The sequence below is a fragment of the Pavona decussata genome, unplaced genomic scaffold (assembly GCF_977016875.1).
Source record: "Pavona decussata unplaced genomic scaffold, jaPavDecu1.1 SCAFFOLD_83, whole genome shotgun sequence".
In the NCBI taxonomy this organism is placed as follows: domain Eukaryota; kingdom Metazoa; phylum Cnidaria; class Anthozoa; order Scleractinia; family Agariciidae; genus Pavona; species Pavona decussata.
Window position 1 is genome coordinate 124,000 of NW_028145501.1, and position 71,905 is coordinate 195,904.

A 71,905-nucleotide genomic window follows, 5' to 3' on the forward strand; every position below is an offset into this window, starting at 1 on the left:
TTAGATTTCTTACGTTTGGAGGCTAGTAATTTTTACGTGTGGAGGTTAGATTTCTTACGTTTGGAGGTTAGTAATTCTTACCTTGGGGGTTAATTTTTTTTAAGTTTGGGGGTTGTAATTTTTACGTTTGGGGGTTATTTTTACTGCGTTTAAAGTTTAGTAATTCTTATTTTTGGGAGTTATTTTTTGTTACGCTTGGGGGTTAGTAATTCTTACGTTTGGGGGTTACTTTTCCTACGTTTAGGGGTAAGAAATTCATGCGTTTGGGTGTTAGTTTTCTTACGTTTGGGGGTTAGTATTCTACCTTTTCGGGTTAATTTTCTTTCTTTTGGCGCTTAGTATTTCTTACGTTTGGGGGTTAGTTTGTTTACGTTTTGGGGTTAGTAATTCTTACGTTTGGAGGTTAGTTTTCTTACGTTGGGGTTTAGTAATTCTTACGTTTGGGGGTTAGTAATTCTTACGTGTGGGGGTTAGATTTGTTACGTTTGGGGGTTAGTAATTCTTACGTTTAAGGGTTAGTTTGCTTACATTTGGGGGTTAGTAATTCTTACGTTTGGGGGTTAGTTTTCTTACGTTTGGGGGTTAGATTTCTTACGTTTGTGGGTTAGTTTTATTACGTTTGGGGGTTAGCAATTCTTACATTTGGAGGTTAGATTTCTTAAGTTCGGAAGTTAGTAATTCTTACGTCTGGGGGTTAGTTTTCTTACGTTTTGGGGTTAGTAATTCTTACGATTTAAGGTTAGTTTTCTTATGTTTGGGGGTTAGTAATTTTTTTTTTTGGGGAGTTAGTTTTTTTACGCACGGGGGTTAGTAATTCTTACGTTTGGGGGTTAGTTTTCTTACGTTTGGGTGTTAGTAATTCATACGTTTGGGGGTTAGTTTTTTTTACGTTTGGAGGTTAGTAATTCTCACATTTGGATGTTAGATTTCTTACGTTTGGGGGTAAGTAATTCTCACCTTCTGGGGTTAGTTTTCTTACGTTTTGAATTTAGTAATTTTTACGTGTTAGGGTTAGTTCTCTTACGTTTGGGGGTTAGAAAGTCATACGTTTGTGGGTTAGTTTTATTACGTTTAGGGGTTAGAAATTTTTGCGTTTGGTGGTTAGTTTTCTAACGCTTGGAGGTTAGTAATTCTTACGTTTTTGGGGTTAGTAATTCATACGTTTGGGGGTTAGTTTTTTTTGTTTGGCGATTAAAATTTCTTTTGTTAGGAGGCTAGTTTTCTTTTGTTTCGGGGTTAGTAATTCTTACGTTTGAGGATTAGTTTGATTTCGTTTGGGGGTTGGTAATTCTTACGTTTGGGGTTAGGCGTTAGTCGTTTTACGTTTGGGGGTTAACATTTTTTACGTTTGGGGGTTAGATTTCTTACGTTTGGAGGCTAGTAATTTTTACGTGTGGAGGTTAGATTTCTTACGTTTGGAGGTTAGTAATTCTAACCTTTGGGGGTTAATTTTTTTTAAGTTTGGGGGTTGTAATTTTTACGTTTGGGGGTTATTTTTACTGCGTTTAAAGTTTAGTAATTCTTATTTTTGGGAGTTATTTTTTGTTACGCTTGGGGGTTAGTAATTCTTACGTTTGGGGGTTACTTTTCCTACGTTTGGGGGTAAGAAATTCATGCGTTTGGGTGTTAGTTTTCTTACGTTTGGGGGTTAGTATTCTACCTTTTCGGGTTAATTTTCTTTCTTTTGGCGCTTAGTATTTCTTACGTTTGGGGGTTAGTTTGTTTACGTTTTGGGGTTAGTAATTCTTACGTTTGGAGGTTAGTTTTCTTACGTTGGGGTTTAGTAATTCTTACGTTTGGGGGTTAGTAATTCTTACGTTTAGGGGTAGATTTCTTGCGTCTTGGGCGTTAGCAATTCTTGTGTTTGGGGGTTACTTTTCTTACGTTTATAGGTTAGTAATTCTTACGTTTGGGCGTTAGTTTTCTTACCTTTTTGGGGTTAGTATTTTTTAGATTTGGTGGTTTGGTTTCTAACTGTTGGGGGTTAGTTTTCTTAAGTTTGTGGGTTAGTAAATCTTATCTTTGGGGGTTAGTCGTCTTACGTTTGATGGTTAGTAATTCTTACGTTTGGGTTTTTTTTCTTACGTTTGGGGGTTCGTAATTCTTACATTTGGGGGTTTGTACTTCTTACGTTTGGGGGTTAGTATTTCTTACGTTTGGGGGTTAGATTTGTTACGTTTGGGGGTTAGTAATTCTTACGTTTAAGGGTTAGTTTGCTTACATTTGGGGGTTAGTAATTCTTACGTTTGGGGGTTAGTTTTCTTACGTTTGGGGGTTAGATTTCTTACGTTTTGGGGGTTAGTTTTATTACGTTTGGGGGTTAGCAATTCTTACATTTGGAGGTTAGATTTCTTAAGTTCGGAAGTTAGTAATTCTTACGTCTGGGGGTTAGTTTTCTTACGTTTTGGGGTTAGTAATTCTTACGATTTAAGGTTAGTTTTCTTATGTTTGGGGGTTAGTAATTTTTTTTTTTTGGGAGTTAGTTTTTTTACGCACGGGGGTTAGTAATTCTTACGTTTGGGGGTTAGTTTTCTTACGTTTGGGTGTTAGTAATTCATACGTTTGGGGGTTAGTTTTTTTTACGTTTGGAGGTTAGTAATTCTCACATTTGGATGTTAGATTTCTTACGTTTGGGGGTAAGTAATTCTTACCTTCTGGGGTTAGTTTTCTTACGTTTTGAATTTAGTAATTTTTACGTGTTAGGGTTAGTTCTCTTACGTTTGGGGGTTAGAAAGTCATACGTTTGTGGGTTAGTTTTATTACGTTTAGGGGTTAGAAATTTTTGCGTTTGGTGGTTAGTTTTCTAACGCTTGGAGGTTAGTAATTCTTACGTTTTTGGGGTTAGTAATTCATACGTTTGGGGGTTAGTTTTTTTTGTTTGGCGATTAAAATTTCTTTTGTTAGGAGGCTAGTTTTCTTTTGTTTCGGGGTTAGTAATTCTTACGTTTGAGGATTAGTTTGATTTCGTTTGGGGGTTGGTAATTCTTACGTTTGGGGTTAGGCGTTAGTCGTTTTACGTTTGGGCGTTAGGATTTTTTACGTTTGGAGGTTAGATTTCTTACGTTTGGAGGTTAGTAATTCTTACCTTTGGGGGTTAATTTTTTTTAAGTTTGGGGGTTGTAATTTTTACGTTTGGGGGTTATTTTTACTGCGTTTAAAGTTTAGTAATTCTTATTTTTGGAGTTATTTTTTGTTACGCTTGGGGGTTACTAATTCTTACGTTTGGGGGTTACTTTTCCTACGATTGGGGGTTAGAAATTCATGCGTTTGGGTGTTAGTTTTCTTACGCTTGAGGGTTAGTATTCTACCTTTTCGGGTTAATTTTCTTTCTTTTGGCGCTTAGTATTTCTTACGTTTGGGGGTTAGTTTGTTTACGTTTTGGGGTTAGTAATTCTTACGTTTGGAGGTTAGTTTTCTTACGTTGGGGTTTAGTAATTCTTACGTTTGGGGGTTAGTAATTCTTACGTTTAGGGGTAGATTTCTTGCGTCTTGGGCGTTAGTAATTCTTGTGTTTGGGGGTTACTTTTCTTACGTTTATAGGTTAGTAATTCTTACGTTTGGGCGTTAGTTTTCTTACCTTTTTGGGGTTAGTAATTTTTAGATTTGGTGGTTTCGTTTCTAACGTTTGAGGGTTAGTTTTCTTAAGTTTGTGGGTTAGTAAATCTTATCTTTGGGGGTTAGTCGTCTTACGTTTGATGGTTAGTAATTCTTACGTTTGGGTTTTTTTTCTTACGTTTGGGGGTTCGTAATTCTTACATTTGGGGGTTTGTACTTCTTACGTTTGGGGGTTAGTATTTCTTACGTTTGGGGGTTAGATTTGTTACGTTTGGGGGTTAGTAATTCTTACGTTTAAGGGTTAGTTTTCTTATGTTTGGAGGTTGGTTTATTACGTTTGGGGGTTAGTAATTCTTACGTTTGGAAGTTAGTTTTCTTACGTTTTGGGGCTAGTAACTTTTACGTTTAAGAGTTAGTTTTCTTGCGTTTGGGGGTTACTAATTTTTGCGTTTGGGGGTTAGATTTCTTACGGTACGGGGTTAGTAATTCTTAAGTTTGGGGGTTAGATCTTTTACGTTTGAGGGTTAGTAATTCTTACGTTTGGGGGTTAGGTTTTTTTACGTTTGGGGGTTAATTTTCTTACGTTTGGTGGTTAGTAATTCTTATGTTTGGGGATTATTTTTCTTACGCTTGAGGGTTAGTAATTCTTACGGATGGGAGTTAGTTCTTTTACGTTTAGGGGTTAGTTTTCTTACGTTTGCGGGTTAGTAATTCTTACGTTTGGGGGTTAATTATCTTACGTTTGGCTGTTAGTAATTTTTACGTTTGGGGTTTAGTAATTCTTACGTTTGGGGGTTAGTTTTCTTGTTTTCGGAAGCTAGTAATTCTTACGTTTAAAGGGTTAGATTTCTTACGTTTGAGGGTTAGTAATTCTTAAGTTTGTTGGTTAGTCTGCTTACATTTGGGGGTTAGTAATTCTTACGTTTGGGGGTTAGTTTTCTTACCATTGGGGGTTAGTTTTGTTACTTTTGGGGGTTAGTAATTCTTACGTGTGGGGGTTAGTTTTGTTACGTTTGGGGGTTAGTTTTCTTGTGTTTGCAAGCTAGTAATTCTTACGTTTAAAGGGTTAGATTTCTTACGTTTGGGGGTTAGTAATTCTTAAGTTTGTGGGTTAGTCTGCTTACATTTGGGGGTTAGTAATTCTTACGTTTGGGGGTTAGTTTTCTTACGTTTGGGGGTTAGTAATTCATACGTTTGGAGGTTAGTAATTCTTACGTTTTGGGGGTTAATTTTTTTTTAAGTTCGGGGGTTTGTAATTTTTACGTTTGGGGGTTATTTTTGCTGCGTTTAAGGTGTAGTAATTCTTATTTTTGGGAGTTAGTTTTTTTTTACGCTTGGGTTTTAGTTTTTTTAAGTTTATGGGTTAGTAATTCTTACGTTTGGGGGTTAATTGTTTTTTAAGTTTGGGGGTTTGTAATTTCTACTTTTGGGGGTTAGTTTTCCTACGTTTAAGGTTTAGTAATTCTTATTTTTGGGAGTTATTTTTTTTTACGCTTGGGGGTTAGTAATTCTTACGTTTGGGGGTTAGAAATTCATACGTTTGGGTGTTAGTTTTCTTACGTTTGGGGGTTCGTAGTTCTTACATTTGGGGGTTAGTGCTTCTTACGTTTGGGGGTTATATTTGTTACGTTTGGGGGTTAGTAATTCTTACGTTTAAGGGTTAGTTTTCTTATGTTTGGAGGTTGGTTTATTACGTTTGGGGGTTAGTAATTCTTACGTTTGGAAGTTAGTTTTCTTACGTTTTGGGGCTAGTAACTTTTACGTTTAAGAGTTAGTTTTCTTGCGTTTGGGGGTTACTAATTTTTGCGTTTGGGGGTTAGATTTCTTACGGTACGGGGTTAGTAATTCTTAAGTTTGGGGGTTAGATCTTTTACGTTTGAGGGTTAGTAATTCTTACGTTTGGGGGTTAGGTTTTTTTACGTTTGGGGGCTAAACTTCTTACATTTAGGGGTTAATTTTCTTACGTTTGGTGGTTAGTAATTCTTATGTTTGGGGGTGAGATTACTTATGTTTGGGGATTATTTTTTCTTACGCTTGAGGGTTAGTAATTCTTACGGATGGGAGTTAGTTTTTTTACGTTTAGGGGTTAGTTTTCTTACGTTTGCGGGTTAGTAATTCTTACGTTTGGGGGTTAATTATCTTACGTTTGGCTGTTAGTAATTTTTATGTTTGGGGTTTAGTAATTCTTACGTGTGGGGGTTAGTTTTGTTACGTTTGGGGGTTAGTTTTCTTGTTTTTGGAAGCTAGTAATTCTTACGTTTAAAGGGTTAGATTTCTTACGTTTGGGGGTTAGTAATTCTTTAGTTTGTGGGTTAGTTTTCTTACGTTTGGGGGTTAGATTTCTTACGTTTGGGGGTTAGTTTTATTACGTTTGGGGGTTAGCAATTCTTACATTTGGAGGTTAGATTTCTTAAGTTCGGAGGTTAGTAATTCTTACGTCTGGGGGTTAGTTTTCTTACGTTTTGGGGTTAGTAATTCTTACGATTTAAGGTTAGTTTTCTTATGTTTGGGGGTTAGTAATTCATATGTTTGGGGGTTAGTTTTCTTATGTTTAGGGGTTAGGATTTTTTACGTTTGGGGGTTAGATTTCTTACGTTTGGAGGCTAGTAATTTTTACGTTTGGGGGTTAGATTTCTTACGTTTGGAGGTTAGTAACTCTTAACTTTTGGGGGTTATTTTTTTTACGTTTTGGGGCTAGTAATTCATACGTTTGGAGGTTAGTAATTCTTACGTTTGGGGGTTAATTTTTTTTAAGTTTGGGGGTTTGTAATTTTTACGTTTGGGGGTTATTTTTGCTACGTTTAAGGTTTAGTAATTCTTATTTTTGGGAGTTATTTTTTTTTATGCTTGGGTTTTAGTTTTTTTAAGTTTATGGGTTAGAAATTCTTACGTTTGGGGGTTAGATTTCTTACGTTTCTTGGTTAGTAATTCTTACGTTTGGGGGTTAATTTTTTTTAAGTTTGGGGGTTTGTAATTTCTACGTTTGGGGGTTAGTTTTCGTACGTTTAAGGTTTAGTAATTCTAATTTTTGGGAGTTATTTTTTTTTACGCTTGGGGGCTAGTAATTCTTACGTTTGGGGGTTACTTTTCCTACGTTTGGGGGTTAGAAATTCATACGTTTGGGTGTTAGTGTTCTTACGTTTGGGGGTTAGTAATTCTACCTTTTTGGGTTAATTTTCTTTCTTTTGGGGCTTAGTATTTTTCACGTTTGGGGGTTAGTTTGTTTACGTTTTGGGGTTAGTAATTCTTACGTTTGGAGGTTAGTTTTCTTACGTTGGGGGGTTAGTAATTCTTACGTTTGGGGGTAAGTAATTCTTACGTTTAGGGGTAGATTTCTTGCGTCTTGGGGTTTAGTAATTCTTGTGTTTTGGGGTTACTTTTCTTACGTTTATGGGTTAGTAATTTTTACGTTTGGGCGTTAGTTTTCTTACCTTTTTGGGGTTAGTAATTTTTAGATTTGGTGGTTTGTTTTCTTACGTTTGGGGGTTAGTTTTCTTACGTTTGTGGGTTAGTAAATCTTATCTTTGGGGGTTAGTCGTCTTACGTTTGATGGTTAGTAATTCTTACGTTTGGGGGTTAGTTCTCTTATTTTTGGGGGTTAGTATTTCTTACGTTTGGGGGTTAGATTTGTTACGTTTGGGGGTTAGTAATTCTTACGTTTAAGAGTTAGTTTTCTTATGTTTGGAGGTTGGTTTATTACGTTTGGGGTTAGTAATTCTTACGTTTGGAAGTTAGTTTTCTTACGTTTTGGGGCTAGTAACTTTTACGTTTAAGAGTTTGTTTTCTTACATTTGGGGGTTACTAATTTTTGCGTTTGGGGGTTAGATTTCTTACGGTACGTGGTTAGTAATTCTTACGTTTGGGGGTTAGTTTTGTTGCGTTTGAGGGTTTGTAATTCTTACGTTTGGGGGTTATATTTCTTACGTTTGGGGGTTAGTAATTCTTATGTTTAAGGGTTAGTTTTAGTGAGTCTGGGGGTTAGTAATTCTTAATTTTAAGGGGTTAGTTTTCTTACGTTTGGGGGATAGTAATTCTTAGGTTTGGCGGTTATATTTCTTACGTTTGGGGGTTAGTAATTCTTACGTTTGGGGGTTAGTTTTTTTTACGTTTTACTTCTTTGTAAACCATATTTTTATATATGCCTGCTCATTAAAGATTACCCTGAATGCCAGCGAAATACTATAAGAGGTTCCTAAATGAGCTGTCAGTGAGCAAGCGCTTAAAGATTTTTATAGAAAATAAAATGATAAAATGCCTTTTTACCCCTCTTAATAAAGTGGAATGGTTAATTTTGTGGTGCTAACGTCTGTCATTTTGCTTCCAAATTCTGCCTCCTTTGCTTGGGTAGTGAAGCACCTCTGGCCAGTTCAGTATATTTTAATCTTTTAGTAACCATATTACTTGAAGTTTACATGACAACTTAGCCTTTTTGCTCCAATACCAATATACACATTGTTCTCACTGTTTAGTGTGATAGTGTTTACGAGAATGTGGTGATCATTTCATTTGTTCTCATTAATCTCTATGTTTAATTCCAAGATTTGAAGGGATGAAATCTCTAGACACTCATAATTTTCGTAATTTTATAGAAAAGTTTCGATTAACACGTTTTAAATTCTAATAAATAAGCCACGTTCCAATAAGAGGTTCTTTTCAAAATCAGCTTTTATTCCGTCGGTCTTAGGAGAGGTTTATTTCCTAAAGAAAATTCAATTAGTTATCGACGAATTTGTCAATCGAAATATCCATTCCGTAGAACCGCATTCTGAATCAAATAAAGAAGCGGTCTTCTACCTCTCCCCTCCCCTCTTGGGCGAACCCCTCGTCACGTGTTCTTCATGAACCCGGCATGGACCCAAGATCCTTTGCATGAATAACAGTCCAACATGGCCACGAAATTTTGACCGGGATAGTTTGCTTCAAGTATGTTCCATTTTTTCCTGATTCGGTTCCCTAAACTTAGTTTAGACGCGTTTGAAATGTGACGAGCAAGTTTGTGTTATCTTCTTTGCAGGCTTTTGATGACCCTGTCCTCGTAAATTTGTGTACAAGTCATGTTACACGCTAACTTGACGTGTTTCGCGCGAAATTTGAACATGTGTTGAGGTAAGCTGGCTCTTATAAACCAGAAAGACGATGCCTTTATACAGAAACCTTCAGAGGCTGTGTACATTAAAATAGGAGAGAGTGTGGCTTGATTTCAGGATACGCTGTCCACTTGAAATTCAACTTAAATGCATCAATGACGATGTGTTGCTCAGTCCTACATCATAGTATTATCATTCATGTTATTAAAGTTGGGCAAACAGAAAGGAGTTGTACTAACCTTTGCGTAATGTTTTAGTTTCAGTCAGGAGACATGGAACAAGGACACCATTAACCTTAACATGACATTCTTTTAAATGGTGAGTTTTCTTTTTGCTGTTTTCTAATTTCATGGCTACTTATCAAGAGATATTCCTTTTCACTGTAATTTCAGGGCCCTTGGCCCAAGGGTTAGCCTGCGAGCAAGTTCTCTTGGGGGTGGGGGGCGAGAGGGAGAAAGTGGAGAGAGCTTGCAATGATGTCTCAGGAATTTTCATTTCTGCGTTGAATTTTTCAACGCAAAATGCTGATTGGTGGATATTGAATTTTGTGCTTACGTCATTGCTCTTCGCGTGCGTCGTGTTGACAACAGAATTCATAATTTTCAGACCCTCTCTAAGACATTTAACCCAAAATCATACCCTGTTTAACAATAGAATGAAATAAGAATACACTAGTTTCTTACTGTATTTTAATGCATATTTGGCAATCACAATCTACTTGAAATCATTGAAATATGCTCTGTTTTTCAAAAGACCAATAAACAGACATCTACGCTTATCCTGTTTAAGCCATTAGGTCATATAGCGATACCCTGTTTAAGACAGAAAGTGATGAAATAGATACCCTGTTCAAGACAAAACACCCTGAAAACCATACCCTATCGGGCCCCTGTTAAGGTCACATAAGGGAGTACCCCCCTGGGAATTAAATATCAATACCCTGTACAATGCAGATTTCCCTTCACTGCTTCTTTTTTCCCTGGCCGGACCGTGTCAAGTTTTCGACATTTTTTATGTCCAGTAGTTTTGTGGCAATTTTAGAGAATAACAAAACAAGGGATAACAAGTTTATTTTGCTTCAACAAGATAAAACAAAGTGCAAAAGCTCACATGACCAACTCATAAACAATATAAAGGTTGACTACTGTAAGATTATGCCCTCTTACTTCATGCTGGGCCGATACAGAAATGTTTTTTGTTGTTATTGTTGTTGTTGTTGGGAGGGGGTGGTGTTGGGTACTTATAAGCATTTGGGCATTCAGGGTGGGCGCTTATTCAAAAGTGGGTGGTTTATAAAATCAATATTGTATTCCACTGTGCATATACCACATATCGACATTCAAATCCTTTACATTATGAAGGAAATTTATCTAGTGTAATGACCTATCTCTTGCATAAGTCTCCGGTAGCTCAGTGGTAGAGCATCCAAACTAGTAATCAGAAGGTCATAGATGTAGGCTCCTGATACTGGGGAATTTGCCTATGAATCTCTTTTCTCAGAGTTAATGGCTGTGTCACTGAGTGAATAATAATTAGCATTCTCACAGTAATAACATAATAATAATTAGCATTCTCACAGTAATAACATGATTGACTCTTTGTTTGACTCAAAAGAGTATCCACAGCAGGTCTTAACCTAATTTTTATCTCTTGCCAGGTACAGTGCAATTATCTCAGGTGCAGAGACTTCATCAACTTTTGCCATTGTTAATAAAGAGGTGAGTTCAAAAAGATAATCACTCCTCTTTTTGGCCATTGAGTTTAATAGGGACCAGCTGTCCTTGCTGATGCAAGCACAGCTTATGATTCTTTTGTGAATTTTTAAGGGAAGTGTTTTGGTAAGATACTACTAAAACCACACTGCAAGGTATTTAAGTATTCCAAATACAAATGTAACTTGCATCTGTTGTCTGAAAATTGGCTGCATTATTATTTTTAGGAAGGGTGCAAGGAGTGTTAAGATGACAGATTTCAGCAAGCAAAAAGTCAAGTACAATCACCTTAAACAGAAAGTAAAGGTAGGGGAAACTTGTTGTACTTATTAATAAGAAGCACAAGTAAAGGCTATAATTGCATTTACTGTACATTTGATTTGGATGCCTATTTTGAAAGAGAAGCAATTTGGTTTTGTAAAGGACTCAGACTCTGGTGCAAGACATTTTACATGTAGGCTTATAACCATGTAGTCCATGCAAGGGTAAACACTGTTAAGTGTTTCTTCAAATTTCTAGAATCAAACCACCAAAATTAAATTAAAATTTGTCTGCTATAAGCATTGTACAAGGTATTGATATTTAATTGCATTGAAGGTAAATCTGCTTACACTGAATTGCTCATTCAGCTATACACAGGGCCCTGGACATAGTCTTTTATTGTTAACTCCTCTGTAATGCATGTGGGGCTTTACAAATTGCATTCTGGTTTAAAATTACAGTTTAGTGAGAGAAACCAAAGGGAGTAGTCCTAGCCCGGTGTGCGACAAATGCAGACTGCAGACTTGCAGACCTGCAGACTTGCAGACTCAACATACTGGCCTTTCCCAATTCATTTCAAAAATAATATTGTGTAACCTCCGCCATTCCACATCATGCGCTGTCCGCTTGGTACGCTTTAAGGCTACTTGGCTACTTTCACGGTTGTCCTAAAGGACAACCATGAAGACTTGCCGACCTGCCTACTTCCGGATTTTCGCGACTTTGGATTTTAACGAGAATTATGTGCTAGTGTTGTTGATTCTATGGAGTGTTGCTGATTCACTAGCTCGCGGCATTTAGTACGAGGTGATATAATCCCTTGTGGAGGCATGTATAATGTTTACGAAATTTTACGAGCTAAAATCTCGCACAGGAATTTTTAAATTCAAACTAACTTTTCCATGGCGACCACTTGAGCAACACGTGAACTCGGATATCTCGATAACTAATCAAAACATCGGAAAAGCCTTATTAATGTCTTGTGAATAATGCTGTGCAGCTATTTCGTGGACTTGCCAGGAGCTTGATACCCGATAAATTCAATTCAACAGGCCTCGTTCGTTGGTGAGTTTACCCGATCCTGATATTTTAGAATGTAAAAAAATCGCTAAAATTGTATTTTTGTCAGAAACTAACTCTTATTATGTTGTCCACTGCTATATAGTTTGACAACGTTTTCTCAAAACTGGCGCACGTACGAATTTTATTCCTGAAGGACAACCGTGAAAGTAGCCAAGTATCCTTAAAGCGTACAAAGCGGACAGCGCATGATATGGAATGGCGGAGGTTACATAATATTATTTTTCAAATGAATTGGCAAAGGCCATTATGTTGAGTCTGCAAGTCTGCAAGTCTGCAGTCTGCATTTGTCGCACACCGGTCCTAGCCTGTTCATAAAAACTATTATTATTATTATTATTATTGTTATTATTATTATTATCATTATTATTATTATTATTATTATTATTATTATTATTATTATTGTCATTATTATATTATTGTCATTATTCACTGTGCTCAAGATCAAGACATTATTCATCAAGTGTTAACTGAAGTTTTTATCTTTCTCCAAGAAAGTGTGAAATGTTGACAGGCATGGAAAATACTCCATTAACCTCTGTGTTGTTATAAATGGTGAGTTTTGTTTTATTGTTTTCCATTTTAATGGCTGTTGATAAAGAGTCATGCCTTTATGCCGCAATTTCAACCACCCAGCCCAAGGCATGAGGCAGAGACATTTTTCACTTGTTGGAAGGGTGCTCACCCCATGAAGTTACCTTGTGGGCCCCAATTCTGTATAATTATTTTTGAGACAAACCAAAATCAAAAGATAGAACCACCTTGTACAGCATAACAAACAGCACCAGAAGAAAGTACTGCTCAGTAGCTTTCATTTGAATGGTCACACTTTAGGATTTAATCCATTGACTCAAAAGTTAGAACCACCTTATACAGCATAATAAACAACACCACAGGAAAGTACTGCTCAGTAGCTTTCATTTGAATGATCACGTTTGGAGTTTCATCTATAGACTGAAAAGTAAGAAACGCATTGCACATTATAATAAACAGCACCACAGCAAAGTTCTAGACGATAGCTTTCCTATTAATGGTTGCACTTGAGGATTTGATCAACAGACTCAAAAGTTAGAACCATGTTTTACAGTGTAATAAACAGCACCCAAAAATTAGAGCCACCTTGTATGGTGTATCAAACAGCACCACAGGAAAGGACTGTTCATTAGCTTTTATTTGAATGGTCACATGTTAGGATGCGATCAACAGACTTGAATGTTTGAGCCATTTTTTTCAAAAAGCTTCTTCAAAAAAGGATTTCAACCACTCAGCCCAAGGCATGAGGCAGAGACATTTTCACTTTCGAGAAGGGTGCTCACCCCATGAAGTTACCTTGTGGGCCCCGATTCTGCATAATTATTTTTGAGACAACCCTTTACTCTTAAAATTTATTTATTTATCAAAGCTTTCACCAACCAAGAAAAAAGTAATGTAATACAGTGGCGAGGGACACGCAACAGAGTGAGACTCCAATTAAAGTGTGCATGCCCTTGAAAATTAGAATGTGCATATAAAATTTTAGTATAAGTCATTATATGTATACTGTATCAAAGTGACCTATGTGTGTATCTATTAAAATACCCTAAAGAGATATATAAAATTATATCTATATACTTAGAAAAATAATGTCCACAATAATATTCTCCGAATGGTTTACTTTTATGCAGGTGCAAGGAACGTTGAGATGCCATTATCAAGCAAGCAAAAAAGTCAAGCACAGTCACCTTGAACAGAATGTAAATTAAGGTAGGAGGGAACTTGTTTTACTTATCAATACTTGAAACACACAAAAAATCTGACTATTGTTAGTATTGACTGTACAGGTGGTTAAGGTCATTCCCCTAAAATAGAACCTACACTCAGATTTTTTCCAAACTTTGCCCATGTGTGGTTCACTATATGTAAACTGCAAAAATAAAATAAAAAGAGGGGGTCACCATGCTTGTTCTTCAGCAACGAAGCATTGAAATATGGTAATTTCTGCATGTTTGGACAAAAATGACTATAATAGAGCATTTGCCAAAAACAGGAATTATTTTCCGAAGAGAACAGTTAACGGCTCATTTCATAGAATTTTTTCCCTGTTCATAAATTATTTTCAACGTGAAATCTGTTTGAAAACTATTCCTAAGCAGTATTACTGAGATATTCAACAAAATAATATACTTCGTTACCTCTGAAGGTAGGCCAAAATGTCCATTGGCTAGATATTAGGCGCAAAATTTGATATTTCTAACACTGGGATTTTCCTTAAATTTTCATGGTAGTTGGCAAACGATATTGTGGTTAGAAATCTGAAAAGAGAAAATAGGTTCACCGGGTTGGTTTTGCAGATATTTCACAAAGCAGTGGTAAATCGAGCTTCAAAACTGGTTTTTCCGCGAAGGGACTGGGGCGAGTCTTATGAAAACACCTTAATTTCCGCGCAAAATGCAAATTAAGAATTTTGTTGTCAGATGCAAGTCAGATTGAGTGTTACTCAGTAGTTAGCTAGAAATGAGCGTAATTTTTTTTTATTTTGCCATTGTGCGCAGTAGAGTTGCGCAGTGCAAAACAGGGGAATGACCTTAAGTTGCACATTTTGAAAGAAAAACAATCATGGTTTTATGAAGGACTCAGATTCTGTTACAAAACATTTTAGGGTGAGGACCATTAACATGTGTAGTCCATGCAAGGGTAAATATTGTTAAATTTTCAATTTCTTAACATTGCTCAGAATTAAACCACCAAAATGAACTATAACCAAATTTTCATTTTAAGTTTTGTATTTGTTACCTTTTGCATTGTGAAAAAGCTATTGGATTGAAGGTGTAAATCTGCTTGTGCTTTTGCTCATTCAGCTGTAGGATCCTGTAGACTTTCACTGAGTGTTTTCTCCAGTTTACATGTATATTTTATACAAATATAAAATAAACTTATAATGACACTATTTTGTGAGATGCAGTTTTGGAACACAATTTCGATCAAAGTGTAAAAGATGATGCACAAAAACAAACCAGAATCAAAAGATAGAACCACCTAGTACAGCATAATAAACAGCACCAGGGGAAAGTACCGCTCAGTAGCTTTCATTTGAATGGTCACACTTTAGGATTGAATCCATTGACTCAAAAGCTTGAGCCACCTTGTACAGCACAGTAATCAGCACCACAGGAAAGTACTGCTCAGAAGCTTTCATTTGAATGATCACGTTTGGAATTTCATATATAGTCTGAAAAGTTAGAAACGCATTGTGCATTACAATAAACAGCACCACAGCAAAGTTCTAGACGATAGCTTTCCTATCAATGGTTGCACTTGAGGATTTGATCAACAGACTCAAAAGTTAGAACCATGTTTTACAGTGTAATAAACAGCACCCAAAAATTAGAACCACCTTGTATGGTGTATCAAACAGCACCACAGGAAAGGACTGTTCATTAGTTTTTATATTTTGAATGGTCACATGTTAGGATGCGATCAACAGACTTGAATGTTTGAGCCATTTTTATCGAAAAGCTTCTTCAAAAAAGGATTTATTGTGTGACTTAACAGTCAAGTCAAACTGTGAACGAGGCATCATAAAACTGCAAAAGAGACATCATACTGTTGTGCATAGACAGAAGGCCGATGTACGATGTTATTCTCATTGGATTACGATGAGCATGTAATAATAGGAAAATGAATTTCATCCACAGACTCAAAAGAAGGAACCATCTTGTACAACATGATAAAGAACACCACAGAAACGTTTTGCTCAGTAGCTTTCATTTGGAATGATCACACTTTGGGATTTAATCCACAGACTCAAAACTTAGAACCACCTTGTAGAGCATAATAAACAGTACCACAGGAAAGTACAGCTCAGTAGCTTTCATTTAAATGCGCACACTTCAGGATCTCATCCTCAAAATATAGTTGGAACAACCTTGTAGAGGACGAAAACAATTCAACGAAATCCGTGTGCTGCGTTAGTTAAGTGATGGGACTACAATTACAAGTGCTAAAGAATATACCGCACATGTTTCAGGCTTAGCCTTTCATCATTAAAACTCGTTTATTAGCGTTAAAACCGTTTTTGTTCCGTGACAAATTAATTGGCGGTATGTTGTGGCTTTACTTTAGGAATTAGTAGTTTTTTGGCAGTCTTTTGATTTCTAAATGTGTTCTGTATTAAAAAAAAAAGCGAAAGAAAAAAGAGAAAGAAAGAAGGAAAAAATTAGGAAACGGAAACTGAAATTACCGATTTATCCCCCACTACTCGACTACACAATGACCCACAATCTATTTCTAGGTAATTTTGACCTTTCTTTTAACATGAATCCGCCGTGGTCTAGTGGGCTTTTTGACTTAAACACATAATAGCCGTGTTTCTGGGGTTTCGCCACCATTGACCGGAGGTTTTACTTCTTTGCTTTCTCTAAATATTAGATTTATTACTCTAGAATTTTTTTCCCTGTTTAAAAAAAAAATTTTTTTGTGTGCCTTGTAAAAAATATCTTAGAAAAAAAATAAAGAAAATAAATCTAAGATTAAGAAGAAAAAAAACTGTCAGTTGATGGTGTAGAACCCCCCTCCCCATTCGTCTTAAGTCAACACGACTTAAATTAAACGACGGCAGAGAGATAGGCCGTCATGTGTTTAAGTCAAGAAGCGCGAGCTTATCCACTAGACCACGGAGGCTTCGTGTAACAAAGAGGGGTCAAATTTACCTAGAAGTAGGTTGTGGGTCTTATTGTTATTTCTGGTCCTATTGTTTTCGGTGAATATATTACTGTTAATTAGGCATATTTTATTCTGAACGTGCAGAATTTGGTTATCGGGTGCGTTTTCTGTAACACAAAAATAAATCATTTTTTCTCATCCAAAAGGTTTACAACGAACGAAAAATATCTTGTTTACAAGTTTAGCAGAAGACTCAACTGTAATCAAAGATTTTGTAACTATCGAAAGAAATTGTCGAAACATAAGCCAGTTTGATAAAAATATATGGGTTGTGGGAGCGTGCTAATTGTCAAACAAATCGCTTCGGGAATAATTTTTCTACAAAAATATATTTCGTGGGGAATAGGTTATAATTAGCTTGGCAAAGGAAATGACGCAATAAAATAACAAACCATTGAAGGAAAAAACGAGTGATTCGCTATTTTTATAAAAATAGTTCGTGTAAGCGTGCAAATTGTGGGTAAATCTGATGAGCTACCAAAACGTAACTCCAACCGGAGCAAATTGAATTTAAAAAAATATCTGATGTACCTGCAAATTCTCCTAACTGATATTGGAAGTATTGTATGCAAGAATCACGGAGAATTGTTATTTTGAGCTTGCATGGGAAAGGATTAATGACACTGAGCTTGTTTACGAAACATTTCCATTTATCTTGCTTTTCTTTTATTTCAGTTATTCGTCTCAAGTTGGACGCACTTAAGCGAGGACAAGAATAACGAAGAACAAACAAAGCTTTATCACACTGTAATTCATAGGAGGGTTTCAGGTAAAATTTTACACAACGTTTACGAAGTCGCGCTACAAAAGGATTTGGATTATCTACCGAGATTAGCACAATTTTCTTGGAAATCGTAGTCTGAACGTCGGCAAAAAAAATGTAGATTCGAAATATTAACCATACTTGAAACAGAATTTGTAAACAGAAACGTGAATGCTTTTCATAACAAAAACAAATGTGGCCTAGCATTGAATTTGAATTTTTCGTTTGTTTTAAGCTTTCATAAACGTGAAATTTTTAAACATATTTCGTGGAGAGCCAAATCTTTGTAGCGCGGCTTTTGGAAGATAGAAAAAGACTTTCGGATTGTCAGCTTTCAAGTACACGATGCAAATTTTCAGAAGACAGAATTCATCGAAGGTATTTTGAATTTGACTCTAGTTTGCAAGGCAACAGCCAATTCGAAATCGACTTTTGGACGAAAAAAAAACTTTCGGATTGTCAGTTTTCAACTGCACGATGCAAATTTTCAGAAGACAGGATTCATCGCACGTATTTTGAATGTACATGTAGTTTGCCAGTTTTACTACAGCCAATTCTAAATCGCGTTCACAAAATTAAAACTTAAACTGATTAAAACAACTGAAAACGAAATTTCAAACTAGTTATAATAGGTTAATCAAGAAACTTGAACTTAAGTTTCGAATAACGCTCCGTCAATTGCTTTCAGGAAACTTTTTTTACGGGGAAAATACTTGCTGAAAGTTTGTTTTTGAATAGCTGTTGATTGAGACTTTGCATCGTGTATATTTTCTTGAACGAATTCAAAATTCACTTGCTTTTTGCAGTCGAAATTATTTTCATTTTTCTCTAAATTGCAATGAAGTTGTTGGTGATGCGTTTTCATCTCGTTACAAAAATCGCGTTATCAAAAAATACTCAGAAAAGTTTTCCTATAAATCTGGTTGAAAAGAAACGAAGTTAAACTTTAATTTTTTTACTGTACTGTTTGTTAGCCATTTCGTGAAATTAACTCCCTACAAATATCGTAGTTTTTAGTTTAACCCTAAAACATTTTGCCAGCCAGTTAAATTTTCTTACTTTACTCTTCGCTAGTCATTTACCTATTCAAATAGTAGTAGTATTGTTTAATCAAGTACTCTAGTAAGCAACGCAGTTTTCAATGTAAAATTAAGTATTTTATTGTCTTGTAAATAATAGTAACAATCAATAAAGAACATCATTGTTGAATCAACTTGTGTTTATTACTTACAGTGTATTCAATAGCAGCATTACAAAAGCATCCGGGAAACTAGTCATTTTGTAGGCTATCTCTTTTACTTTTTTTTGCCTAGGAGAGGTTGCCGACCGGGAAAAAAAATTCTGCACTTTTAAAAGGGTTCTGGTAGAAATTCAAAACATACTTGTTCTTTTGAAGGGCTAAATCTGTCCAAAACACCGTACAGATTTTTCCCGCCAAAAGACTTAGTATATTTTTCACTTCAAACCAGACTCCAGTCAAAAGCGCAGTTCTTTTTTCCCAAGAGGACAAATCAATACATGAAAAGACTTAGTTGAATTCTTACCTAGTTTTCTGGGCCCCATTTGAAAGCGCAGTAATTACTTAGGCAACAATGCTTACATTTTCAAAAATGGAATCAATAAGACTTAGAATATATTTACAATGACTTTTCAGCCTGCCAAACAAATTTGAATGTAAAAGCGTAGCGATTTAGTTGCCAAAACTCAAATGCTACCTAAACTGTTTTTAAAGACGCAAAGTTTAAGGGGCGGTTTTGAAAGCATGACATTCATTCCAGGATCTACGCAAACTTAATTCAACGTTCAAAGCATCTTCCGAGATTTTTCTAACAAATAAACTAGTGAGCGGCACTTTCAGCAAAGAAATCTTGTTGACACAAATTTGATTCTCCGACCGGTTTCGTCTGATAACTGACTTAATACTACCAATATTAGGTAGTAGAAAACGCTTTCAAGAAAGCAAATAAATAAAACGCGCGCGTTAGTTTTAAATCCTGGAGTAGTGGTTATGTCAGCTTTCAACAGAAAACTAGGCTCCACTATTACATGCTACGTACCCCAATGCCTTTATCCATCAGCAAACTAAAGGAGCTTGTCGTGGTTTAAAAACATTTTTTGTGCCTTAAAACATGTCTAGTACATTTGTGGATTATCGACTTCGGTTGCTATATATTTCAAGTGATTAATTTTTCAGCTTTTCATTTCCTTATCGACCGCTCTTCCAATTCCAAATCAAGTGAATTACTGCATAATAAATACACAATACCACTGTGCTCCTTTAAATTGCATGGATTCAGTTCTACAGAAAAATTCTAATCCAGCCTACACATGTAGTTTAGAAAAACAAACTATTTTTATCAAAACAAAAATGAAGGTTTCTGAGACGTTCTTTCCAGTTGTGCTGTACAGTTTCGTCTGGATAAAAATGAAACCTACTGAGCAGTACTTTCCTTTGGTGCTGTTTATTATGCTGTATAAGGTGGTTCTAGCATTTGACTCAGTGGACGAAATCGTAAAGTGTGATCATTGAAATGAAAGCTACTAAGCAGTACTTCCCTGTGGTGCTGTTTCTTGTGCTGTATAAGGTGGTTCTAGTATTTGAGTCAGTGGACGAAATCGTAAAGTGTGATTTTTCAAATGAAAGCCATTGAACAGTACTTCCCTGTGGTACTGTTTATTATGTTGTATAAGGTGGTTCTAGCATTTTAGTCAGTGAAAAAGATAGTAAAGCGTGATCATTGAAATGAAAGCTACTGAGTAGTACTTCCCTGTGGCGCTGTTTATTATACTGTACAGGGCAGTTCTAACTTTTGAGTCAGTGGATGAAATCCTAAAGTGTGATCATTGAAATGAAACCTACTGAGCAGTACTTCCCTGTGGTGCTGTTTATTATGCTTTACCAGGTGGTTCTAACTTTTGAGACAGTGAACAAAATCGAAAAGCGTGATCATTGAAATGAAAGCTACTGGGCAGCACTTTCCTGTTGTGCTGCTTCTTATGCTGTATAAGGTGGTTCTAGCATTTGAGTCAGTGGACAAAATGGTAAAACGTGATCATTGAAATGAAAACTACTGAGCAGTACTTCCCTGTGGTGCTGTTTCTTATGCTGTATTAGGTGGTTCTAACATTTGAGTCAGTAGACGAAATTGTAAAGTGTGATCATTCAAATGAAAGCTACTGAACAGTACCTGTGGTGCTGTTTCTTATGCTGTATAAGGTGGTTCTAGTATTTGAGTCAGTGGACAAAATTGTATTAAAGTGTGATCATCCAAATGAAAACCTACTGAGCAGTACTTCTCTGCGGTGCCGTTTCTTATGCTGTATAAGGTGGTTCTAACATTTGAGTCAGTAGACGAAATTGTGAAGTGTGATAATTCAAATGAAAGATACTGAGCAGTACTTCCCTGTGGTGCTGTTTATTATGCTTTACCAGGTGGTTCTAACTTTTGAGACAGTGAACAAAATCGAAAAGCGTGATCATTGAAATGAAAGCTACTGGGCAGTACTTTCCTGTTGTGCTGCTTCTTATGCTGTATAAGGTGGTTCTAGCATTTGAGTCAGTGGATGAAATCCTAAAGTGTGATCATTGAAATGAAAGCTACTGAGCAGTACTTCCCTGTGGTGCTGTTTATTATGCTTGATATGGTGATTCTAGCATTTGAGTCAGTGGTCAAAGTCGTAAAGTGTGATTATTCAAATGAAAGCTACTCAGCAGTACTTCCCTGTGGTGCTGTTTATTATGCTTGATATGGTGATTCTAGCATTTGAGTCACTGGTCAAAATCGTAAAGTGTGATTATTCAAATGAAAGCTACTAAGCAGTACTTCCCTGTGGTGCTGTTTCTTATGCTGTATAAGGTGGTTCTAGTATTTGAGTAAGTGGACGAAATTGAAAGTGTGATCATTGAAATGCAAGCTACTGAGCAGTATTTCCCTGTGGTGCTGTTTCTTATGCTGTATAAGATGGTTCTAGCATTTGAGTCAGTGGACGAAATCGTAAAGTGTAACCATTGAAATAAAAGCTACTGAGCAGTACTTCCCTGTGGTGCTGTTTCTTATGCTGTATAAGGTGGTTCTAGCATTTGAGTCAGTGGACGAAATCCTAAAGAATGATTATTGAAATGAAAGCTACTGAGCAGTACTTCTCTGCGGTGCTGTTTCTTATGTTGTATAAGGTGGTTCTAGCATTTCGGTCAGTGGACGAAATCGTAAAGTGTGATGATTGAAATGAAAGCTACTGAGCAGTACATTCCTGCGGTGCTGTTCATTATGCTGTACAAGGTGTTGGTAACTTTAGAGTTTGTGAATGCAATCCTGATGTGTGATCATTTCAATGAAAGCTTCTGAGCAGTAGTTTCTTGTAGTACTGTTAATTGCACCGTGGAAAGTGGGTGTAACATCTGAGTCTGTGGATTTTATCATCCAGTGCAACCATTGAAAGGAAAGCTACCAAGTTGAATTTTGATGTGTTGTCCATTGTGTTGTGTTGGGTGGTTCTATTTTACAGTCTGTGGATGAAATCCTAAACTGTGACCATTCAAATGAAAGCTACTGAGCAGTACTTTCCTGTGGTGCTTTTTGTTATGCTGTGATTTGTACAAAAGCTACTGAGCAGTACTTTCCTGTGGTGCTGTTTGTTATGCTGTGATTCATATGAAAGCTACTTAGCAGTACTTTCCTGTGGTGCTGTTTGTCATGCTGTGATTTGTACGAAAGCTACTGAGCAGTACTTTCCTGTGGTGCTGTTTGTTATGCTGTGATTTGTACGAAAGCTACTGAGCAGTACTTTCCTGTGGTGTTGTTTGTTATGCTGTGATTTGTACGAAAGCTACTGAGCAGTACTTTCCTGTGGTGCTGTTTGTTATGCTGTGATTTGTACGAAAGCTTCTGAGCAGTACTTTCCTGTGGTGCTGTTTGTTATGCTGTGATTCATATGGAAGCTACTTAGCAGTACTTTCCTGTGGTGCTGTTTGTCATGCTGTAATTTGTATGAAAGCTACTGAGCAGTACTTTCCTTTGGTGCAAAGGTAGTGCTCATTTTTGAGTCCATGGATGAAATCATAAAGTGTGACCATTTAAATAAAAGCTATTAATATGTAGCAATACTTTCCTGTAGTGCTGTTTATTATGCTGTACTAGGTGGTTCTAGCTTTTGGCTCTGTGGATTAAATCTTACAGTGTGACCATTCAAAATAATGAAAGCTATTGAGCAGTACTTTCCTGTGGTGCACATAATACCTTATGTGCTCATTTTGATGCATAGCCTTATCTAAATTTGCGTTATTGTGTAAAGTTAAGTTTTTCCATTTTCCAGCATGCTTGTAATTTATTGTAACTTTTTTTCCATTATGTTCTCGTGCTCGTCTTGTCCCGCCTCGACTAGCTTTGTGGCTAGTTGCGGGACAAGCCCCTTATATAATCTGAATTTGTAAATAAATGGTTGTTGTTGTTGTTGTTACTCTCCTGTGGTGCAGTTTATTATGCTGTACAAGGTGGTTCTTACTTTTGAGTCTGTGGGTGAAATCCTTAAATGTTACAATGGGATGAAATAATACCTTATGTGCTCATGCACTATATAGAAGTTTAACAGCTGAGTACAGATTATTTGTATCTTTGCATCCTTCATTTCTCAAGTTTAAGTCATTTTAAGTTGTTGTTGTTGTTTTGTATAAACTGGTGATTTTTAGAAATTTGAAGAAAAAAAACTCACACTTCCCCTTAATGGGCCACACAAAGTTGCACTATAACCCCAAAAATGTTTTGAGCCTACAGACATTTCAGCCCTTTCTCTTACTTGAACCCTGTTTTTCTGTCGCAATCTTTTTGCATACCTCTGTACGTGAAATAAGTTTCCTGGTTGCTAATAATCCTGTTTCAGATGATTTTATGCTCTGCTTGCTTGCTTGCGTACTTGCTTGATTCTGGCATCTTAAGGTTTGTTAATCCTGCATACAAAATAAAGTGTGTACTTATTAAGAGAATTAGTTAGGTTTACAAAATAACAGGCAAGAAATAGTCTTCAAATAACACAGGGTTTTTACTTCAAAAAACATGTTCTGGATGACCTACATCCATCTTCAGTTTCAAATATAACTTGAACCTCTACAACAGTTTCGACAGCGAAAATCAGAGAAAAAACGGTGAAGAAATTGTGCTGCAAGTACAAATTGTTGTTTTATCCAGGCGACGAGCTAGCAGACATCTCAAATCATTATTCAGGCCACAGACTTTCTGCGAAAAAACTATTAGCCAGGTCAGGCATTACAACAACTATTGAATGAAGCTCATGACACGCTACAAGCATCGATTAATTCCTCTCATAACAATACAGAAATCTTAACAAGAAAGGCAGATAAAACCATCACACACTTAAACAAGCCAAACCAAACCTAGCTGAAATGCCCTATGTGGTATAAAAAGACTGTCGCTGAAAACACAGAATAACAGGCCGTACTCAAAATGAAGAGAATTCAAAAAAGGAAAATCAAAACTTATCAGGCACAAATTAATGACCTGTGATGTTGAACATTTGATGGTTAAACCCGAGGTTCTATCAATTATTCCAAACCCACTAAAAACACTTGGGAGTAGCGCAAGTTTTAAGAACCAATTTTTTATTTAGCTCTGAAAGAACATACTCGTGTAAGCTAGATTTAAAAACGCTAACACACGTGCCAGGGAGTGGTGTAGGCTTGTCAGTCTATTTACACATCAACTTCTAAACCACTGGCAGCCCAAATTACAAAATCATTATTTTCATAAGAAAACTCGTACTGGCTTTTGCCTCAAAAGATTTTTCAGCATTATTACCGGGAATTTACATTGAAGGAATATTTTTTCAGTCAATTATTGATTTTGTTGTGACTTCGTACCAATATGGCTACAACTAGGAACAGCTCAGCAAACTCAAAAGCTATGTTAGACACAAAATTGAATTTTCTTGGCGGGGGCCTGCCCCCTCCCCCCCCCCCCCCTCGCAATATGTATGGCCCTGAATGGGTTAAGCTATGACCTCTAGTGCCCTCTTCACATTGAATTATTCAATCTGTCAGTTATAGCATAATTTCTTTGCTATGAACTCTCCAATTTCCACCGTTTAAACTGTCAAGTACTACTTAGAAGTTATTCTTTCTATTTACCGCTTCAAAAAGGTTTGTTTTCTTTCTAAAAATGGCATACAGGTGAATTAGGGTCTTAAATCCATGCATGTGGCCACCATTTTGATAGAAAGTCTTTTCTTTCTGGGCCCCAGATCATGGCTACACTGTATGTGATATCACACAGGATTGGATGAGTCGGTCCCCTCCCTGGCCTCATGATATACACACCAATAATGGATTCTGATTGGGCCGTTTTTGTTGGAGACAATCAAAACAATAGATGCCTTCTTGGAGAGAGCAGAGTTTCATCCAGGTTTAATAAATAAATTAATATGCACATTTGTGACTACGGTGAAGGAAAAAAAAAACGGCAAAAAAGATACTCGACCGAAAACTTGACGCCGTCTGTCCTCAGGGCATCCCTCTTAAAAAGCCTCTGTATAATTAATAATTAATTATTATTCCATGAGCGCGCATTGGATATGAGATGGTAAATCGCGCTGAGTTGGCTATGACCAATCTCATATCCAACAAGCATGAATGGAATAATTGTTTTATTAAATTCTCCGCGTTTGGGTATTGCTGTTGAAGTTAACTGAATTTTATTTTAAGTAAAAATTTCTTTCAAATGAAAACGACCGGATGTTGAGGCAACTTCCAACCAAAGCGACAAAGTAATGATCACATGACATGCGCAGCTCTTTGCAAACAGAGTTGAATCAGTTGAATGAAAAATCGAAAAGCGAAGCAGGTCGGACACAGCCGGACTTCTCAAATTCAAGAAACGTTCAAGTGTACGAGTAGCAACATTTCTGAGACAAGCATTCAAGTGCTTTTGAAGTTCCAGCTCATCAAGAAGCGTAATAGTTGTGCACATTTAAGCAAAATTATGTTTTGCTGTGTGGTGCTGAGCAAAGGAAGGGATCAAGGCCGTTTTTTTATGCTGAACTGAATTCCTTGCAGACGTTTTAAAACACTTAAGGCAGGTCCAAGTGTACAAGGTACAACCTCACTGAGACAAGCATTCAGTGCAAGTTTTTAAACTTCAAGCTTATCGAGAAGCGTAAAAGCTGTGCATGTTTGTGCAAATGTTTTGCTGAGTAGTGCTGAGCGACAGAAACAAACATTATGGCCGTCGCTCGTAAGGATTTCATAGATGAACTTTTGTAACTGGAGTCCTCGTAAATGCGTAGAAACATAAAAGCAGGCATTAAGTTCTTCTTGAGAAATTTCTTCGATCAGTTTTAACCTCTTGCCACCAGGGTTTACAAGCCATTCTGAAATTTTTTAAGGTAACCGGCCGGTTGTTATTGTTGTTGTTGTTATGTCATATAAATCGTAAAATCATGCAAATTTTCTGATTTTAAAGGAAACTTCAGAGATACGTACCATTAAATAGTGTCATACCAAACTTTGCAGCTTTTATTGTAGTTATATTTAGATGGCATTGTTTGGTATTTCAATCTTTTCTTTTTTTTTTTTTTTTCTACATTTTTCCAAAGCTTCCCGCTGAAAAACAAATTTAGCTTAGCGACACCTGGGGCATTCGTTTTCCATATAAGGTCAAACTACGGTACTCGACCGAAAACTTGACGCCGTCTGTCCTCAGGGCATCCCTCTTAAAAAGCCTCTGTATAATTAATAATTAATTATTATTCCATGAGCGCGCATTGGATATGAGATGGTAAATCGCGCTGAGTTGGCTATGACCAATCTCATATCCAACAAGCATGAATGGAATAATTGTTTTATTAAATTCTCCGCGTTTGGGTATTGCTGTTGAAGTTAACTGAATTTTATTTTAAGTAAAAATTTCTTTCAAATGAAAACGACCGGATGTTGAGGCAACTTCCAACCAAAGCGACAAAGTAATGATCACATGACATGCGCAGCTCTTTGCAAACAGAGTTGAATCAGTTGAATGAAAAATCGAAAAGCGAAGCAGGTCGGACACAGCCGGACTTCTCAAATTCAAGAAACGTTAAAGTGTACGAGTAGCAACATTTCTGAGACAAGCATTCAAGTGCTTTTGAAGTTCCAGCTCATCAAGAAGCCACCAGGGTTTACAAGCCATTCTGAAATTTTTTAAGGTAACCGGCCGGTTGTTATTGTTGTTGTTGTTATGTCATATAAATCGTAAAATCATGCAAATTTTCTGATTTTAAAGGAAACTTCAGAGATACGTACCATTAAATAGTGTCATACCAAACTTTGCAGCTTTTATTGTAGTTATATTTAGATGGCATTGTTTGGTATTTCAATCTTTTCTTTTTTTTTTTTTTTTCTACATTTTTCCAAAGCTTCCCGCTGAAAAACAAATTTAGCTTAGCGACACCTGGGGCATTCGTTTTCCATATAAGGTCAAACTACGGTATATGAGCTGATAACCGGGATTTAGTGAACCAATCAGAACGCTAGAAATGAAATAACCGAGGCTCAGAATTTAATAATGGTGAACATTATCCAAGTATTTTATTTTCAGTGGGGGAGACGGAGCATTTTAGTTTAAAAAATGGAGCATTCAAGTGGAGCATTTGAGTGGGGAAACGACAGCATAATGTGCAAAAGCCAATTTTTGTTCGATTACCAAACCCAACCGAAGTCAAGCCATGGATTTTATTCGATTAAAGAACGTTCCATTACGTACGCCGGGCGTGCGCCGAGGCCCTAACCGTCTAAAATTGAAGTATATGTACCTTTGTCTCGCGAGCCTTACTTTAATACGCACTTATTAAGGAAACAATTAACCACATGACAGTTCAAAGCAGAAAGGTTAAGCTCACCCGTTCGTCTTGCCTGTGTAGCTGCAGTGACTTGCAGTTCTGCAGACGGAGTTCTCCTAGCTTTCAGCTCTCTACCCAACACTGAAAGGCAAACTAGGTGTTTTCAGTTTATCTATATATGCAAAGTACAAAAAGAGTCCTAATAGAGGGAACCTAAAAGCGCAGTTGTAAAGTTTACTGACCTACTTTCTGTCACATGTTCAACGCTTCTTGCCGCAAGATGGCCGAACTAACAAATTCTAAGCTTACAAAGATTCATGGGTAATGACACGTAACTCGCGCGTTGATCGCGCGAGGAGCAAATCCGCGTATGTTGCTGCATATATGCAGCAGTAAAACGCTTTTGCCCCAACAAATAATTAATTGGCCACGTGTCTTAACTAGTAAAATTACTAAATCCCCATCCATCAAGCTGTAACCGTGTCTTCGTAATGTTTAAATCCTGTCGCTCTAATCATGTCATGCGCGCACATCTTCCCTGTAGTATCGTTTATCTCGCACATGTGAGTCAGTGAAGTTGACATGTACTGATAGTTGTATGACAAACATCTTGGATGATAGATACATAATGTGTGACAATCTAGCAAGGAAGTCGCTTGGTGGGTAGAGATGGCATGACCAGAGAAACTTTGACCTACAAAATGGAAAACGCGAGCAAATAAATCTTCTATAAGTAGGTAAATTATGATGATCCAGATGAGCGTAGTCCTGGTGTAGTCCCTTGAAGACTGTTTGAGGTGACATTGACTCATGTTTCAACAACCTGAGCAAAAGTCTTCATCAGAGTTGAGTCAATTGTGGAACGTCAGTAGATGGTAGAAATGTCTCTGGTTATTGGAAGTCAGACAATCTTTTAACAAACCAATCATCTTCTCAGTTCAATGAGTCTCTTCCTCAATCGCTATCATCTGATGCAAATTAATAACGATATAATCTGTCTTCTCCTTTACTTCTAGACCATTACCCTCTCAAAAAAATCTGTTACTTCTTGTTTGTGTTTGTAGTTTGGAAATCAGTTTGGAATTTCTCGAAGTTTAAAAATGGCATTTTTTACTTTTTAGGAATGAGCCTCTACTTTTGCGGATTTAATCCACAAACTGAACAAAGCCTCAAAAACTATTGTTGATATTTAGGTTCAGTACCAAGTTGTCCGAAGTCATATGCGTAGGACTGTCGTCTTCGTTGAACCAGGATTTCCGAACTTTGCCGAAGATGCCCGAAGATGTCTTGATGATTTTCAAACTACGTAATCCGAAGATTATCAAAAGCAACCTTTATAGCTAAGGCTTACATTTCATTTTGGTTGGTCATATCTGAAGCTATTAGTTTGCGAGTAAGGTGTTGTACGTGTTGCGTCATGAGAATTTGCCATGTATGCGTGGCAACGGCAGGTGTACCAGTCAAAGTCTCTAAATATTACTAAAAAAAAGCGTCGTTTTAATTTACCTTCAGTGACAACAAACGACGATGATTTTGAACAAGATGCTTGTTTACTGCTTGCAGTTGTTCGGGTCACAACGATTTAGTTGAAGATTGCTCCAATATGCGAAACAATTTTCCACTCATTAGAGCGTTTACAGTCGGTCTTTTTATGAACTTTTAACTTCTAATTTAAATGTCATTATACTGCTCAAGTGTGCACGTTACAATAATCTAGGAGCCAAAACTGTCTCAAACGGCCGTTTAAATACAAATTCTCCCAACATCTAAAATAAAGATTGCTCTGACACCTCATGAGAAAATATGAATCTGGGTATCAGGGCACAGTGTTACTACTAACACTAATGCCTTTCATTTTAATTTCGTTATCTTTACGCTTTGTTCAAGCTGATTGCTAAGATTAATCACCAGAAACAAAATGTAATACTTTTATACTCGCGGAAAAATGCTACAATTACAAATAAATGTAGGTAGTAATGTAGCATTTTCTTCGACGATGAGAAAAAAGAGAAGTGTTACGCGAGTTTCATTTTAATTCAAAATCCGAAAAGGTTTTCCATAACTATATTAACAGAAACAATGGCCTGGTTTTGTTATTAATTTTCACTTCAGTGTACTAAAACTGAGCCGGAATGCAATTCAACTTTAAAAAACAACCGACCACTGGTTGGTTTTACTATGTATTTGGAAATTCTTTTTATTACTTTTCTTACAATTTTGTTATAAGTTATCAGTTCAGTTGAGTGTATTAAAACTGCAATGAATGTCACTGGAGAGGCGGATGGACTCAGCCGGAATGGAATTAAACTTATAATTAAAAAAGGCTAAACTTGTTTTTCGAGCTCTCCCATTTTCGTCTAGAACAGACCACAAGCTGTTCCTTTCGTGCAATTTCACGGTCTTATACATACATCCTGACATACATACATACATACATACATACATACATACATACTTTATTGTTACCTCCCCAATGGGGCTTTTCAGGAACAATTATTTACATACTTAAGTTACTAATAACTACACAATTAAAATTAATCAAATTTAAGAAAACAATTACAACATTATCTAAACTTTATAATAATAATAATAATAATAATAATAATAATAATAATAATAATATTTATCCAGGGAGCCCACTCGCCTTGGCGGTTTTCAGTGGGGCCCTGCAAATTAAAAATGAAATAAAAAATAAAATTACCTAAAAATTATTTCACAAGATCAAACGAATTTAAAAATAGCTAAAAAATCATCATTCACAAACTTTTAAGCTTTGCCTTAAAAAGGGACAATGATTTGATGTTTTTAAAGTCATTGTCTAAGCTGTTCCAGTCCTTAGAGGCTTGATAAATAAAAGTTTGCTTGCCCCAATTGGTACGACCGCGCGGAAGGTGTAAATCATTACTTCTACGAGTTAGATAAGAATAAAAACTACTATTGCGTCTGACGTCAAATTTAAAATCAATTTCCCAGATAATTTTTTTAAACAGATAATTGTCTTCCAATTGCAATTGTAACATTGGCATATTCTCTTAATTAAAACCTCTTTTTCATAATTGATGATGAGTGCAAAAATTCTGCTCTGTCGCAGAATTGTTTAGTGCTTTTTTGTTCATATTTTTCCTTTTACTTTCGCATTTCCTTAATTTATTCTTTTTCCTTAATTTTATTCGTTATATCCATTTTGTTAGATACCAATCTGCCTTGCACGCTATGTAATGTGCGTTTAATAAGTGTTTCCGACATTCTAATTTAATAATAATAGTAACAATAATAATAATAATAATAAAGACTTTATTAACAGATTTTCCACAAAGCGGCTCTTCATCCGTTAATATCTAACTATGTAAATCTGACTTTCTACTTCTCCAACTCTGTTAGTTATTTTAGGAAGCCTGCACCTTTCATCTTTTTAAGTACTAGATTAAACCGAGAGTAAATAAAGTGTTGTTTTTGTATTGCTAGTCGCTCGCTGAAAAAAAACCCGATATTCTCAATACATGATAGTTTAGCAAAGGTCTTGTTGTTCCGATAATTACTCGTATGCAACTCGTATGTTACTCGCATGTATTCGTATGTATCCGGACGAGTATGAACGCATTTAAGCACAATTAAACGCGTTAATAAAGCCCTATGTAATACGTATTTGAAAACAAACCGCGAACAAAACGCGCTTGTAACGCGTTTGAAACGAGCAAATAACGGCTTTGAAATGCGTTTAAAACGCAATTAAAATGCGTTAAAAACGTCTACAAAAAGCGTAAAAAACGCCTTTGAAACGCGTTCAAAAACCGTTCAAAACGCGTTAAAAAAGCATACAAAACGCGTTTGAAAGGCGTTCAAAACGCGTTTGTAACGCATACAAAACGCGTTTGTAACGCGTACAAAACGTGTTTGTAACGGGTGTGTAACGCGTTCAAAACGAGTACAAAGCGCCTTCAAAACGCGTGTAGAACGCGTACAAAACGTGTTTGTAACGCGTTTGAAGCGTGTTAAAAACGTGTACAAACCACGATCAAAACGTGTATAAAACGCGTTCAAAACGCGTTAAAAACGCGTTTATATCGCGTTTAGAAAGCGTTCGGAACACGTTCTAACCGCGTACAAAACTCGTTTGAAACGCGTTCAAAACGCGTGCAAAACGCGTTTGAACGCGTTCGAAACAAGTTCAAAACGTGTAGTAAACGTGTCCGAAACGCGTTTGTAACGCGTAAAAAGCGCGTTCAAAACGTGTACAAAACGCGCTTAAAGTGCGTACAAAACACGTTCTAAACGCGTTCAAAACGCGTACAAAATGCGTTTCTAATGCATACAAAACGCTTTTGTAATGCGTACCAAACGTGTTTGTAACGCGTGTGTGATGCGTTCAAAACGCGTACAAAACGCGTTCAAAACGCACACAGAATGCGTTTGAAATGCGGTTAAATCGCGTACAAAATGCGTTCGAAACGCGTTCAAAATACGTACAAAATGCGTTTGAAACACGTTTGGAACCCCAACAAAACGAGTTTGTAACGCGTTCAAAACGCATTCGAAACGCGTTCAAAACGTGTAGAAAATGCGTCCGAAACGCATTTGTAACGCACACAAAGTGCGTTCAAAACGTGTTTGTAACGCGTTTGAAGCGCGTTGAAAACGGATTATTATCAGTAGCTGGGCACAGACCCGTAAATAAAATATCACAAAAAATTAATAAAAATCCCCTTATGTAAATCATCTCACTTATATAGCGACTATGATCTATAACCCATGAATTTATGAACCCCCAAACGTAAAGATTTACAACCCCTGAACGTAAGAATTTATAGCCCCTGAACGTAAAGGATTATAATCCCCGAACGTAAAGATTTACAACCCATTAACGTAAGGATTTACAACCCCCAAAGGTAAGAGATACAACCCTGAGCGTAAGGATTTAAAACCTCCGAACGTAAGAAATACCTTACTGACCAGTGTTGTTTGATTAAAAAGAATAAATGATAACATGCATTGTGCTTTTTTTGAAAGTCAGGGGTTTCTTACAGTAAGGGATTGTATTTCTTACGTTCGGGGGTTATAAATCCTTACGTTGAGGGGTTAATAATCCTTACGTTCAGGGGTTCTAAATCCTTTCGTTCAGAGGTTGTAAATCCTTACGTTCGGAAGTTGTATTTCTTACGTTCGGGGGTTGTATTTCTTATGTTTAAGGGCTGTATTTCTTATGTTTAAGGTTTGTATTTCTTACATTCAGTGGTTGTAAATCCTTACGTTCGAGAGTTGCATTTCGTATGTTTAAGGGTTGTATTTCTTACATTCAGGGGTTATAAATCCTTACGTTCGGGGGTTATAAAGTCTTAAGTTCTAGGGGTTGTATTACTTACGTTCAGGGGTTCTAAATCCTTACGTTCGGGGGTAATATTTCTTATGTTTGAAAGTTATAAATTCTAAAATTCGGGGGTTGTAAATCCTTACGTGTGGGGGTTGTATTTCTTACGTTCAGGGGTTATAAATCCTTATGTTCGTGGGTTGTATTTCTTACGTTTGGGAGTTATAGTTCTTACGTTCGGTTGTTGTATTTCTTACGTTTGGGGGTTATCAATCCTTACGTTCGGGGGTTGTAGTTCTTAAGTTCAGGGGTTATAAATCCTTACGTTCGAAGGTTGTATTTCTTACGTTCAGGGGTTATAAACCCTTACGTTCGGGGGTTATCAATCCTTACCTTCAGGGGTTGTATTTATGACATTCAGGGGTTATAAATCCTTACGTCTGGGGGTTATACATCCTTACGTTCGGGGGTTGTAGTTCTTACGTTCAGGGGTTATAAATCCTTACGTTCCTGGGTTGTATTTCTTACGTTTGGGGGTTGTATTTCTTACCTTTGGGGGTTATAAATCCTTACGTTCGTGGGTTGTATTTCTTACGTTTGGGGGTTATAAATCCTTACGTTCGGGGGTTGTATTTCTTAGGTTTGGGGGTTGTATTTCTTACGTTCAGGGGTTATAAATCCTTAGGTTTGGGGGTTGTATTTCTTACGTTCGGGGGTTGTATTTCTTACGTTCAGGGGTTATAAATCCTTACGTTTGGGGGTTGTATTTCTTACGTTCCGGGGTTATAAATCCTTACCTTTGGGGGTTGTATTTCTTACGTTCGGGGGTTGTATTTCTTACGTTCAGGGGTTATAAATCCTTACGTTTGGGGGTTGTAGTTCTTATGTTCAGGGGTTATAAATAACTACGTTCAAGGGTTGTATTTCTTACGTTTGGGGGTTATATATCCTTACGTTTGGGGGTTGTAGTTCTTATGTTAAGGGGTTATAAATCCTTACGTTCGGGGATTGTAGTTCTTACGTTCAGGGGTTATAAATCCTTACGTTCGGGGGTTGTAGTTCTTACGTTTGGTAGTTATAAATCTTTACGTTTGGGGGTTGTAGTTCTTATTTTCAGGAGTTATACATCCTTACGTTCGGGGGTTGTAGTTCTTATGTTCAGGGGTTATAAATCCTTACGTTCGGGGGTTGTATTTCTTACGTTTCGGGGTTATATATCCTTACGTTTGGGGGTTGTAGTTCTTATGTTAAGGGGTTATAATTCCTTACGTTCGGGGGTTGTAGCTCTTATGTTTGGGGGTTATAAATCCTTACGTTTGGGGGTTGTACTTCTTATGTTCAGGGGTTATAAATCCTTACGTTCGGGGGTTGTATTTCTTACATTTAGGGGTTATAAATCCTCACGTTCGCGGGTTGTAGTTCTTACGTTTGGGGGTTATAAATCTTTACGTTTGGGGGTTGTAGTTCTTATGTTCAGGGGTTATAAATCTTTACGTTCGGGGGTTGTATTTCTTACGTTTGGGGGTTATAAATCCTTACGTTTGGGGGTTGTAGTTCTTATGTTCAGGGGTTATAAATCCTTACGTTCGGGGGTTGTAGTTCCTACGTTTGGGGGTTATAAATCCTTACGTTTGGGGGTTGTAGTTCTTATGTTCACGGGTTATAAATTCTTACGTTCGGGGGTTGTAGTTCTTATGTTTGGGGGTTATAAATCCTCACGTTTGGGAGTTGTAGTTCTTATGTTCAAGTGTTATAAATCCTTACGTTTTGGGGTGGTAATTCCTATGTTTGGGGGTTATAAATCCTTACGTTTGGGGGTTGTATTTCTTACGTTTGGGGTTGTAAATCCTTACGTTTGGGGGTTGTAGTTCTTATGTTGGGGAGTTATAAATCCTTACGTTTGGGGGTTGTAGTTGTTATGTCCAGGGGTTATAAATCCTTACGTTTTGAGGTTGTAGTTCTTATGTTTGGGGGTTATAAATCCTTACGTTTGGGGGTTGTATTTGTTACGTTTGGGGGTTATAAATCCTTACGTTTGGGGGTTGTAGTTCTTATGTTTGGGGGTTATAAATCCTTACGTTTGGGGATTGTAATTCTTATGTCCAGGGGTTATAAATCCTTACGTTCGGGGGTTGTAGTTCTTATGTTTGGGGGTTATAAATCCTCACGTTTGGGAGTTGTAGTTCTTATGTTCAGGTGTGATAAATCCTTACGTTTGGGAGTTTTAGTTCTTATGTTGGGGGGTTATAAATCCTTACGTTTTAGGTAGTATTTCTTACGTTTGGCGGTTATAAATCGTTACGTTTGGGGGTTGTAGTTCTTATGTTTGGGGGTTATAAATCTTCACGCTTGGGGGTTGTAGTTCTTATGTTTAGGGGTTATAAATGCTTACGTTTTGGGGTTATAAATCCTTACGTTTTGGGGTTGTAGTTCTTATGTTTGGGGGATATAAATCCTTACGTTCGGGGGTTTTAGTTCTTATTTTTGAGGGTTATCAATCTTTACGTTTGGGAGTTGTATTTCTTACGTTTCGGGGTTATAAATCCTTACGTTTGGGGGTTGTAGTTCTTATGTTTGGGGGTTATAAATCCTCACGTTTGGGAGTTGTAGTTCTTATGTTCAGGTGTTATAAATCCTTACGTTTGGGAGTTTTAGTTCTTATGTTTGGGGGTTATAAATCCTTACGTTCGGGGATTGTAGTTCTTACGTTTGGGGGTTATAAATCCTTACGTTTGGGGGTTGTAGTCCTTATGTTCACGGGTTATAAATTCTTACGTTCGGGGGTTGTAGTTCTTATGTTTGGGGGTTATAAATCCTTACGTTTAGGGGTTTCAATTCTTTCGTTTAATGGTTATAAATCTTTACGTTTGAGGGATGTATTTCTTACGTTCAGGGGTTCTAAATCCTTACGTTTGAGGGTTGTATTTCTTACGTTAAGGGTTTATAACTCCTTACGTTTGAGGGTTGTATATTTTACGTTTGGGGGTTATAAATCCTTACGTTTTTGGGTTGTATTTCTCACGTTTGTGAGTTATAAATCATTACGTTCGGGGGTTTTAGTTCTTACGTTTGGGGGTTCTATTTGTTACGTTTGTGGCTTATAAATATTTACGTTTGGGGGTTGTATTTCTTACGTTTCGGGGTTATAAATCCTTACGTTTGAGGGTTGTAGTTCTTTCTTTTAGGGGTTGTATTTCTTATGCTCAGGGGTTATAAATCCTTACGTTCGGGGGTTGTAGTTCTTATGTTTGGGGGTTATAAATCTTCACGCTTGGGGGTTGTAGTTCTTATGTTTAGGGTTATAAATCCTTACGTTCGGGGGTTGTAGTTCTTACGTTTGGTAGTTATAAATCTTTACGTTTGGGGGTTGTAGTTCTTATTTTCAGGAGTTATACATCCTTACGTTCGGGGGTTGTAGTTCTTATGTTCAGGGGTTTTAAATCCTTACGTTCGGGGGTTGTATTTCTTACGTTTGGGGGTTATATATCCTTACGTTTGGGGGTTGTAGTTCTTATGTTAAGGGGTTATAATTCCTTACGTTCGGGGGTTGTAGCTCTTATGTTTGGGGGTTATAAATCCTTACGTTTGGGGGTTGTACTTCTTATGTTCAGGGGTTATAAATCCTTACGTTCGGGGGTTGTAGTTCCTACGTTTGGGGGTTATAAATCCTTACGTTTCGGGGTTGTAGTTCTTATGTTCACGGGTTATAAATTCTTACGTTCGGGGGTTGTAGTTCTTATGTTTGGGGGTTATAAATCCTCACGTTTGGGAGTTGTAGTTCTTATGTTCAAGTGTTATAAATCCTTACGTTTTGGGGTGGTAATTCCTATGTTTGGGGGTTATAAATCCTTACGTTTGGGGGTTGTATTTCTTACGTTTGGGGTTGTAAATCCTTACGTTTGGGGGTTGTAGTTCTTATGTTGGGGAGTTATAAATCCTTACGTTTGGGGGTTGTATTTGTTACGTTTGGGGGTTATAAATCCTTACGTTCGGGGGTTGTAGTTCTTATGTTTGGGGGTTATAAATCCTCACGTTTGGGAGTTGTAGTTCTTATGTTCAGGTGTGATAAATCCTTACGTTTGGGAGTTTTAGTTCTTATGTTGGGGGGTTATAAATCCTTACGTTTTAGGTAGTATTTCTTACGTTTGGCGGTTATAAATCGTTACGTTTGGGGGTTGTAGTTCTTATGTTTGGGGGTTATAAATCTTCACGCTTGGGGGTTGTAGTTCTTATGTTTAGGGGTTATAAATGCTTACGTTTTGGGGTTATAAATCCTTACGTTTTGGGGTTGTAGTTCTTATGTTTGGGGGATATAAATCCTTACGTTCGGGGGTTTTAGTTCTTATTTTTGAGGGTTATCAATCTTTACGTTTGGGAGTTGTATTTCTTACGTTTCGGGGTTATAAATCCTTACGTTTGGGGGTTGTAGTTCTTATGTTTGGGGGTTATAAATCCTCACGTTTGGGAGTTGTAGTTCTTATGTTCAGGTGTTATAAATCCTTACGTTTGGGAGTTTTAGTTCTTATGTTTGGGGGTTATAAATCCTTACGTTTTGGGGGTTGTATTTCTTACGTTTGGGGATTATAAATCCTTACGTTCGGTGGTTGTAGTTCTTATGTTTAGGGGTTATAAATTCTTACGTTCGGGGGTTCTAGTTCTTATGTTTGGGGGTTATAAATCCTTACGTTTGGGGGTTATAAATCCTTACGTTTTGGGGTTGTAGTTCTTATGTTTGGGGGATATAAATCCTTACGTTCGGGGGTTGTATTTCTTACGTTTGGGGGTTATAAATCCTTACGTTTGGGGGTTGTAGTTCTTATGTTCAGGGGTTATAAATCCTTACGTTCGGGGGTTGTAGTTCTTATGTTTGGGGGTTATAAATCTTCACGCTTGGGGGTTGTAGTTCTTATGTTTAGGGGTTATAAATTCTTACGTTTGGGGGTTGTAGGTCTTATGTTTGGAGGTTATAAATCCTTACGTTTGGGGGTTATAAATCCTTACGTTTGGGGATTGTAATTCTTATGTCCAGGGGTTATAAATCCTTACGTTCGGGGGTTGTAGTTCTTATGTTTGGGGGTTATAAATCCTCACGTTTGGGAGTTGTAGTTCTTATGTTCAGGTGTGATAAATCCTTACGTTTGGGAGTTTTAGTTCTTATGTTGGGGGGTTATAAATCCTTACGTTTTAGGTAGTATTTCTTACGTTTGGCGGTTATAAATCGTTACGTTTGGGGGTTGTAGTTCTTATGTTTGGGGGTTATAAATCTTCACGCTTGGGGGTTGTAGTTCTTATGTTTAGGGGTTATAAATGCTTACGTTTTGGGGTTATCAATCCTTACGGTTTGGGGTTGTAGTTCTTATGTTTGGGGGATATAAATCCTTACGTTCGGGGGTTTTAGTTCTTATTTTTGAGGGTTATCAATCTTTACGTTTGGGGGTTGTATTTCTTACGTTTCGGGGTTATAAATCCTTACGTTTGGGGGTTGTAGTTCTTATGTTTGGGGGTTATAAATCCTCACGTTTGGGAGTTGTAGTTCTTATGTTCAGGTGTTATAAATCCTTACGTTTGGGAGTTTTAGTTCTTATGTTTGGGGGTTATAAATCCTTACGTTTTGGGGGTTGTATTTCTTACGTTTGGGGGTTATAAATCCTTACGTTCGGTGGTTGTAGTTCTTATGTTTAGGGGTTATAAATTCTTACGTTCGGGGGTTGTAGTTCTTATGTTTGGGGGTTATAAATCCTTACGTTTGGGGGTTATAAATCCTTACGTTTTGGGGTTGTAGTTCTTATGTTTGGGGGATATAAATCCTTACGTTCGGGGGTTGTAGTTCTTACGTTTGGGGGTTATAAATCCTTACGTTTGGGGGTTGTAGTTCTTATGTTCAGGGGTTATAAATCCTTACGTTCGGGGGTTGTAGTTCTTATGTTTGGGGGTTATAAATCTTCACGCTTGGGGGTTGTAGTTCTTATGTTTAGGGGTTATAAATTCTTACGTTCGGGGGTTGTAGGTCTTATGTTTGGAGGTTATAAATCCTTACGTTTGGGGGTTATAAATCCTTACGTTTTGGGGTTGTAGTTCTTATGTTTGGGGGATATAAATCCTTACGTTCGGGGGTTGTAGTTCTTATTATTGAGGGTTTTAAATCTTTACGCTTGGGGGTTGTAGTTCTTATGTTCAGGGGTTATTAATCCTTACGTTCGGGGGTTGTAGTTCTTACGTTCAGGGGTTCTAAATCCTTACGTTCCGGGGTTGTAGTTCTTACGTTTGGGGGTTATAAATCGTTACGTTTGGGGGTTGTAGTTCTTATGTTCAGGGGCTATAAATCCTTACGTTTGGGGGTTTTAGTTCTTATTTTCAGGGGCTATAAATCCTTACGATTGGGGCTTGTAGTTTTTATGTTCAGGGGTTCCAAATCCTTACGTTCAGGGGTTGTATTTCTTACGTTTGGGGGTTATAAATCCTTACGTTTGGGGGTTGTAGTTCTTATGTTCAGGGGTTATAAATCCTTACGTTCGGGGATTGTAGTTCTTACGTTTGGGGGTTATAAATCCTTACGTTTGGGGGTTGTAGTCCTTATGTTCACGGGTTATAAATTCTTACGTTCGGGGGTTGTAGTTCTTATGTTTGGGGGTTATAAATCCTTACGTTTAGGGGTTTCAATTCTTTCGTTTAATGGTTATAAATCTTTACGTTTGAGGGATGTATTTCTTACGTTCAGGGGTTCTAAATCCTTACGTTTGAGGGTTGTATTTCTTACGTTAAGGGTTTATAACTCCTTACGTTTGAGGGTTGTATATTTTACGTTTGGGGGTTATAAATCCTTACGTTTTTGGGTTGTATTTCTCACGTTTGTGAGTTATAAATCATTACGTTCGGGGGTTTTAGTTCTTACGTTTGGGGGTTCTATTTGTTACGTTTGTGGCTTATAAATATTTACGTTTGGGGGTTGTATTTCTTACGTTTCGGGGTTATAAATCCTTACGTTTGAGGGTTGTAGTTCTTTCTTTTAGGGGTTGTATTTCTTATGCTCAGGGGTTATAAATCCTTACGTTCGGGGGTTGTAGTTCTTATGTTTGGGGGTTATAAATCTTCACGCTTGGGGGTTGTAGTTTTTATGTTTAGGGTTATAAATCCTTACGTTCGGGGGTTGTAGTTCTTACGTTTGGTAGTTATAAATCTTTACGTTTGGGGGTTGTAGTTCTTATTTTCAGGAGTTATACATCCTTACGTTCGGGGGTTGTAGTTCTTATGTTCAGGGGTTATAAATCCTTACGTTCGGGGGTTGTATTTCTTACGTTTGGGGGTTATATATCCTTACGTTTGGGGGTTGTAGTTCTTATGTTAAGGGGTTATAATTCCTTACGTTCGGGGGTTGTAGCTCTTATGTTTGGGGGTTATAAATCCTTACGTTTGGGGGTTGTACTTCTTATGTTCAGGGGTTATAAATCCTTACGTTCGGGGGTTGTATTTCTTACATTTAGGGGTTATAAATCCTCACGTTCGCGGGTTGTAGTTCTTACGTTTGGGGGTTATAAATCTTTACGTTTGGGGGTTGTAGTTCTTATGTTCAGGGGTTATAAATCTTTACGTTCGGGGGTTCTATTTCTTACGTTTGGGGGTTGTAGTTCTTATGTTCAGGGGTTATAAATCCTTACGTTCGGGGGTTGTAGTTCCTACGTTTGGGGGTTATAAATCCTTACGTTTGGGGGTTGTAGTTCTTATGTTCACGGGTTATAAATTCTTACGTTCGGGGGTTGTAGTTCTTATGTTTGGGGGTTATAAATCCTCACGTTTGGGAGTTGTAGTTCTTATGTTCAAGTGTTATAAATCCTTACGTTTTGGGGTGGTAATTCCTATGTTTGGGGGTTATAAATCCTTACGTTTGGGGGTTGTATTTCTTACGTTTGGGGTTGTAAATCCTTACGTTTGGGGGTTGTAGTTCTTATGTTGGGGAGTTATAAATCCTTACGTTTGGGGGTTGTAGTTGTTATGTCCAGGGGTTATAAATCCTTACGTTTTGAGGTTGTAGTTCTTATGTTTGGGGGTTATAAATCGTTACGTTTGGGGGTTGTATTTGTTACGTTTGGGGGTTATAAATCCTTACGTTTGGGGGTTGTAGTTCTTATGTTTGGGGGTTATAAATCCTTACGTTTGGGGATTGTAATTCTTATGTCCAGGGGTTATAAATCCTTACGTTCGGGGGTTGTAGTTCTTATGTTTGGGGGTTATAAATCCTCACGTTTGGGAGTTGCAGTTCTTATGTTCAGGTGTGATAAATCCTTACGTTTGGGAGTTTTAGTTCTTATGTTGGCGGGTTATAAATCTTTACGTTTTAGGTAGTATTTTTTACGTTTGGCAGTTATAAATCCTTACGTTTGGGGGTTGTAGTTCTTATGTTTGGGGGTTATAAATCTTCACGCTTGGGGGTTGTAGTTCTTATGTTTAGGGGTTATAAATGCTTACGTTTTGGGGTTATAAATCCTTACGTTTTGGGGTTGTAGTTCTTATGTTTGGGGGATATAAATCCTTACGTTCGGGGGTTTTAGTTCTTATTTTTGAGGGTTATCAATCTTTACGTTTGGGGGTTGTATTTCTTACGTTTCAGGGTTATAAATCCTTACGTTTGGGGGTTGTAGTTCTTATGTTTGGGGGTTATAAATCCTCACGTTTGGGAGTTGTAGTTCTTATGTTCAGGTGTTATAAATCCTTACGTTTGGGAGTTTTAGTTCTTATGTTTGGGGGTTATAAATCCTTACGTTTTGGGGGTTGTATTTCTTACGTTTGGGGGTTATAAATCCTTACGTTCGGTGGTTGTAGTTCTTATGTTTAGGGGTTATAAATTCTTACGTTCGGGGGTTGTAGTTCTTATGTTTGGGGGTTATAAATCCTTACGTTTGGGGGTTATAAATCCTTACGTTTTGGGGTTGTAGTTCTTATGTTTGGGGGATATAAATCCTTACGTTCGGGGGTTGTAGTTCTTACGTTTGGGGGTTATAAATCCTTACGTTTGGGGGTTGCAGTTCTTATGTTCAGGGGTTATAAATCCTTACGTTCGGGGGTTGTAGTTCTTATGTTTGGGGGTTATAAATCTTCACGCTTGGGGGTTGTAGTTCTTATGTTTAGGGGTTATAAATTCTTACGTTCGGGGGTTATAGGTCTTATGTTTGGAGGTTATAAATCCTTACGTTTGGGGGTTATAAATCCTTACGTTCGGGGGTTGTAGTTCTTACGTTCGGGGGTTGTAGTTCTTACGTTTGGGGGTTATAAATCGTTACGTTTGGGGGTTGTAGTTCTTATGTTCAGGGGCTATAAATCCTTTCGTTTGAGGGTTGTAGTTCTTATTTTCAGGGGTTATAAATCATTACCTTTGGGGGTTGTAGTTCTTATCTTCAGGGGTTATAAATCCCTACGTTCAAGGGTTGTATTTCTTACATTTGGGGGTTATAAATCTTTACGTTTGGGGGTTGTAGTTCTTATGTTCAGGAGTTATAAATCCTTACATTCGGGGGTTGCAGTTCTTATGTTCAGGGGTTATAAATCCTTACGTTCGGGGGTTGTATTTTTTTACGTTTGGGGGTTATAAATCCTTACGTTTGAGGGTTGTATTTCTTACGTTTGGGGGTTATAAATCCTTACGTTTGGGGGTTGTAGTTCTTATGTTAAGGGGTTATAATTCCTTACGTTCTGGGGTTGTAGCTCTTATGTTTGGGGGTTATAAATCATTACGTTCGGGGGTTGTAGTTCTTATGTTCAGGGGTTATAAATCTTTACGTTCGGGGGTTTTAGTTCTTATGTTTGGGGGTTATAAATCCTCACGTTTGGGGGTTGTAGTTCTTATGTTCAGGGGTTATAAATCCTTACGTTTGGGGGTTGTAGTTCTTATGTTCAGGGGTTATAAATCCCTACGTTTAAGGGTGGTATTTCTTACATTTGGGGGTTATAAATGTTTACGTTTGGGGGTTTTAGTTCTTATGTTCAGGAGTTATAAATCCTTACCTTCGGGGGTTGTATTTCTTACGTTTGGGGGTTATAAATTCTTACGTTTGAGGGTTGTATTTCTTACGTTTCGGGGTTATAAATCCTTACGTTTGGGGGTTGTAGTTCTTATGTTAAGGGGTTATAATTCCTTACGTTCGGGGGTTGTAGCTCTTATGTTTGGGGGTTATAAATCATTACGTTCGGGGGTTGTCGTTCTTATGTTCAGGGGTTATAAATCATTACGTTCGGGGGTTTTAGTTCTTATGTTTTGGGGATATAAATCCTCACGTTTAGGGGTTTTAGGTCTTATGTTCAGGGGGTTCGGGGGTTGTAGTTCTTATGTTCAGGGGTTATAAATCCTCACGTTTGGGGGTTATAAATCCTCACGTTCGGGGGTTGTATTTCTTACGTTTGGAGGTTATAAATCCTTACGTTTAAGGGTTGTAGTTCTTATGTTCAGGGGTTATAAATCCTTACGTTTAGGGGTTTCAATTCTTACGTTTAATGGTTATAAATCTTTACGTTTGAGGGATGTATTTCTTACGTTCAGGGGTTTTAAATCCTTACGTTTGAGGGTTGTATTCCTTACGTTCAGGGGTTATAACTCCTTACGTTTGAGGGTTGTATTTCTTACGTTTGGGGATTATAAATCCTTACGTTTGGGGGTTGTATTTCTTACGTTTTTGGGTTATAAATCATTACGTTCGGGGGTTGTAGTTCTTACGTTTGGGGGCTATAAATCCTTAGGTTTGGGGGTTGTAATTCTTATGTTCAGGGGTTATAAATCCTTACGTTTCGGGGTTGTAGTTCTTATCTTCAGGGGTTATAAATCCCTACGTTCAAGGGTTGTAATTCTTACATTTGGGGGTTATAAATCTTTACGTTTGGGGGTTGTAGTTCTTATGTTCAGGAGTTTTAAATCCTTACGTTCGGGGGTGGTAGTTCTTATGTTAAGGGGTTATAAATCCTTACGTTCGGGGTTTGTATTTCTTACGTTTGGGGGTTATAAATCCTTACGTTTGAGGGTTGTATTTCTTGCGTTTGGGGGTTATAAATCCTTAAGTTTGGGGGTTGTAGTTCTTATGTTAAGGGGTTATAATTCCTTACGTTCGGGGGTTGTAGCTCTTATGTTTGGGGGTTATAAATCATTACGTTCGGGGGTTGTAGTTCTTATGTTCAGGGGTTATAAATCCTTACGTTCGGGGGTTGTATTTCTTACGTTTGGGGGTTATAAATCCTTACGTTTGAGAGTTGTATTTCCTACGTTTGGGGGTTATCAATCCTTACGTTTGGGGGTTGTAGTTCTTATGTTAAGGGGTTATAATTTCTTACGTTCGGGGGTTGTAGTTCTTATGTTTGAGGGTTATAAATCCTTACGTTCGGGGGTTGTAGTTCTTACGTTTGGGGGTTATAAATCGTTACGTTTGGGGGTTGTAGTTCTTATGTTCAGGGGCTATAAATCCTTACGTTTGGGGGTTGTATTTCTTATTTTCAGGGGTTATAAATCCTTACGTTTGGGGGTTGTAGTTCTTATCTTCTTGGGTTAGAAATCCCTACGTTCAAGGACTGTATTTCTTACATTTGGGGGTTATAAATCTTTACGTTTGGGGGTTGTAGTTCTTATGTTCAGGAGTTATAAATCCTTACGTTCGGGGGTTGTAGTTCTTATGTTCAGGGGTTATAAATCCTTACGTTCGGGGGTTGTAGTTTTTTACGTTTGGGGGTTATAAATCCTTACGTTTGAGGGTTATATTTCTTACGTTTGGGGGTTATAAATCCTTACGTTTGGGGGTTGTAGCTCTTATGTTTGGGGGTTATAAATCATTACGTTCGGGGGTTGTAGTTCTTATGTTCAGGGGTTATAAATCCTTACGTTTTGGGGTTTTAGTTCTTATGTTTGGGGGTTATAAATCCTCACGTTTGGGGGTTGTAGTTCTTATGTTCAGGGGTTATAAATCCTTGCGTTTGGGGGTTGTAGTTCTTATGTTCAGGGGTTATAAATCCCTACGTTTAAGGGTGGTATTTCTTACATTTGGGGGTTATAAATCTTTACGTTTGGGGGTTTTAGTTCTTATGTTCAGGAGTTTTAAATCCTTACCTTCGGGGGTTGTATTTCTTACGTTTGGGGGTTATAAATTCTTACGTTTGAGGGTTTTATTCTTACGTTTGGGGGTTATAAATCCTTACGTTTGGGGGTTGTAGTTCTTATGTTAAGGGGTTATAATTCCTTACGTTCGGGGGTTGTAGCTCTTATGTTTTGGGGTTATAAATCATTACGTTCGGGAGTTGTCGTTCTTATGTTCAGGGGTTATAAATCCTTACGTTCGGGGGTTTTAGTTCTTATGTTAGGGGGATATAAATCCTTACGTTTGGGGGTTTTAGGTCTTATGTTCAGGGGGGTTCGGGGGTTGTAGTTCTTATGTTCAGGGGTTATAAATCCTCACGTTTGAGGGTTGTATTTCTTACGTTTGGGGGTTATAAATCTTCACGATCGGGGGTTGTATTTCTTACGTTTGGAGGTTAAAAATCCTTACGTTTAAGGGTTGTAGTTCTTATGTTCAGGGGTTATAAATCCTTACGTTTAGGGGTTTCAATTGTTACGTTTAATGGTTATAAATCTTTACGTTTGAGGGATGTATTTCTTACGTTCAGGGGTTATAACTCCTTACGTTTGAGGGTTGTATTTCTTACGTTTGGGGATTATAAATCCTTACGTTTGGCGGTTGTATTTCTTACGTTTGTGGGTTATAAATCATAACGTTCGGGGGTTGTAGTTCTTACGTTTGGGGGTAATAAATCCTTACGTTTGGAGGTTTTAAATCCTTACGTTTGAGAATTGTATTTCTTACGTTTGGGGGTTATAAATCCTTACGTTCGGAGGTTGTAGTTCTTATGTTCAAGGGTTATAAATCCTTACGTTCGGGGGTTGTAGTTCTTACGTTTGGGGGTTATAAATCCTTACGTTTGGAGGTTGTATTTCTTACATTTGTGGGTTGAATTTCTTACGTTTAGGGTTTTTAAATCCTTACGTTTGATGGTTGTATCTCTTATGTTTGGGGGTTATAAATCCTTACGTTCGGGGGTTGTAGTTCTTACGTTCAGGGGTTATAAATCCTTACGTTTGAGGGTTGTAGTTCTTACGTTTTGGGGTTATAAATCCTTACGTTTGGGGGTTGTAATTCTTACGTTTAAAGGGTTATAAATCCTTACGTTTGTAAGTTGTTGTTCTTACGTTTGGGGGTTGTATTTCTTATTTTCAGGGGTTATAAATCCTTACGTTTGAGGGTTGTAGTTCTTACGTTTAGGGGTTGTATTTCTTACATTTGGGGGTTATAAATCTTTACCTTTGGGGGTTTTAGTTCTTATCTTCAGGAGTTATTAATCCTTACATTCTTGGGTTGTATTTCTTACTTTTGGGGTTATAAATTCTTACGTTTGAGGGTTGTATTTCTTACGTTTGGGGGTTATAAATTCTTACGTTTGAGGGTTGTTTTTCTTACGTTTGGGGGTTGTAGTTCTTATGTTAAGGGGTTATAATTCCTTACGTTCGGGGGTTGTAGCTCTTATGTTTGGGGGTTATAAATCATTACGTTCGGGGGTTGTTGTTCTTATGTTCAGGGGTTATAAATCCTTACGTTCGGGGGTTTTAGTTCTTATGTTTGGGGGATATAAATCCTCACGTTTGGGGGTTTTAGGTCTTATGTTCAGGGGGTTCGGGGGTTGTAGTTCTTATGTTCAGGGGTTATAAATCCTCACGTTTGGGGGTTGTATTTCTTACGTTTGGGGGTTATAAATCCTCACGTTCGGGGGTTGTATTTCTTACGTTTGGAGGTTATAAATCCTTACGTTTAAGGGTTGTAGTTCTTATGTTCAGGGGTTATAAATCCTTACGTTTAGGGGTTTCAATTCTTACGTTTAATGGTTATAAATCTTTACGTTTGAGGGATGTATTTCTTACGTTCAGGGGTTCTAAATCCTTACGTTTGAGGGTTGTATTTCTTACGTTCAGGGGTTATAACTCCTAACGTTTGAGGGTTGTATTTGTTACGTTTGGGGGTTATAAATCATTACGTTCGGGGGTTGTAGTTCTTACGTTTGGGGGTTATAAATCCTTACGTTTGGGGGTTCTATTTCTTACGTTTGGGGGTTTTAAATCCTTACGTTTGAGAAATGTATTTCTTACGTTTGGGGGTTATAAATCCTTACGTTCGGAGGTTGTAGTTCTTATGTTCAAGGGTTATAAATCCTTACGTTCGGGGGTTGTAGTTCTTACGTTTGGGGGTTATAAATCCTTACGTTTGGAGGTTGTATTTCTTACATTTGTGGGTTGTATTTCTTACGTTTAGGGTTTTTAAATCCTTACGTTTGATGGTTGTATCTCTTACGTTTGGGGGTTATAAATCCTTACGTTCGGGGGTTGTAGTTCTTACGTTCAGGGGTTATAAATCCTTACGTTTGAGGGTTGTAGTTCTTACGTTTGGGGGTTATAAATCCTTACGTTTGGAGGTTGTAATTCTTACGTTTAGGGGTTATAAATCCTTACGTTTGTAAGTTGTTGTTCTTACGTTTGGGGGTTGTATTTCTTATTTTCAGGGGTTATAAATCCTTACGTTTGAGGGTTGTAGTTCTTACGTTTAGGGGTTATAAATGGTTACGTTTGAGGGTTGTATTTCTGACGTTTGGTGGTTGTATTTCTTATGTTCAGGGGTTATAAATCCTTATGTTTGAGGATTGTAGTTCTTACGTTTCGGGGTTATAAATACTTACGTTTGAGGGTTGTAGTTCTTACGTTTAGGGGTTATAAATCTTTACGTTTGAGGGTTGTAGTTCTTACGTTTGGGGGTTATAAATCCTTTCGTTTGAGGGTTGAAGTTCTTACGGTTGGGGGTTATAAATCCTTACGTTAGGAGCTTGTAGTTCTTATGTTCAGGGGTTATAAATCCTTACGTTAGGGGGTTGTAGTTCTTACGTTTGGGGGTTATAAATCCTTACGTTTGGGGGTTGTATTTCTTACATTAGTGGGTTGTATTTCTTACGTTTAGGGTTTTTAAATCCTTACGTTTGATGGTTGTATCTCTTACGTTTGGGGGTTATAAATCCTTACGTTCGGGGGTTGTAGTTCTTATGTCCAGGGGTTATAAATCCTTACGTTCGGGGGTTGTAGTTCTTATGTTTGGGGGTTATAAATCCTGACGTTTAGGAGTTGTAGTTCTTATGTTCAGGTGTTATAAATCCTTACGTTTGGGAGTTTTAGTTCTTATGTTTGGGGGTTATAAATCCTTACGTTTGGGGGTTGTATTTCTTACGTTTGGGGGTTATAAATCCTTACGTTTGGGGGTTGTAGTTCTTATGTTAAGGGGTTATAATTCCTTACGTTCGAGGGTTGTAACTCTTATGTTTAGGGGTTATAACTCATTACGTTCGGGGGTTGTAGTTCTTATGTTCGGGGGTTTTAGTTCTTATGTTTGGGGGATATAAATCCTCACGTTTGGGGGTTTTAGTTCTTATTTTCAGGGGTTATAAATCCTTCCGTTTGGGGGTTGTAGTTCTTATGTTCAGGAGTTATAAATCCTTACGTTTAGGGGTTTCAATTCTTACGTTTAATGGTTATAAATCCTTACGTTCGGGGGTTGTATTTCTTACGTTTGGGGGCTATAAATCCTCACTTTCGGGGGTTGTATTTCTAACGTTTGGAGGTTGTATTTCTAACGTTTGGAGGTTATAAATCCTCACGTTTGGGGGGTTGTATTTCTAACGTTTGGAGATTATAAATCCTCACGTTCGGGGGTTCTATTTCTTACGTTTGGGGGTTATAAATCCTTACGTTTGGGGGTTGTATTTCTTACGTTTGGGGGTTATAAATCCTCACGTTCGTGGGTTGTATTTCTAACGTTTCGAGGTTATAAATCCTTACGTTTAAGGGTTGTAGTTCTTATGTTCAGGGGTTATAAATCCTTACGTTTAGGGGTTTCAATTCTTACGTTTAATGGTTATAAATCTTTACGTTTGAGGGATGTATTTCTTACGTTCAGGGGTTCTAAATCCTTACGTTTGAGGGTTGTATTTCTTACGTTCAGGGGATATAACTCCTTACGTTTGAGGGTTGTATATCGTACGTTTGCGGGTTTTAAATCCTTACGTTTTTGGGTCGTATTTCTTACGTTTGTGGGTTATAAATCCTTACGTTTGGGGGTTCTATTTCATACGTTTGTGGGTTATAAATCTTTACGTTTGGGGGTTGTAGTTCTTATGTTTGGGGGTTATAAATCCTTACGTTTGGGGGCTGTATTTCTTACGTTTGGGGGTTATAAATCCTTACGTTTGGGGGTTGTAGTTCTTTTGTTTATGGGTTGTATTTCTTATGCTCAGGGGTTATAAATCCTTACGTTCGGGGTTGGAGTTCTTATGTTTGGGGGTTATAAATCTTCACGCTTGGGGGTTGTAGTTCTTATGTTTGGGGGATATAAATCCTTACGTTCGGGGGTTGTAGTTCTTACGTTTGGGGGTATAAATCGTTACGTTTGGGCATTGTAGTTCTTTTGTTCAGGGGCTATAAATTCTTACGTTTGGGGGTTTTAGTTCTTATGTTCAGGGGTTATAAATCCCTACCTTTGGGGGTTGTAGTTCTTTTGTTCACGGGTTATAAATCCCTACGTTCAAGGGTTGTATTTCTTACATTTGGGGGTTATAAATCTTTACGTTTGGGGGTTGTAGTTCTTATGTTCAGGAGTTATAAATCCTTACGTTCAGGGGTGGTAGTTCTTATGTTCAGGGGTTATAAATCCTTACGTTCGGGGGTTGTATTACTTACGTTTGGGGGTTATAAATCCTTACGTTTGGGGGTTCTATTTCTTACGTTTGGGGGTTATAAATCGTTACGTTTGGGGGTTGTAGTTCTTATGTTAAGGGGTTATAATTCCTTACGTTCGGGTGTTGTAGCTCTTATGTTTGGGGGTTATAAATCATTACGTTCGGGGGTTGTAGTTCTTATGTTCAGGGGTTATAAATCCTTACGTTCGGGGGTTTTAGTTCTTATTTTTGGGGGATATAAATTTTCACGTTTGGGGGTTGTAGTTCTTATGTTCAGGGGTTATAAATCTTTACGTTCGGGGGTTGTATTTCTTACGTTTGGGGGTTATAAATCCTTACGTTTGGGGGTTGTAATTCTGATGTTCAGGTGTTATAAATCCTTACGTTCGGGGGTTGTAGTTCTTATGTTTGGGGGTTATAAATCCTCACGTTTGGGAGTTGTATTTCTTATGTTCAAGTGTTATAAATCCTTACGTTTTCGGGTTGTAATTCTTATGTTTGGGGGTTATAAATCCTTACGTTTGTGGGTTGTATTTCTTACGTTTGGGGTTATAAATCCTTACGTTTGGGGGTTGTAGTTCTTATGTTGGGGGGTTATAAATCCTTACGTTTGAGGGTTGTAGTTCTTATGTCCAGGGGTTATAAATCCTTACGTTTTAGGGTTTTAGTTCTTATGTTTGGGGGTTATAAATCCTTATGTTTGGGGGTTCTATTTCTTACGTTTGGGGGTTATAAATCCTTACGTTTGGGGGTTGTAGTTCTTATGTTTGGGGGTTATAAATCCTTACGTTTGGGGATTGTAGTTCTTATGTCCAGAGGTTATAAATCCTTACGTTCGGGGGTTGTAGTTCTTATGTTTGGGGGTTATAAATCCTCACGTTTGGGAGTTGTAGTTCTTATGTTCAGGTGTTATAAATCCTTACGTTTGGGAGTTTTAGTTCTTATGTTGGGGGGTTATAAATCCTTACGTTTTAGGTTGTATTTCTTACGTTTGGGGGTTATAAATCCTTACGTTCGGGGGTTGTAGTTCTTATGTTCAGGGGTTATAAATCTTCACGCTTGGGGGTTGTAGTTTTTATGTTTAGGGGTTATAAATTCTTACGTTCGGGGGTTGTAGGTCTTATGTTTGGGGGTTATAAATCCTTACGTTTGGGGGTTATAAATCCTTACGTTTTGGGGTTGTAGTTCTTATGTTTGGGGGATATAAATCCCTACGTTGGGGGTTGTAGTTCTTATTTTTGAGGGTTATAAATCTTTACGTTTGGGGGTTTTATTTCTTACGTTTCGGGGTTATAAATCCTTACGTTTTGGGGTTGTAGTTCTTATGTTCAGGGGTTATAAATCCTCACGTTTGGGAGTTGTAGTTCTTATGTTTAGGTGTTATAAATCCTTACGTTTGGGAGTCTTAGTTATTATGTTTGGGGGTTATAAATCCTTACGTTTGGGGGTTATAAATCCTTACGTTCGGGGGTTGTAGTTCTTATGTTTGGGGGTTATAAATCTTCACGCTTGGGGGTTGTAGTTCTTATGTTTGGGGGTTATAAATCCTCACGTTTGGGAGTTGTAGTTCTTATGTTCAGGTGTTATAAATCCTTACGTTTGGGAGTTTTAGTTCTTATGTTGGGGGGTTATAAATCCTTACGTTTTAGGTTGTATTTCTTACGTTTGGGGGTTATAAATCCTTACGTTCGGGGGTTGTAGTTCTTATGTTCAGGGGTTATAAATCTTCACGCTTGGGGGTTGTAGTTCTTATGTTTAGGGGTTATAAATTCTTACGTTCGGGGGTTGTAGGTCTTATGTTTGGGGGTTATAAATCCTTACGTTTGGGGGTTATAAATCCTTACGTTTTGGGGTTGTAGTTCTTATGTTTGGGGGATATAAATCCCTACGTTGGGGGTTGTAGTTCTTATTTTTGAGGGTTATAAATCTTTACGTTTGGGGGTTTTATTTCTTACGTTTCGGGGTTATAAATCCTTACGTTTGGGGGTTGTAGTTCTTATGTTCAGGGGTTATAAATCCTCACGTTTGGGAGTTGTAGTTCTTATGTTTAGGTGTTATAAATCCTTACGTTTGGGAGTCTTAGTTATTATGTTTGGGGGTTATAAATCCTTACGTTTGGGGGTTATAAATCCTTACGTTCGGGGGTTGTAGTTCTTATGTTTGGGGGTTATAAATCTTCACGCTTGGGGGTTGTAGTTCTTATGTTTAAGGGTTATAAGTTCTTACGTTCGGGGGTTGTAATTCTTATGTTTGGGGGTTATAAATCCTTACGTTTGGGGGTTATAAATCCTTACGTTTTGGGGTTATAGTCCTTATGTTTGGGGGATATAAATCCTTACGCTCGGGGGTTGTAGTTCCCTTTTTTGAGGGTTAAAAATCTTTACGTTTGGGGGTTGTATTTCTTACGTTTCGGGGTTATAAATCCTTACGTTTGGGGGTTGTAGTTCTTATGTTCAGGGGTTATAAATCCTTACGTTCGGGGGTTGTAGTTCTTACGTTCAGGGGTTATAAATCCTTACGTTCGGGGGTTGTAGTTCTTACCTTTGGGGGTTATCAATCCTAACGTTTGGGAGTTGTAGTTCTTATTTTCAGGGGCTATAAATCCTTACGTTTGGGGCTTGTAGTTCTTATGTTCAGGGGTTACAAATCCTTACGTTCGGGGGTTGTATTTCTTACGTTTGGGGGTTATAAATCCTTACGTTTGGGGGTTGTAGTTCTTATGTTCAGGGGTTATAAATCCTTACGTTCGGGGGTTGTAGTTCTTACGTTTGGGGGTTATAAATCCTTACGTTTGGGGGTTGTAGTTCTTATGTTTACGGGTTATAAATTCTTATGTTCGGGGGTTGTAGTTCTTATGTTTGGGGGTTATAAATCCTCACGTTTGGGAGTTGTAGTTCTTATGTTCAAGTGTTATAAATCCTTACGTTTTGAGGTTGTAATTCTTATGTTTGGGGTTATAAATCCTTACGTTTTGGGGTTGTCAGTTCTTATGTTGGGGGGTTATAAATCCTTACGTTTGGGGGTTGTTGTTCTTATGTCCAGGGGTTTTAAATCCTTACCTTTTGGGGTTGTAGTTCTAATGTTTGGGGTTATAAATCCTTACGTTTGGGGGTTCTATTTCTTACGTTTGGGGGTTGTAGTTCTTATGTTTGGGGGTTATAAATCCTTCCGTTTGGGGATTGTAGTTCTTATGTCCAGGGGTTATAAATCCTTACGTTCGGGGGTTGTAGTTGTTATGTTCAGGTGTTATAAATCCTTACGTTCGGGGGTTGTAGTTCTTACGTTTGGGGGTTATAAATCGTTACGTTTGGGGTTGTAGTTCTTATGTTCACGGGTTATAAATTCTTACGTTCGGGGGTTGTAGTTCTTATGTTTGGGGGTGATAAATCCTCACGTTTGGGAGTTGTAGTTCTTATGTTCAAGTGTTATAAATCCTTACGTTTTGTGGTTGTAATTCTTATGTTTGGGGGTTATAAATCCTTACGTTTGGGGGTTGTATTTCTTACGTTTGGGGTTATAAATCCTTACGTTTGGGGGTTGTAGTTCTTATGTTGGGGGGTTATAAATCCTTACGTTTGAGGGTTGTAGTTCTTATGTCCAGGGGTTATAAATCCTTACGTTTTAGGGTTGTAGTTCTTATGTTTGGGGGTTATAAATCCTTATGTTTGGGGGTTGTATTTCTTACGTTTGGGGGTTATAAATCCTTACGTTTGAGGTTTGTATTTCTTACGTTTGGGGGTTATAAATCCTTACGTTTGGGGGTTGTAGTTCTTATGTTAAGGGGTTATAATTCCTTACGTTCGGGGGTTGTAGCTCTTATGTTTGGGGGTTATAAATCATTACGTTCGGGGGTTGTAGTTCTTCTGTTTAGGGGTTATAAATCCTTACGTTCGGGGGTTTTAGTTGTTATGTTTGGGGGATATAAATCCTCACGTTTGGGGGTTTTAGTTCTTATGTTCAGGGGTTATAAATCCTCACGTTTTGGGGTTGTTTTTCTTACGTTTGGTGGTTCTAAAACCTCACGTTCGGGGGTTGTATTTCTTACGTTTGGAGGTTATAAATCCTTACGTTTAAGGGTTGTAGTTCTTATGTTTAAGGGTTATAAATCGTTACGTTTAGGGGTGTCAATTCTTACGTTTAATGGTTATAAATCTTTACGTTTGAGGGATGTATTTCTTACGTTTAGGGGTTCAAAATCCTTACGTTTGAGGGTTGTATTTCTTACGTTAAGGGTTTTTAACTCCTTACGTTTGAGGGTTGTATATCTTATGTTTGGGGGTTATAAATCCTTACGTTTTTGGGTTGTATTTCTTTCGTTTGTGGGTTATAAATCATTACGTTCGGGGGTTGTAGTTCTTACGTTTGGGGATTATAAATCCTTACGTTTGGGGATTCTTTTTCTTACGTTTGTGGGTTATAAATCTTTACTTTTGGGGGTTGTAGTTCTTATGTTCAGGGGTTATAAATCCTTACGTTCGGCGGTTGTAGTTCTTATGTTTGGGGGTTATAAATCTTCACGCTTGGGGGTTGTAGTTCTTATATTTAGGGGTTATAAATTCTTACGTTTGGGGGTTGTAGGTCTTATGTTTGGGGGTTATAAATCCTTACGTTTGGGGGTTATAAATCCTTACGTTACAGGGTTGTAGTTCTTATTTTTGGGGGATATAAATCCTTACGTTCGGGGGTTGTAGTTCTTATTATTGAGGGTTATAAATCTTTACGTTTGGGGGTTGTAGTTCTTATGTTCAGGGGTTATAAATCCTTACGTTCGGGGGTTGTAGTTCTTACGTTCAGGGGTTATAAATCCTTACGTTCGGGGGTTGTAGTTCTTACGTTTGGGGGTTATAAATCGTTACGTTTGGGGGTTGTAGTTCTTACGTTTGGGGGTTATAAATCGTTACGTTTGGGGGTTTTAGTTCTTATGTTCAGGGGCTATAAATCCTTACTTTTGGGGGTTGTAGTTCTTATGTTCAGGGGTTATAAATCCTTACGTTTGGGGGTTGTAGTTCTTATCTTCAGGGGCTATAAATCCCTACGTTCAAGGGTTGTATTTCTTACGTTAAGGGTTTGTAACTCCTTACGTTTGAGGGTTGTATATCTTACGTTTGGGGGTTATAAATCCTTACGTTTTTGGGTTGTATTTCTTACGTTTGTGGGTTATAAATGATTACGTTCGTGGGTTGTAGTTCTTACGTTTGGGGGTTATAAATCTTTACGTTTGGGGGTTCTATTTCTTACGTTTGCGGGTTATAAATCTTTACGTTTGGGGGTTGTAGTTCTTATGTTTGGGGGTTATAAATCCTTACGTTTGGGGGTTGTATTTCTTACGTTTGGGGGTTATAAATCCTTACGTTTGAGGGTTGTAGTTCTTTTGTTTAAGGGTTGTATTTGTTATGCTCAGGGGTTATAAATCAATACGTTCGGGGTTTGTAGTTCTTATGTTTGGGGGTTATAAATCTTCACGCTTGGGGGTTGTAGTTCTTATGTTTAGGGGTTATAAATTCTTACGTTTCAGGGTTGTAGTTCTTATGTTTGGGGGTTATAAATCCTTACGTTTGGGGGTTGTAGTTCTTATGTTCAGGGGTTATAAATCCTTACGTTCGGGGGTTGTAGTTCTTACGTTTGGAGGTTATAAATCGTTACGTTCGGGGGTTGTAGTTCTTATGTTTGGGGGTTATAAATCTTCACGCTTGGGGGTTGTAGTTCTTATTTTTAGGGGTTATAAATTCTCACGTTGGGGGGTTGTAGGTCTTATGTTTGGGGGTTATAAATCCTTACGTTTGGGGGTTATAAATCCTTACGTTTTGGGGTTGTAGTTCTTATGTTTGGGGGATATAAATCCTTACGTTCGGGGGTTGTAGTTCTTATTATTGAGGGTTATAAATCTTTACGTTTGGGGGTTGTAGTTCTTATGTTCAGGGGTTATAAATCCTTACGTTCGGGGATTGTAGTTCTTACGTTCAGGGGTTATAAATCCTTACGTTCGGGGGTTGTAGTTCTTACGTTTGGGGGTTATAAATCGTTACGTTTGGGAGTCTTAGTTATTATGTTTGGGGGTTATAAATCCTTACGTTTGGGGGTTATAAATCCTTACGTTCGGGGGTTGTAGTTGTTATGTTTGGGGGTTATAAATCTTCACGCTTGGGGGTTGTAGTTCTTATGTTTGGGGGTTATAAATCCTCACGTTTGGGAGTTGTAGTTCTTATGTTCAGGTGTTATAAATCCTTACGTTTGGGAGTTTTAGTTCTTATGTTGGGGGGTTATAAATCCTTACGTTTTAGGTTGTATTTCTTACGTTTGGGGGTTATAAATCCTTACGTTCGGGGGTTGTAGTTCTTATGTTCAGGGGTTATAAATCTTCACGCTTGGGGGTTGTAGTTCTTATGTTTAGGGGTTATAAATTCTTACGTTCGGGGGTTGTAGGTCTTATGTTTGGGGGTTATAAATCCTTACGTTTGGGGGTTATAAATCCTTACGTTTTGGGGTTGTAGTTCTTATGTTTGGGGGATATAAATCCCTACGTTGGGGGTTGTAGTTCTTATTTTTGAGGGTTATAAATCTTTACGTTTGGGGGTTTTATTTCTTACGTTTCGGGGTTATAAATCCTTACGTTTGGGGGTTGTAGTTCTTATGTTCAGGGGTTATAAATCCTCACGTTTGGGAGTTGTAGTTCTTATGTTTAGGTGTTATAAATCCTTACGTTTGGGAGTCTTAGTTATTATGTTTGGGGGTTATAAATCCTTACGTTTGGGGGTTATAAATCCTTACGTTCGGGGGTTGTAGTTCTTATGTTTGGGGGTTATAAATCTTCACGCTTGGGGGTTGTAGTTCTTATGTTTAAGGGTTATAAGTTCTTACGTTCGGGGGTTGTAATTCTTATGTTTGGGGGTTATAAATCCTTACGTTTGGGGGTTATAAATCCTTACGTTTTGGGGTTATAGTCCTTATGTTTGGGGGATATAAATCCTTACGCTCGGGGGTTGTAGTTCCCTTTTTTGAGGGTTAAAAATCTTTACGTTTGGGGGTTGTATTTCTTACGTTTCGGGGTTATAAATCCTTACGTTTGGGGGTTGTAGTTCTTATGTTCAGGGGTTATAAATCCTTACGTTCGGGGGTTGTAGTTCTTACGTTCAGGGGTTATAAATCCTTACGTTCGGGGGTTGTAGTTCTTACCTTTGGGGGTTATCAATCCTAACGTTTGGGAGTTGTAGTTCTTATTTTCAGGGGCTATAAATCCTTACGTTTGGGGCTTGTAGTTCTTATGTTCAGGGGTTACAAATCCTTACGTTCGGGGGTTGTATTTCTTACGTTTGGGGGTTATAAATCCTTACGTTTGGGGGTTGTAGTTCTTATGTTCAGGGGTTATAAATCCTTACGTTCGGGGGTTGTAGTTCTTACGTTTGGGGGTTATAAATCCTTACGTTTGGGGGTTGTAGTTCTTATGTTTACGGGTTATAAATTCTTATGTTCGGGGGTTGTAGTTCTTATGTTTGGGGGTTATAAATCCTCACGTTTGGGAGTTGTAGTTCTTATGTTCAAGTGTTATAAATCCTTACGTTTTGAGGTTGTAATTCTTATGTTTGGGGTTATAAATCCTTACGTTTTGGGGTTGTCAGTTCTTATGTTGGGGGGTTATAAATCCTTACGTTTGGGGGTTGTTGTTCTTATGTCCAGGGGTTTTAAATCCTTACCTTTTGGGGTTGTAGTTCTAATGTTTGGGGTTATAAATCCTTACGTTTGGGGGTTCTATTTCTTACGTTTGGGGGTTGTAGTTCTTATGTTTGGGGGTTATAAATCCTTCCGTTTGGGGATTGTAGTTCTTATGTCCAGGGGTTATAAATCCTTACGTTCGGGGGTTGTAGTTGTTATGTTCAGGTGTTATAAATCCTTACGTTCGGGGGTTGTAGTTCTTACGTTTGGGGGTTATAAATCGTTACGTTTGGGGTTGTAGTTCTTATGTTCACGGGTTATAAATTCTTACGTTCGGGGGTTGTAGTTCTTATGTTTGGGGGTGATAAATCCTCACGTTTGGGAGTTGTAGTTCTTATGTTCAAGTGTTATAAATCCTTACGTTTTGTGGTTGTAATTCTTATGTTTGGGGGTTATAAATCCTTACGTTTGGGGGTTGTATTTCTTACGTTTGGGGTTATAAATCCTTACGTTTGGGGGTTGTAGTTCTTATGTTGGGGGGTTATAAATCCTTACGTTTGAGGGTTGTAGTTCTTATGTCCAGGGGTTATAAATCCTTACGTTTTAGGGTTGTAGTTCTTATGTTTGGGGGTTATAAATCCTTATGTTTGGGGGTTGTATTTCTTACGTTTGGGGGTTATAAATCCTTACGTTTGAGGTTTGTATTTCTTACGTTTGGGGGTTATAAATCCTTACGTTTGGGGGTTGTAGTTCTTATGTTAAGGGGTTATAATTCCTTACGTTCGGGGGTTGTAGCTCTTATGTTTGGGGGTTATAAATCATTACGTTCGGGGGTTGTAGTTCTTCTGTTTAGGGGTTATAAATCCTTACGTTCGGGGGTTTTAGTTGTTATGTTTGGGGGATATAAATCCTCACGTTTGGGGGTTTTAGTTCTTATGTTCAGGGGTTATAAATCCTCACGTTTTGGGGTTGTTTTTCTTACGTTTGGTGGTTCTAAAACCTCACGTTCGGGGGTTGTATTTCTTACGTTTGGAGGTTATAAATCCTTACGTTTAAGGGTTGTAGTTCTTATGTTTAAGGGTTATAAATCGTTACGTTTAGGGGTGTCAATTCTTACGTTTAATGGTTATAAATCTTTACGTTTGAGGGATGTATTTCTTACGTTTAGGGGTTCAAAATCCTTACGTTTGAGGGTTGTATTTCTTACGTTAAGGGTTTTTAACTCCTTACGTTTGAGGGTTGTATATCTTATGTTTGGGGGTTATAAATCCTTACGTTTTTGGGTTGTATTTCTTTCGTTTGTGGGTTATAAATCATTACGTTCGGGGGTTGTAGTTCTTACGTTTGGGGATTATAAATCCTTACGTTTGGGGATTCTTTTTCTTACGTTTGTGGGTTATAAATCTTTACTTTTGGGGGTTGTAGTTCTTATGTTCAGGGGTTATAAATCCTTACGTTCGGCGGTTGTAGTTCTTATGTTTGGGGGTTATAAATCTTCACGCTTGGGGGTTGTAGTTCTTATATTTAGGGGTTATAAATTCTTACGTTTGGGGGTTGTAGGTCTTATGTTTGGGGGTTATAAATCCTTACGTTTGGGGGTTATAAATCCTTACGTTACAGGGTTGTAGTTCTTATTTTTGGGGGATATAAATCCTTACGTTCGGGGGTTGTAGTTCTTATTATTGAGGGTTATAAATCTTTACGTTTGGGGGTTGTAGTTCTTATGTTCAGGGGTTATAAATCCTTACGTTCGGGGGTTGTAGTTCTTACGTTCAGGGGTTATAAATCCTTACGTTCGGGGGTTGTAGTTCTTACGTTTGGGGGTTATAAATCGTTACGTTTGGGGGTTGTAGTTCTTACGTTTGGGGGTTATAAATCGTTACGTTTGGGGGTTTTAGTTCTTATGTTCAGGGGCTATAAATCCTTACTTTTGGGGGTTGTAGTTCTTATGTTCAGGGGTTATAAATCCTTACGTTTGGGGGTTGTAGTTCTTATCTTCAGGGGCTATAAATCCCTACGTTCAAGGGTTGTATTTCTTACGTTAAGGGTTTGTAACTCCTTACGTTTGAGGGTTGTATATCTTACGTTTGGGGGTTATAAATCCTTACGTTTTTGGGTTGTATTTCTTACGTTTGTGGGTTATAAATGATTACGTTCGTGGGTTGTAGTTCTTACGTTTGGGGGTTATAAATCTTTACGTTTGGGGGTTCTATTTCTTACGTTTGCGGGTTATAAATCTTTACGTTTGGGGGTTGTAGTTCTTATGTTTGGGGGTTATAAATCCTTACGTTTGGGGGTTGTATTTCTTACGTTTGGGGGTTATAAATCCTTACGTTTGAGGGTTGTAGTTCTTTTGTTTAAGGGTTGTATTTGTTATGCTCAGGGGTTATAAATCAATACGTTCGGGGTTTGTAGTTCTTATGTTTGGGGGTTATAAATCTTCACGCTTGGGGGTTGTAGTTCTTATGTTTAGGGGTTATAAATTCTTACGTTTCAGGGTTGTAGTTCTTATGTTTGGGGGTTATAAATCCTTACGTTTGGGGGTTGTAGTTCTTATGTTCAGGGGTTATAAATCCTTACGTTCGGGGGTTGTAGTTCTTACGTTTGGAGGTTATAAATCGTTACGTTCGGGGGTTGTAGTTCTTATGTTTGGGGGTTATAAATCTTCACGCTTGGGGGTTGTAGTTCTTATTTTTAGGGGTTATAAATTCTCACGTTGGGGGGTTGTAGGTCTTATGTTTGGGGGTTATAAATCCTTACGTTTGGGGGTTATAAATCCTTACGTTTTGGGGTTGTAGTTCTTATGTTTGGGGGATATAAATCCTTACGTTCGGGGGTTGTAGTTCTTATTATTGAGGGTTATAAATCTTTACGTTTGGGGGTTGTAGTTCTTATGTTCAGGGGTTATAAATCCTTACGTTCGGGGATTGTAGTTCTTACGTTCAGGGGTTATAAATCCTTACGTTCGGGGGTTGTAGTTCTTACGTTTGGGGGTTATAAATCGTTACGTTTGGGGGTTTTAGTTCTTATGTTCAGGGGCTATAAATCCTTACGTTTGGGGGTTGTAGTTCTTATGTTCAGGGGTTATAAATCCTTACGTTTGGGGGTTGTAGTTCTTATCTTCAGGGGTTATAAATCCCTACGTTCAAGGGTTGTATTTCTTACATTTGGGGGTTATAAATCTTTACGTTTGGGGGTTGTAGTTCTTATGTTCAGGAGTTATAAATCCTTACGTTCGGGGGTTGTAGTTCTTATGTTCAGGGGTTATAAATCCTTACGTTCGGGGGTTGTATTTCTTACGTTTGGGGGTTATAAATCCTCACGTTTAGGGGTTGAAGTCCTTATGTTAAGGGGTTATAATTTCTTACGTTCGGGGGTTGTAGCTCTTATGTTTGGGGGTTATAAATCCTTACGTTCGGGGGTTTTAGTTCTTATGTTTGGGGGATATAAATCCTCACGTTTGGGGGTTGTAGTTCTTATGTTCAGGGGTTATAAATCCCTACGTTCAAGGGTTGTATTTCTTACATTTGGGGGTTATAAATCGTTACGTTTGGGGGTTGTAGTTCTTATGTTCAGGAGTTATAAATCCTTACGTTCGTGGGTTGTAGTTCTTATGCTCAGGGGTTATAAATCCTTACGTTCGGGGGTTGTATTTCTTACGTTTGGGGGTTATAAATCCTTACGTTTGAAAGTTGTATTTCTTACGTTTGGGGGTTATAAATCCTCACGTTTGGGGGTTGTAGTTCTTATGTTCAGGGGTTTTAATTTCTTACGTTCAGGGGTTGTAGCTCTTATGTTTGGGGGTTATAAATCATTACGTTCGGGGGTTGTAGTTCTTATGTTCAGGGGTTATAAATCCTTACGTTCGGGGGTTGTAGCTCTTATGTTTGGGGGTTATAAATCATTACGTTCGGGGGTTGTACTTCTTATGTTCAGGGGTTATAAATCCTTACGTTCGAGGGTTGTAGTTCTTACCTTTAAGGATTCTAAATCCTTACGTTCGGGGGTTGTATTTCTTACATTTGGGGGTTATAAATCCTCACTTTCGCGGGTTGTAGTTCTTACGTTTGGGGGTTCTAAATCTTTACGTTTGGGGGTTGTAGTTCTTATGTTCAGGGGTTATAAATTCTTACGTTCGAGGGTTGTAGTTCTTACCTTTAAGGATTCTAAATCCTTACGTTCGTCGCTTGTATTTCTTACATTTGGGGGTTATAAATCCTCACGTTCGCGGGTTATAGTTCTTACGTTTGGGGGTTATAAATCTTTACGTTTGGGAGTTGTAGTTCTCATGTTAAGGGGTTATAAATCCTTACGTTCGGGGGTTGTATTTCTTACGTTTGGGGGTTATAAATCCTTACGTTTGAGCGTTGTAGTTCTTATGTTCAGGGGTTATAAATCCTTACGTTCGGGAATTGTAGTTCTTATGTTTGGGGGTTATAAATCCTAACTTTTGGGAGTTGTAGTTCTTATGTTCAAGTGTTATAAATCCTTACGTTTTGGGGTTGTAATTCTTATGTTTGGGGGTTATAGATCCTTTCGTCTGGGGGTTGTATTTCTTACGTTTGGGGGTTATAAATTCTTACGTTTGGGGGTTGTAGTTCTTATGTTTGGGGGTTATAAATCCTTACGTTTGGGGGTTGTAGTTCTTATGTCCAGGGGTTATATATCCTTACGTTTTGGGGTTCTAGTTCTTATGTTTGGGGGTTATAAATCCTTACGTTTGGGGGTTGTAGTTCTTTTGTTTGGGGGTTATAAATCCTTACGTTTGGGGATTGTAGTTCTTATGTTTGGGGATTATAAATCCTCACGTTTGGGAGTTGTAGTTCTTATATTCAGGTGTTATAAATCCTTACGTTTGGGAGTTTTAGTTCTTATGTTTGGGGGTTATAAATCCTTACGTTTGGGGGTTGTATTTCTTACGTTTGGGGGTTTTAAATCCTTACGTTCGGGGGTTGTAGTTCTTATGTTTGGGGGTTATAAATCTTCACGTTTGGGGGTTGTAGTTTTTATGTTTAGGGGTTATAAATTCTTACGTTCGAAGGTTGTAGTTCTTATGTTTTGGGGGTTATAAATCCTTACGTTTTGGGGTTGTAGTTCTTATGTTTGGGGGATATAAATCCTTACGTTCGGGGGTTGTAGTTCTTATTTTTGAGGGTTATAAATCTTTAGGTTTGAAAGTTGTATTTCTTAAGTTTTGGGGTTATAAATCGTTACGTTTGGGGGTTGTAGTTCTTATGTTCAGGGGTTATAAATCCTTACGTTCGGGGGTTGTAGTTCTTACGTTCAGGGGTTATAAATCCTTACGTTCGGGGGTTGTAGTTCTTACGTTCAGGGGTTATAAATCCTTACGTTTGGGGGTTGTAGTTCTTATGTTCAGGGGCTATAAATCCTTACCTTTGGGGGTTGTAGTTCTTATGTTCAGGGGTTATAAATCCCTACGTTTAAGGGTTGTATTTCTTACATTTGGAGGTTATAAATCTTTACGTTTGGGGGTTTTAGTTCTTATGTTCAGGAGTTATAAATCCTTATGTTCGGGGGTTATATTTCTTACGTTTGGGGGTTATAAATTCTTACGTTTGAGGGTTGTATTTCTTACGTTCGGGGGTTATAAATCCTTACGTTTGGGGGTTGTAGTTCTTATGTTAAGGGGTTATAATTCCTTACGTTCGGGGGTCGTAGCTCTTATGTTTGGGGGTTATAAATCATTACGTTCGGGGGTTTTTGTTCTTATGTTCAGGGGTTATAAATCCTTACGTTCGGGGGTTTTAGTTCTTATGTTTGGGGGATATAAATCCTCACGTTTGGGGGTTTTAGGTCTTAAGTTCAGGGGGTTCTGGGGTTGTAGTTCTTATGTTCAGGGGTTATAAATCCTCACGTTTGGGGGTTGTATTTCTTACGTTTGGAGTTTATAAATCCTTACGTTTAAGGTTTGTAGTTCTTATGTTCAGGGGTTATAAATCCTTACGTTTAGGGGTTTCAATTCTTACGTTTAATGGTTATAAATCTTTACGTTTGAGGGATGTATTTCTTACGTTCAGGGGTTCTAAATCCTTACGTTTGAGGGTTGTATTTCTTACGTTCAGGGGTTATAACTCCTTACGTTTGAGGGTTGTATTTCTTTCGTTTGGGGGTTATAAATCCTTACGTTTTGGGGTTATATTTCTTACGTTTGTGGGTTATAAATCATTACGTTCGGGGGTTGTAGTTCTTACGTTTGGGGGTTCTATTTCTTACGTTTGGGGGTTTTAAATCCTTACGTTTGAGAATTGTATTTCTTACGTTTGGGGGTTATAAATCTTTACGTTCGGGGGTTGTAGTTCTTATGTTCAAGGGTTATAAATCCTTACGTTCGGGGGTTGTAGTTCTTACGTTTGGGGGTTATAAATCCTAACGTTTGGGGGTTGTATTTCTTACATTTGTGGGTTGTATTTCTTACGTTTAGGGTTTTTAAATCCTTACGTTTGCTGGTTGTATCTCTTACGTTTGGGGGTTATAAATCCTTACGTTCGGGGGTTTTAGTTCTTACGTTCAGGGATTATAAATCCTTACGTTTGAGGGTTGTAGTTCTTACGTTTGGGGGTTATAAATCCTTACGTTTGGGGGTTATAATTCTTACGTTTAGGGGTTATAAATCCTTACGTTTGTAAGTTGTTGTTCTTAGGTTTGGGGGTTGTATTTCTTATTTTCAGGGGTTATAAATCCTTACGTTTGAGGGTTGTAGTTCTTACGTTTAGGGGTTATAAATCTTTACGTTTGAGGGTTGTATTTCTTACGTTTGGTTGTTGTATTTCTTATGTTCAGGGGTTATAAATCCTTATGTTTGAGGATTGTAGTTCTTACGTTTCGGGGTTATAAATCTTTACGTTTGGGGGTTGTAATTCTTACGTTTAGGGGTTATAAATCCTTACGTTTAAGGGTTGTATTTCTTACGTTTTGGGTTTATTAATCCTTACGTTCGGGGGTTGTAGTTGTTACGTTTGAGTGTTATAAATCCTTACTTTTGAGGGTTGTATTTCTTACGTTTGGTTGTTATAAATCTTTACGTTTGGGGGTTGTAGTTCTTATGTTCAGGGGTTATAAATCCTTACGTTTGAGGGTGTTAGTTCTTACGTTTAGGGGTTATAAATCCTTACGTTTAAGGGTTGTATTTCTTACGTTTGGGGGTTGTAGTTCTTATGTTTAGGGGTTTTTAATCCTTACGTTTGGGCTTTGTAGTTCTTACGTTTGGGGGTTATAAATCCTTACGTTAGGGGGTTGTAGTTTTTATTTTCAGGGGTTTTAAATCCTTACGTTCGGGGGTTGTATTTCTTACGTTTGAGGGTTGTAGTTCTTATTTTCAGGGGTTATAAATCCTTACGTTTGAGGGTTGTAGTTCTTATGTTTGGGGGTTATAGTTCTTACGTTCGGAGGTTGTATTTCTTACGTCTTGGGGTTATAAATTCTTACGTTAGAGGTTGTAGTTCTTACGTTTGGGGGTTATAAATCCTTACGTTTGAGGGTTGTATTTCTTACGTTTGCGGGTTATAAATCCTTACGTTCGGGGGTTGTAGTTCTTACGTTTGGGGGTTATAAATCCTTACGTTCGGGGGTTGTATTTCTTACATTCGTGGGTTGTATTTCTTACGTTTGCGGTTTCTAAATCCTTACGTTTGATGGTTGTATCTCTTACGTTTGGGGGTTATAAATCCTTACGTTAGGGGGTTGTAGTTCTTATGTTCAGGGGTTATAAATCCTTACGTTCGGGGGTTGTAGTTCTTACGTTTGGGGGTTATAAATTCTTACGTTTGAGTGTTGTATTTCTTACGTTTTGGGTTTATTAATCCTTACGTTAGGGGGTTTTAGTTCTTACGGTTGGGGGTTATAAATCCTTACGTTCGGGGGTTGTATTTTTTACGTTCGTGGGTTGTATTTCTTATGTTTGGGGGTTGTAGTTCTTATTTTTAGGGGTTATAAATCTTTACGTTTGGGGGTTGTAGTTCTTACGTTTGGGGGTTATAAATCCTTACGTTAGGGGGTTGTAGTTCTTATGTTCAGGGGTTATAAATCCTTACGTTCGGGGGTTGTAGTTCTTACGTTTCGGGGTTATAAATCCTTACGTTTGAGGGTTGTATTTCTTACGTTTGGGGGTTGTAGTTCTTATGTTCAGGGGTTATAAATCCTTACGTTTGAGGGTGGTAGTTCTTACGTTTAGGGGTTATAAATCTTTACGTTTGAGGGTTGTAGTTCTTACGTTTGGGGGTTATAAATCCTTACGTTTAAGGGTTGTAGTTCTTACGTTTGGGGGTTATAAATCCTTACGTTCGGGGGTTGTATTTCTTACATTCGTGGGTTGTATTTCTTACGTTTGCGGTTTCTAAATCCTTACGTTTGATGGTTGTATCTCTTACGTTTGGGGGTTATAAATCCTTACGTTAGGGGGTTGTAGTTCTTATGTTCAGGGGTTATAAATCCTTACGTTCGGGGGTTGTAGTTCTTACGTTTGGGGGTTATAAATTCTTACGTTTGAGGGTTGTAGTTCTTATGTTCAGGGGTTTTAACACCTTACGTTTGAGGGTTGTAGTTCTTACGTTTGGGGGTTATAAATCCTTACGTTTGGGGGTTGTAGTTCTTACGTTTAGGGATTATAAATCCTTACGTTTGAGGGTTGTATTTCTTACGTTTTGGGTTTATTAATCCTTACGTTCGGGGGTTGTAGTTCTTACGTTTGGGGGTTATAAATCCTTACGTTTGAGGGTTGTATTTCTTACGTTTGTTTGTTATAAATCTTTACGTTCGGGGGTTGTAGTTCTAACGTTTAGGGGTTATAAATCCTTACGTTTGAGGGATGTTTTTCTTACGTTTAGGGGTTATAAATCTTTACGTTTCGGGGTTGTATTTCTTTCGTTTGTGGGTTATAAATCCTTACATTTGGGGGTTGTAGTTCTTACGTTTAGGGGTTATAAATCCTTACGTTCGGGGGTTGTATTTCTTACGTTTGGGGGTTATAAATCCTTACGTTTGGGGGTTGTAGTTCTTATGTTCAGGGGTTTTAAATCCTTACGTTTGGGGGTTGTATTTCTTACGTTCAGGGGTTATAAATCCTTACGTTCGGGGGTTGTATTTCTTACGTTTGGGGGTTATAAATCCTTACGTTTGGGGGTTGTAGTTGTTATGTTCAGGGGTTTTAAATCCTTACGTTTGGGGGTTGTATTTGTTACGTTCAGGGGTTATAAATCCTTACGTTCGGGGGTTGTATTTCTTACGTTTGGGGGTTATAAATCCTTACGTTTGGGGGTTGTATTTCTTACGTTCAGGGGTTAAAAATCCTTACGTTCGGGGTTGTATTTCTTACGTTCAGGGGTTATAAATCCTTTCGTTCGGTGGTTGTATTTCTTACGTTCAGGGGTTAAAAATCCTTACGTTCGGGGTTGTATTTCTTACGTTCAGGGGTTATAAATCCTTACGTTCGGGGTTGTATTTCTTACGTTTGGGGGTTGTAAATTCTTACGTTCGGGGTTTTAACTTCTTACGTGTCGCGGTTGTATTTCTTACGCTTCGGGGGTTGTAAATCCTTACGTTCGGCGGTAGGGTCTTTACGTCTGTGGGTTATTAATTCTATTTTTCGGGGTTAATATTTCTTACTTTCGGGGATTTTAAATCTTTACATTCGTGGATTGTATTTTTTTTTTGTTTGGGGATTTTAAATCTTTACGTTTGGCGGTTATAAATTTATCCGTCTGGCGGTTATAAATTTAGACAGTTGGGGGCATTAAATCCTTACTTTCGGGGGTTATATTTATTACGTCTTTGAGTTGTAAATCCTTACTTTCGGGGGTTTTAAAATTTTATAGTCGGGGGTTTTAAGTCGTTACGTTTGGGGGTTATAAATCCTTATGTTCAGGGGTTTTATTTTTTTATGTTTGGGGTTTATTGCTCCTTACGTTCGGATGTTGTATTTTTTACGTTCGCGGGTTGTTTTTTCTATGTTCGGGGGTTCTAAATCTTTATGTTTGTGGGTTCTATTTCTTTTGTTCTGGGATTTTAAATCCTTACGTTTGGGGTTATAAATCCATACGTTTGGGGGTTATAAATTTTTACGTTTGGGGCTATAAATCCTTACCTTCGGGGGTTATATTTCTTACGTCTTGAAGTTGTAAATCCTTACTTTCGGGGGTTTTAAAATCTTATGTTCGGGGCTTTTAAGTCGTTACGTTTGGGGGCTATAAATCTTTATGTTTAGGGTTTTATTTTTTATGTTTGGGGTTTATTAATCCTTACGTTCGGGGGTTATGAATCCTTACGTTCGGATGTTGTATTTTTTACGTTCGCGGGTTGTTTTTCTTACGTTCGGGGGTTCTAAATGCTTACGTTCGGAGGTTGTATTTCTTTCGCTCGGTGGTTGTAAATCCTTACGTTTGGGGGTTATAAATCCATAAGTTCGGGGGCTGTAAATTCTTACGTTTGGGGGCTATAAATCCTTACCTTCTGGGGTTATATTTGTTACGTCTTGGAGTGTTAAATCCTTACTTTCGGTGGTTTTAAAATCTTATGTTCGGGGGTTTTAAGTAGTTAGGTTCGGGGGTTGTATTTTTTACGTTTGGGGTTTATTAATCCTTACGTTCGGGGGTTGTAAATCCTTACGTTTGGGGGTTGTAAGTCCTTATGTTTGGGGGTTATAAATCCTTACGTTCGGGTGTTGTATTTCTTACGTTCGGTGGTGTTAAATCTTTACGTGTTGGGTTGTGAATTCTTACTTTTGGGGGTTGTATTATTTAAGTTCGGGGGTTGTAAATCCTTATGTTCGGGGGTTTATAATTCCATGGGTGATAGATCATAGTCGCTATATAAGTGAGACGATTTACATAAGGGGTGTTTTATTAATTTTTTGAGTTATTTTTATATAAGGGTCTGTGCCCAGCTACTGATAATGATCCCTTACGTTTGGGGGTTAAAAATCCTTATGTTCGGGGGTTTTAAGTCGTTACGTTTGGGGGTTATAAATCCTTACGTTCGGGGGTTGTATTTTTTACGTTTGGGGTTTATTAATCCTTACGTTCGGGGGTTGTAAATCCTTACGTTCGGGGGTTGTAAGTTCTTATGTTTGGGGGTTATAAATCGTTACGTTCGGGGTTTGTGAACCCTTACGTTTGGGGGTTGTATTTGTTACGTCCGGGGTTGTAAATCCTTACGTTTGGGGGTTATAAATCCTTACGTTGGGTGGTTGTATTTTTTATGTTCAGGGGTTGTAAATCCTTACGTTTGGGGGCTATAAATCCTTACGTCTGGGGGTTGTAAATCCTTATTTTTGGGGGTTGTATTTCTTAAGTTCGGGGGTTGTAAATCCTCATGTTTGGGGGTTAATCCATGGGTTATAGATCATAGTCGCTATGTAAGTGAGACGATTTACATACGGGGTGTTTTATTAATTTTTTGTGTTATTTTCATATACGGGTCTGTGCTCAGCTACTGATAATGATCCCTTACGTTTGGGGGTTAAAAATCCTTACGTTCGGGGGTTGTAAAACCTTACGTTCGGGAGTTATCCATGGGTTATAGATCATAGTCGCTATGTAAGTGAGACGATTTACATACGGGGAGTTTTATTATTTTTTTGTGTTATTTTCATATAAGGGTCTGTGCTCAGCTACTGATAATGATCCTTTACGTTTGGGGGTTAAAAATCCTTACGTTCGGGGGTTGTAAAACCTTACGTTCGGGAGTTATTAATCCTTATGTTCAGGAAATGGTAAAACCTTATGTTCGGGGGTTTAAATGTTTATTTTCGGGGGTTTATAAATCCATGGGTTATAGATCATAGTCGCTATATAAGTGAGACAATTTACATAAGTGGTGTTTTATTAATTTTTTGTGTTATTTCTTTATAAGGGTTTGTGCCCAGCTACTGATAATGGTCCTCTAAAATGCTCACAAAACGCGTTCAAGACGCGTTTGAAACGCTTTCAAAACGTGTACAAAACGCGTTTAAAACGCGTTTGAAACGCATTCAAAAACTGCCTACAAAACGAGTTCGAAACGCATTTAAAACGCGCACAAAACGCGTTCGGAACGCGTTTAAACCGCGTACAAAACTTGTTCGGAAGGCGTTTAAAACCTGCACAAAACGCGTTTGTAACGCGTTTGAAACGCATTCGGAACTCGTTAAAAACGCGTACAAAACGCGTTTGTAACGTGCTGAAAACGTGTTCGAATCGCTTTCAAAATGTGTAGTAAACGCGTCCGAAACGCGTTTGTAACGCGTAAAAAGCGCGTTCAAAACGCGTAAAAAACGCGTTTGAAACGCGTTCAAGACGCGTACAAAAGGAGTTCATAACGCGTTTAAAAGGCGTATAAAACGCGTACAAAAGGTGTTGTGTAGACTATCTTTGCGTGAATATATTGCGAAAGTCTCAAGATTGGAGCTCTTGTAGAACCGGAGAAAATCACCCAAGAATATTGAAAGAATAGATATTTGTTAATGAGCAAAAGTGAGCCCGAATCTCAAAAATCGAGGAGGTCCCTTTCAGTGAATTTCTTTATCTCTTCTTTAATTTCCGCTCTACTTATCGGATGTTGGACAGGAAATTCAAAAACACGCAATCCAAAATTATCAGTTTCTATTGTGTTATTATTTATAGGCGAATTTCTCCATCAAAAAGAGGATTTTTCGCACCAATTTACGCGCGTAGACTATCGGTGCGTGAATATATTGTGAAAGTGTCAAGATTGGAGCTCTTGTAGAAGCGGACAAAATCGCCTTTGAATATTGAAACAATAGAAATTTGTTAATGAGCAAAAGTGAGCCCGACTGTTTAACAATCGAGGTCCCTTTTTTTTTTATTTCATTAATTTTTTCACCTCAGAAGTTACAGCCAAAAATACCGACAGAATATATAGTGTTATTTACTGACCCCCCTCCTCCCCCGCATATAATCACACACATTCACTTAACACGACACACAATCACACAGCCAACAACAAGCGCTTAGACAGGAATTAAGATATTACAATATAATAATATAAATTGTGGATGCATGTTTCGAAACACCTATTTATCTTCAAAAGCGACACTTGCCCCATTTCAAAGAGTGGGCTTGCCTTTTATTGTTCCATGGCATTCTAGTAAACTGACTTGATTCGTGCTAAGAGAACATTAAAGGGTGGTTTTGAATTGTTGATCCTACAATAGTATATATATTGTTTAGCAAGGAGAATAATGTGATTCAACAACGGAAAGTCCTCCTTCCTTTGCCAGTCACCAAATATTATATCTATAGCAGATAGTGATTCAACCTTTCAGAAACCTTGGTATTTATGTCCTGGCACCATATTACAAGTTTCTCCCATAGCGTTGCAGTGAAAACGCAAGTCACAAATAGATGTTCAAGGGATTCGTCATTCACACCACAAAAGGAACAGGCTGAAGAATCTATTTTGCCTATTTTCTTTAAAAACGTATATGTTACTAGATACCTGTTCAACACCTTTTATTGAAATTCTCGTGATTTTGTGTCAAGAGCGACTTTAAACAGCAAGCTCTAAATTTCCTATACTTTATCGTCACTCGCCTTATTCGGTATTTAATTAAGTCCCAAAGCACTCTCTTATCATTAACCTCAATAAATTCCTCACGCCACACTGGTACACTTTCCGTTACAAGCCCAACAAAATCAGAATCATCCAATAAACTTGCATTAAATTTCCAATAAGATGGACCATGCCTTTGTCCTTCTATGCTATTAAAATGAAGCACGATAGCCGGGTGGTCTGAATTTATGGAGGGAATTATATCAACATTTTCTACTTCTTCCTAGTACGAATCACTCAACGGCCAGTAATCCAATCTCCGTTGAATAATAAGACTTTTTTGCCTCTAGGTAAAACGTTTGCATTCTGGGTTTCTAACGCGCCAAATATCTACTAAGTCAAAGTTTAAACATATATCTTGAATGTACTTTACAGAATCTTTCTCTGTAAGGTTGCCACCTGATCCATCCCATCCCGGATCTAGAACTGCATTGTAACAGATTGTTATCGCCGCCCAATACAATCTTTTGCTCAGCGCTTACGTGACACTTTTCTACCAACTTATCCAGGCAACTAAAAAATTCACATTGTTCTTGAACCTTATTTGGTGCATAAATATTAGCAAGTAAGTAGTCCGATCCCTGCACAGTGGCAATAATCAAAATGTAACGACCATCGGTGTCTAATGCAGACGATTTAAGGTCAAATTCTAAATAATAACTCCACGACTGTGATTGGTGCCGTGAGAGCAAAACATCTTACCTTTGTACTGTGTTATCCAGATAGCCTCAACCTCTTTCGTGCTATAGGTTTCCTGGAGAAATATAATGTCCGCCTTTTGCTTGTTAAACCACAGGAACAAAGCCTTCCTTTTTGTGGATGAACGAATCCCTCGAACATTTAAAGAAAGTAATTTGAAATTAACGTTATCCTTTGTGAAAGAAAAACATATTCTTTTCGAATTGTTTGAAACATGCATATAAACTAGATAATACAAAGCGCTTAACACCGAGACAGAGCTGTTTACCAAACGCGAAAAACAAAGAACATAGAAAATACAAAGATATTAAGAAGAGCAGCAGACATTCTTTATCCATGTGCTACTCTAGGGATTTAGGACTATAGTTCTTTTTTGCCGTCTTCACTCCCTCATGGTCGACCCAGACCCCCGCGGTCCCTTTTAGCTTTGTATTGTTTTATATTTCATAGGGGATTGTCTCTGTATAACGAAGAGGATGCGCAATGCAGCGTCACCCTTTGCTGTAAAAATTCACCAAACCGTTAAAAGAACGCAAAATACGGAAAGTTTTCTTTTCTTTAATGCCAATTTTTGTCTTCAGGGTCAAGTGGAGTTTCATAGTGTGACAGTATTTCCCTCAAGTTTTAATTTTTTCAATCATTAGTGCCACTTGTTATCATGGGATAGTAGAAAACAAATGCCTAAACATTGCGAAACAAGTTATTGTCATATTTTTCACTTAATAAGTTACCATAGCAACAATATAACCGGTGAAGATCAGACCTAATTTTATCTTTAGTGAATATAACACAAAAAAGAAACTTGGTGACCCGTAGTTTTTTTCCCTTGAATTGCATTGCGTATGTCAAGACGCATCTTTTGAAATGTTAAGAAAAATGTAGGAGGGGTTCAGAGCCATATTAATTTTGTAAAAGTTGA

General features: G+C 37.8%; 2 long non-coding RNA genes across 3 annotated transcripts; one reads left to right on the plus strand and one right to left on the minus strand.

The window, feature by feature from the left end:
- The first annotated feature begins 7,815 nt into the window (after positions 1-7,815).
- Positions 7,816-22,411, plus strand: LOC146475673 (uncharacterized). Of its 2 annotated transcripts, XR_014865804.1 has the most exons (11): positions 7,816-8,478; positions 8,570-8,661; positions 8,900-8,960; positions 10,300-10,360; positions 10,582-10,660; positions 12,190-12,250; positions 13,360-13,438; positions 17,072-19,850; positions 20,709-20,804; positions 20,921-22,145; positions 22,298-22,411. It is a non-coding gene; the product is annotated as an uncharacterized LOC146475673 (long non-coding RNA). The 2 variants fall into 2 exon arrangements; XR_014865803.1 differs by lacking the exon at positions 22,298-22,411 and having other exon boundaries at positions 7,817-8,478; positions 12,194-12,250; positions 20,921-21,557.
- On the minus strand, positions 21,700-27,307 carry LOC146475674 (uncharacterized). The gene is made up of 3 exons (XR_014865805.1): positions 27,224-27,307; positions 27,042-27,122; positions 21,700-23,103 (listed from the first exon to the last, which is right to left on the minus strand). It is a non-coding gene; the product is annotated as an uncharacterized LOC146475674 (long non-coding RNA).
- Positions 27,308-71,905: the final 44,598 nt, after the last annotated feature.